Here is a 72089-nt window from a genome sequence, read left to right on the forward strand (position 1 = left end):
ACTTCCAAGGTGAAACAACCCATTTGCGACATCAAGGAGCGCACCATGGGTCTGTGCTCTTCCAACTAGAAGGATTCCGTCCATGACAAGTGAGGCAATATCCTATCAGCAAATCTTACTTTTTCTAGCTAGCCAACCCGCACCCTTTGTTGTAGTAGCTTTTGCCATGCGGTGTTTTAAATGTGTCGTGTTTAATTATTTCAATTATGCAAAAATATAATGTTCAATAGGGCTATGTGATGTTTAATTATGAATTGTCTACTTCAGTTTCACGAATGGTTATATTTGGTTGTTTATAGTGAGTAGATGCCTTGTTTATCTGTATCTGGTTGTTAGGTTGGTTGCTGTGAGCATTTGTCCAGTTGTCAAGCAGATGCCTTATTTATCTGTATTTGGTTGTTAGGTTGGTTGCAGTGAGCATTTGTCTAGTTATCAAGAAGATGCCTTGTTTATTTATATTTGGTTGTTAGGTTGGTTGCAGTGAGCATTTGTCCAGTTTTCAAGCAGATACCTTGTTTATCTGTATTTGCTTGTTAGGTTGGTTCCAGTGAGCCTTTGTCCAGTTTTCAAGCATATGCTATGTTTATCTATATTTTCTTGTTAGGTTGGTTGGAGTGAGCCTCTGTCCAGTTTTCAATGGCTATATTTGGTTGTTATACTGAGAATATATGTCTTGTTTATTTCAGTTATTCACAATGTGATGTTCATTATGTGCAAGTCGGAACTGTGCAGTTTGATTTCATCAATACCAGTTTGAACGGCTATATTTGGTTCCGGTTAGGCCTGGTGTAGTTAACACATGCCCTTTATTTCAGTTTTACACATTTATACAGTGTGATGTTTAACCATGAGCTACGTTCTATTCATTTTCAACAATACCATTTTGAATTACAATATTTGGTGGCTGTTAAGCATGTTGTAGTTAACATTCCCTTCCTTTTTGTATCCACTTTAACAGCATGCTGAAACCAACACATTCAAGCTATCATTTGGAGATGATGTTGTTTACCTTGGCTATATTTGTTTGATGTTAAGGTTGTTGTACTTATCATGCCTTTCCATGTACTTATGCAGGACAACAACGGGAGTGGCCGGCATTTTTCGTCGAGGTTAGTTTCATCCCTCGGCTTGTACTCCCCCGGTCGTTCCATAATGTAGTGCATATAGATCCATGCCTGGACACTTTGTAGCTTCTAATATTAACTTGTTGCTTGTAGGTACATATGTCCTTGGCAAAGATCCATGCATCTACCCTTTTACGTATGGGGCAATGAGATATTCAAGAACCAGCATCAAGTGAGGAAACTGATAAGGATTATTAGCAAAAAGATACGAACGGTGGCAATCAAATTATTTGTTTGCGCTCGATCCAACACAACAGTGAGTTGTAGGATGGTAAAGAACTTTGTAGCCTTCTCTTTTTACTGCCCATAATGAGTTGTTAGACAACAATGTCTGAATCTTTTTTGTTTGCAGTGGTTCCCGAAGCAGTTTACTCAAGATTACCTCGCAAAGTACATGATTGGTGGACATGCAATGAAGATTAAAGTATTTCATCGAGACTACAATAAGCATTGAGAAGTCCTAATGAAGATAGTGAAGGATGGGTGGGCAGCCATCACAAGGGGTTGGCCTAGAGTCGTGCGCGCGTTACGCATGGAGGAGGGCACAATATGGGGATTCCGCTTCACCTTCTCTAGCAACCAGAATGTCTTTCGCCTCTCTCTTTATAGTCTTTAGTACAACCGCGGTTCATCATTTTTTACTTGGTATTTCTGTAGTTCTTCAGTATATGTACCAGTGCATCGAATTATGCATTCATGCTTGAACCTATATCTGTAATAAACATGGTTCGATATGAAATAAGTGATTGCCTACTTTCAAATTCAAAATCTATGATTTTTAAATGCAGGGATTAAATTAGGGATAAAATTATGTTCTGCAGGCCAGTACACTGCACACGGTTTGCGAAAGCAAAAGGTCTGTGATAAATGTCAAGATCAGACACGTTTCTCATATCCCCTACGTGTGCGATGAATCTCTACTGCACACACGATCAGCTAAGAAAAAATGTGAGATTAACAACAGCAGTGCATGATACGTCTCCATCGTATCTATAATTTTTGATTGTTTCATGCCAAGATTATACAACTTTCACATATTTTTGGCAACTTTTTATATGATTTATTGGACTAACCTATTGATCGAGTGCCCAGTGTCAGTTCCTGTTTTTTGCGTGTTTTTTGTTTCGCATAAAATCCATATCAATCGAAGTCCAAACACGATAAAAATTTACGGAGAATTATTTTGGAATATATGTGATTTTTGGGAGGTGGAATCAACGCAAACGGGGGCCCATAGTGCCCACAATCCACCAGGGCGCGCCCAGGTGTCTTATGCTCACCTCGTAGGTCGGTTGGGTCTCTACTTTGGGCGCAAGGAAGCTTATATCCGAAAAAAATTGTGTTAAAATTTCAGCGCAATTGGAGTTACGGATCTCCCGGAATATAAGAAACTGTGAAGGGCCAGATCTGGGGAACGCGAAACAGAAGAGAACAGAGAGGGGGGTCCAATCTCATAGGGGCTCCCGCCCCTCCGCCACCATGGAGGCCATGGACCAGAGGGGGAACTCTCCTCCCATCTAGGGGGAGGCCAAGGAAGAATAAGAAGGAGGAGGGCTCTCTCCCCCTCTCTCCCGGTGGCACCGGAGTGCCGTTGGGGCTAGGATCGTGACGGCGATCTACATCAACAATCTTACTACCGTCAACACCAACTCTCTCCCCCTCTGTGCAGCGGTGTAACCTCCCTTCTCCCCGCTGTAATCTCTATTTAAACATGATGCTCAACTCCATATATTATTTCCCAATGATCTATGGTTATCCTATGATGTTTGAGTAGATCCATTTTTGTCCTATGGGTTAATCGAGATCTTGGTTGGTATGATTATATATTTTATTTATGATGCTGTCCTACGGTGCCCTCCGTCTCGCGCAAACATGAGGGGCCCCGCTGTAGGGTGTTGCAATATGTTCATGGTTTTCTTATTGTCAGTGTTGCGGGGGTGACAGCAGCCTAAACGCAGATAAGTGGGTTATGGCGTATGTGAGTAAAGACGACTTGATACTTAATGTTATGGTTGGGTTTCACGACCTTAATGATCTTTAGTAGTTGCGGATGCTTGCTAGGGGTCCAATCATAAGTGCATATGATCCAAGTAGAGAAAGTATGTTAGCTCATGCCTCCCCCTCATATAAAATTACAAGAATGATTACCGGTACTTGTTATCGATTGCCTAGGGACAAATGATTTTCTTGTTGACAAAAGCTATCCACTTTTATTACCTCACAATTTATTCATAGTTTTATTCTCGCAAAGTACTCGTAGTTTTATTCTTGCAAAATAGTTTCATACTTGTTCTAGGTAAAGCAACGTCAAATGTGCGTAGAGTTGTATCGGTGGTCGATAGAACTTGAGGGAATATTTGTTCTACCTTTAGCTCCTCGTTGGGTTCGACACTCTTATTTATCGAAGAAGGCTACAAACAATCCCCTATACTTGTGGGTTATCAAGACCTTTTTTTGGCGCCGTTGCAGGGGAGCAATAGCGTGGGAAATATTCTCGTGTGTGCTTGTTTGCTTTATCACTAAGTAGTTTTTATTTCCTGTTGTAAGTTGTTCTCTATCTTTGGTTATGGATATGGAACATGAAACACCAAAAAAATTAGTTGTACTTGCTACTCATGGAGATGGGGAACCTCCTAAAACCCTCGATACTCGTTATGTGAAAAATATTAATCACTGCTTTGATAATCCTGAGAAAAACCCATTCAACTTGATAACGGGAGTAACGTTGGATCAACGTGAATACTTTAGGGATTATCGCTTGACTCAAAAAGGAAAACTGTTATGGGATCAAATTCATATGTTGCATTGGTATGCTCGTGAGCTATGCTTGAGATATGATTATACTTGTTGCTCTAGGATGAAGTCTCCACACCTTCCCTTTTCATGCAAATTTAATGATAATGAAACCTTGGCCTCTTATGCTAATGGTATATCTGATTACTATGATGTGGAACGAATAGAAGAATTTGTTGCTTTTAAGAGTGCTTATGAAATTGAATCTTTGTTTGAAAAGTTTGAAGATTTTGATGATTCAGTTTATAGAACTGAAAATTTTGCTATCCTTAAATATTGCTATGATAATTATAAATACAATTCCGATATTGATGAATTTATTGAGAAAGTCTCCGCTGTCCAAGAAGATTCTAATATTTTGCAGGAGTCTACGGAAGAAGGGAATTGATGAAACTGTTAGCTCATTGGATGAAAAAGATGATGAGGAGAGCGAAGAACAAAAGGAGGAAGAGCAGATTAGCTACCCGTTCCCACCTTCTAATGAGAGTAACCCTCCAACTCATACAATGTTTAATTTCCCTTCGTGCTTACCGAAGGATGAATGCTATGATAATTTCTATGATCCCTTGGATTCTTTTGAGATATCCCTTTTTGATGAACTTGATGCTTGCTATGCTTGTGGCCAAGATGCCAATATGAATTATGCTTATGGAGATGAACTTGTTATAGTTCCTTATATTAAGAATGAAATTGGTGCTATTGCACCCACACATGATAGTCCTATTATCTTTTTGAATTCTCCCAACTACACTATATCGAAGAAGTTTGCACTTATTAAGGATTACATTGATGGGTTGCCTTTTACGGTTGCACATGATAATTTTGATGAATGTAATATGCATGTGCTTGCTACTCCTACTTGCAATTATTATGAGAGAGGAACTACATCTCCACCTCTCTATGTTTCCAACACGAAAGAATTGCAAGAAACTTCTTATGCTTTGTATTGGCCTTTACTTGATGTGCACGAATTGTTCTTGTATGACATGCCGATACATAGGAAGAGAGTTAGACTTCGTCATTGCATGATATATGTTGCTTTGTGCTCACTACTAAATGCCAAATTATTGTTAATTAAAATTGGCTGGGCGTGGATGCAGCAGATGTGATCTGTTACATGGCGGCTAGGGTTGGCCGACTTCTCCAATACATAGGCGCAGCCGCGTGGAGAGGCGTGGGTCGGACCCACGACCGGCAAAAATAAGCGCATAGATGTGAGCTTGGCTTGTTCCGGTACGGAGGAGGAGCGAGCGGGAACCACTTCTCTTCTCAAGCTCCAATAGCATGTGGAAGAGAATTCCTTATAAGGAAGTCCAACTTCTCTCCAACTAGCAATATGGGACTAAACTTCCCACCACACCCATTGACATAAAACACACATGGGCCCTTATAGATTTTCTGAAATTGTTAGATGGGCCCAAGACCCATCCTATGTTTCAACATAAGGTCTGTTTGATCCATAAGGTCCCTAGAATGCAAGAATTTCACAAATGCAAGATTGCAATATCACAACATCTTGAATTGTATGTGATTAAAAGGATGTTTGGTTGCAATTCTATGAATCTTTTCAAGTGGTTGAAGTCTATGAAAATAAAAATATGTGAAATGTGGTGCAAATATATTTACGTGGAAAAATCCTTGCAATCCTACAATCAAACTACCAACATAGAAGAAATTCCTAAGTGTTACAATCCTCTAGAAATTCTGGGCATCAAACCGGCATTACGGTTTATGATCTTTTCGGCGAGATGATCCAAGTTTATGCTTAGGAATTTCTGAAATTCATCAAATTATTTGCATGGATGAATACAAAGGTTCTCATTAGTCATCACATATCGCCGTTTCACCACTCTGGCATATAGCACGGCTGCAAAGTTGCCACACCGCAGAAAGGCGCATAACAATAATATATCATGACTGCTGTATGATCCTATGATTGGTCTAGGTAGTATACTAGTGGTTGGGGATACATGATTTCCCAAAGCCTGTGAGGTGACGCCATATATATGCGCTGCATGTGATTGGACTTGCCCTTTAATTAATACACGGGCAATTGCAAGGACCCAAATGCACCAGGCTAGCACATCAACCAGGGAAGGGCTTGATGAGGCGAATCATATGTGCCCTTCTCGTGGCACTTGGTAAGCTACTTGGCTCTTTGATTAATCAAGATGATCAATTTGGCGTAATAAAAATAAATAAACAAACTGGTGTAGGCTATTTACTATATCCACTACGAGGTGGCATGTTACATAGATATAATGCAATTTGAGGTAGTATATTTCCTCGCCGGAAATGCAGTTTGAGATACTCATAGAGTAGCTAGGATTCATATGATATCCATGCACCATGCGTAGTGCTACGTAGTACTACATACATTATTCTAATTTTATTAGAAAATAAATAACTAGATTACTAAACAGTATAACAGGGCGAGCTGGGAGCCTCCACAAAGCTTTGGCGTTGCTAGCCGTACGATCGCCTGCCTGGATATCTCTTGGGCTGCTGCTCCACGGAACTATCTACTTCACCTGTGGTTGATTGGGCCTGGATTGTTTCTTGGGCCGGTGGACTAGCTTAAGCAGACAAAGTGTATATGAAACACAAACGTAAGTAGCTGTTTCCTAAATTTTGCTAAAAAAAGTTGTTTCTCAAATAAAAAATTAGGTAGCTGCGTATGAGCGGGGCATTATCTTTTGATAGTAATGTTGAGGCTCACAATCTTGTGAAAGTCGTGTCTTCTTTGTGGGCGGACCATCTTGTCTGGCTAACATCTCCACCATCTATTATCTGTATTCCCCAAAACATTTTGCAATAGACGGTGGTTTTAAAAAAATTGTTACTCGTGTTGGCGTCGCAGCGCCACACAACATTGACGCCCCACTGCCTAACTCCCATGACAAGGTCTACCAATATGGGAATCAAGCAGCGCTAATTCTTTTTTAGGGGAAGTGACACTATTTTTTAAACAACGGTAAAAGATTTGTCTCATCGATTAATTAAGCAGAAAAGATTGCCCGGTTAATTTATCTTACCAATCGTGCTATTGACTATCATGTATGTTCTCTAAACCTATGTTACTTATTCATGTTTTTGTTTCCAAGATATCTTTCATAGACACTATTCATTTAAAAGCTAGAGCAATCACTTGACTAATTCTATTTCCCGAGACAATCGCAATATTACATTTTTTACCATTGTCTAATATACGGGTTAGTTCATGCAAGTTTAATTTCTATATTTTATATTTAAAAAAATTACATGATATTTCATCATTCTATCATAAAATTGGCGGGCGCAGCAACCCGCGCCATCATGGTCTAGTGTATCGTTAGATGTTGGTGAAGCAGAGGGAGCTACATGGGTGACAGGTTTTGTCAAACACTTACTAAATTTCGTGGAAACAAAACCATTAGGAGCCTAGTAGCAGCTCACTCCAAGATTAGACAGGGAGTAAATCCATTCCGATTGAACCACATAAGCTAGAGAATCTAATTTATTTATTGTCATCATTACCTCAGCAAGCTCATGAGTGAATTGCAAAAAACCATCACATTTCAAGTTTATGTTTGGATTTGCCACCACATTTCTTGTGCGCCCCAAAAATCTACCGATTTTCTTGCTAATTTTCTCAATAAACACTGATGATCTATTAGGACGAATTAATTCAATTTCCGATATATCGGGCCCACTGGTCAGGTCCAGATGACACTAAATGGTCAACGTTGTTTGTTTTGACTGCTAAAACAAATCCCACCGCAACCATTGTCCCACCTCCTCTCGGCTCTCGCTCATGGCCGGCGCGGCTCCGCCGCCTCTCTCTCCCGTGACCCCTCCACCTTCCTCCATCTCCTCTCCCTCCCAGTGCCGGCGAGATCCGCAGCACTGCGTCCCGTTCCGAGCCGTCTCACACTAGATCAGGTGGATCCCACGACGCAGCTCCTTCCCCTGCCCTGCATCAGCGAGCTCCGCCCCCCACCTCTGGCGCGCGGCGAGCCTGATGCATGGGACGGCCGGCCGGAGCAGTGCGCGGAGGCTCACGAACGAGGACGACCAACCACGACGGCAACTACGCATGAGGAACGCGAGCACGTCCTCGGCATAGAAGAGCCAGAGCGTGTCGTCGACGCTGCGCGCCACCGGCATGGCCAGGGCATGCCGCTGGCACCGGAGCCCACGGTCACACCGCACGTCGAAGATGCTCGCCAGCCGCGCCATGGAGTTCCCGTTGGCCACAGCTCGGTAACACCACAGCAGCATGCGTCACGTCTCACAGCCTCGCCATGCCGGCTCACGCCACCGTTTCGGCCTTCTCTAGCCAGGGAAGACCGCGTCACCGGGCTTCTCGCCTCCTGTTGCTTCCGGCGTTGACCCAGGCAGCACGGCTGATCCGCAGACCATCACCTCTGCCCTCCCGTCCATCTCTGCCCATGCACGCGAGGTGTTTGTTGGAATGCCACAAGGAGGACAAGGTTTGAGCAAGATGACGATGCTGGCGGGTGGGCCCTCTGTTCAACTTAACGGTCAACCGATGGTGTTGACCATTTAGCGCCATGTGGACCTAACCAGTGGGCCCGATATGTCAGAAATTGAATTACTTCGACCCAAATCGACCATCAGTGTTTATTGAGAAAATTAGCAAGAAAATCGGTAGATTTTTGGGGCGCACAAGAAATGTGGTGGCAAATCCAAACATAAACTTGAAATGTGGTGGTTTTTTGCAATTCACTCCAAGCTCATCTGAGAATAGACTGCAAAAAAAAATGCATGAATGGACAAATGTAAACGATTAACTTCTTGGCGAAATGCATATCTTGCCAATGAATGTCCATATCTGGTTAATTCAAGAAATAAATAGGATGTTGCTTGGATATATTTAGTACTAGAGCCGATCGTGCCCCCTTCACCCTTCACATACCAGACTCTAGATCTGGCCTCGGCGCGTTCTCTAATAAACATCAAATTTGCGAGCACAGAACAATATATATATTTCATATTTTAGTAAATTGCGAACAGAGCAAGTAAATGATGAAAACTAATCTAGAACTGAAACCGAACTTTGAATTTTGAAGCAAGTACAATTTTGCATGGTTTTATTATACAAGATTTTTCTTCATCGTAAACTCTGCCACACCCGAAAATTATTCCTGCCTTCGTCAGCCGCGGCTTGAATCCCATATTGTCCTTTAGTAAAACATGGCATGCGTTCCCACGACAAAAACGGCACGCAGGCATATAGTGACGTGAAGCGGCATCCTGTCCGGCTCCAATCAGAGCTGGACAAGTCACTCGCCACTTGGGTCGCCAAGGGCATGATCTATCTAGGTTTATGGACCAATGACACAAGCACCACAGCGACACAACAAGCGGGCGGCCGCCAACGCAAAAGAAGCCACCAAACAGCGCTTACGAACCGCCGAGGGCCCCCCTATCATCATCAGGGATCTAAGCCGCTCTGTAGTATTTTAGTGCATCAGAATTACTACCACTACCAGTGTCATCCTACCGCTAATTTGGGCCGTCCCTTGCTGCGGTTGAAGCGATCAACTGACCTAGCCGAGTGGATCGAGCGTAGTAAAAATGAAGGAGTTGCAGCACATGACGGGAAGATCTGGCAGTGCGCGTGTCTGACGAGATGCTGTGGGGAATCTTTCTCTGGAGTTCTTTTCCTCGTCTGTCAATCTACTAACTATTTTTCCTTTGATTCCCCCGAGAGAGGATATGTGGCCATGCCTGTTTCCGTTAGCCGGTAGATGTTGATGATGATTAACTAAACCCACCTGACCTGACGGCGAATCTTTTGTGCATGGCAGGCACGGCCGCATGCTAATAGTCTATAGCACAGTAGTATTGAAAATGGTACTACTAGTCAAGTGGATTTCTTTTCTGAACCATATATATATGTAGTCAAGTGGATTTAGTCAGGTGGGCGTACGAAACAGGTGTGCTGCCCTTTTTCATTTTTGCAAGTAGCTCCAGTGGCAGTAGAAAAACAATTAGCAACTGTCATCGCTACCGCCGTTTGCAGCGCAAAATTTCGCTAGATCCTGGTGCATGCATGATTGGCTTTAGACGTACTAGTATAATTGCATGTAGCGGCGGTGCCAGGCCTGTGAAGGTTTGGTTGTTAACCACTTGTACCACGCACGTGGTGCAAGTCACTGGTCGATATCGATTTTGTATGAAACATTTGAGTTTTTATATAGAACTTGTTCGAATACCGGAAGAAAAATCTAGAGGTATGTCTGCATGGGATCGCAAATAGAGACGCAGCCATTGGCCATTCTAGCATGCCCTCCAACTCTGACCAAACCAAACCACCTGGCAACAGAAACCTAACTTTCATCACAAAAGCAACATTTCATCAGCTCCACACGTTTTACTCCATCTTGCGTGGATCCGGGGCGCCAACCCGCCACGTCGAGGAAGACAAGTGCGACTCGGACTCTTGCACAGGCTGACGAGACAACGCCACATCGCCTGGAGCCACCGCCGCCACCTCCCGAGGGGGAACGCCGCGCTTTCGGTCGGGTAGATCTCCATCACTCCATCACCCGACTGCCACCACCACCACCGCCGCGAGACAGCGAGTCGGCTGCTACCTCCGTAAAGGCACGACCCCATCGCCGTCGCTTTCGCGGCTTGGCGTCCACACATCCTCGCGCCACGGCGCCTTCGTAGTTATCCAGGCCGAACAAAACCAAGGAACCTCCGGCGTGGCCAGCACGGGCTGGAGGACCACACGCGCTAGGCAGCTTTCTTTCTGCCTCCAGAATTCCAAGACTGGTACGTACAAGATTCACTGAAACGTGTTCAGGTACAACTATAACACATGGTGTACAAACATAATTCTTCGGAACAATCTCCCCAAAGCATGTGATAATACTATATATGGCTCGCGAACTAAAGAAATCACTTGCCAAAGATGGAGAAGATGTACAGTACAACCGGTCCGACTGTCAGGGTGAGGGCGAGGGCCATCAGATGGTTGTTAGTACGGTATGCTGAAATCTGCCGTCTTCCTGTCGAGCATCACTATCACCAACATACGAACAGTACCCGCTCCACATGCACACGCTTCAAGATCATTAAGCAAGCGTTCCTTGGTCCACACTGGTCTCCCCCGATAAATGGTGTAGGAAACTGGTGTGCAGGGCATGGCCAGCCTATGACAAATCAGAGGAGAAATATCAAGTTCGGATGCCACAAACTAGTTTATTTACACAGCTCTAAGGGTAGCATAATAAACTGGATAACATAGGAACACAAAGCGAGGACAATACTCTACAAACCATTCTATCAGATAGATTATTCTTGTGCAGAAAGAAAGAAAAATCTAGCGGGAATATGCTATGTCCTAAGATAAACCCTATCGTCTCAGGACGACATGTTCGGCACAGCACGTGAAAGCAAGAGGTTGTGATGTGCCAAGAAACACAAAAAGCTGGTCTGTAGTTTAAGGTCACAATCAGGACAATGAGTGTTATTGCAACTGATGCTTCCTTTGGTTCAGCCTGTCACAATAGCGGAATAACCATACTTTTTACTCGGTAACTGATGCTTCCTTTCGGATCAACTGTAACTTTTTGCCAAACTTTGACTAGATCCCTGATCTACCACTGGCCAGGGGTCATTATTCATAGTTTTCATTGTCATGAACTACATAGTTCTTATTGCCTACCACTACAAATGGTATTGGATGTTTACTTCATAAAGGGAGAACTTCACACAAAGCTAGAAAAGCCAAGCTAATGTGTGCTTGAGCAGCAACAGCGTTGTACAGTTGCGGTGGTGCTCCTGTTTTTTACTTTTTCTGTTCCTTTTGTTTGCTTTATTTTCTTGCTTTTTCTTTTTGGCTGCGCCATTTCGACACTCTCTTCTAATACAAAATGAAACATGGGTGCGTGTTCAAGAAAAATAGGCAAGTGAACGTGATGGATCACAAAATCAAGCCCTCCAAAAAAATGACACATGAACTTACAAAAAAATCTCATGAAAATTGGCACATGAACTTGCAAAATCAAGCCCTCCAAAAACAAGCTGAACTGAACGACAAGAAAATTTTATTTTAAATTCACCTAACAACAAAAGAATCTCAAGTATATTCTTGAAGTAGCCAGGAGATTTGATAAATGTTCAAGGTCTTCTTAATTACTCCCTCCGTAAAGAAATATAAGAGCGTTTAGAAGTAGTGATCTAAACGCTCTTATATTTCTTTACAGAGGGAGTACAAAATAAATTGAAAAGGTGAGCTGGAGTAAATCAAGCCCACAGATGGACTGGATGGAAATCTAACCAGTGCTAAACAAGCATACTCCAAATGGTCATGGGCCACGAATAAGACAATTATAGTACCAGTGACAAAAGTGATGCGCAACGAACTTATAAGATGCAGTCGCTACATTATACAATAACAATGCTGTAGTCAATTGAAGTTAAAGAACGTACCTTGTAGGCAACTACATGAGCAATTGGAAAACCCTGGCTGCCATTTCGTGCAAGAAGTGAGAAGTCACCTATAAGATCTAAAATCTTGTGGCGGCAAGGTTCATCATCAAAACGAAGTGGTGGATTAAGCCAACCACCAGACATACTGTCAATTGCCAAACAAGTATACCATTATCTGACTAAATTGACATGGGGATGGCCAATTACTACAATACCAATATAATGCATACACAGTACTTCTGATGTTATTTGACTGGATTAAAAAAAAAGACGGGCACTTCTAGTGTTATTGTAAAGCTATATTATGTGAAGTATGAACTACATAATCAGTTAAGCACCGACTAAATTAAGCTTATACTTAACTACACTTCTACAAAACCATTGAGCATGCATATTCTTAGAAAGCTCTGGCAACTAACCATGTTGATTACTTAATCATTCAGTTATTCCTCAATTAGATTTGATAAAAGAGTTGTTAGTACTGCAATCATATTTTTTATTAAAGCCAGATCATTTATTCATTCATGTAGGCATCATCAGATGTACTCCCTCCGTCCCACAATGTAAGACGTTTTTTGACAATACACTAATGTCAAAAAACTTCCTATATTATGGGACAGAGGGAGTATTTATTAAGACAATGTCAACAATGAAACCACCAACATATTATTATTCACCTGCAAACCATAGCATTTTCCAGTGATCCTCCTTTTATAAGCCCGGCACCACGCATTTTTTCAACCTGACGAAGTTAGAATTGCAGAACGCAGAAGTGAGTGTCTGCACTCACGTGTACTCCCTCCGTAAAGAAATATAAGAGTGTTTAGATCACTACTTTAGTGAAGAAGTGAGTAATTTATAAGAACGAGGCCAGAAAATTGCTGGGGAATGTAAGACATAGCCAGTAATTCTGCAAAATCCCCAACAGAAAGGATAAAAAGCAGATTGTAGTACTACAGAGCTATATGGGAAATGAAAGAAATACTCACTTGAAATCCTTAGTTATGCAAGATTCATGACATTACTCATTAGTCAGGAAGGTGGAAACGAATATAAACTTTTAAAGTTATGCACCATGGAATCATGATAAAATACATGAGAAACAAACCATGTGCTAGGCAAGTTGCAATGCCATTATTATTGGAGAATTTTTTATGATACTCCCTCTATCCGGGTTTTTTAAGGCGGGCATGGGTTTTTATGTCTTCAATTTGACTAGCAAAACGTGTGTTATATGCCACTAAAAATATATCATTGGATTCGCGTTGAATGAAGTTTCCAAACATATACTTTGGTGGCATGTTACACACATTTCGTTGGTCAAATTGGAGACCTAAAAGCCGTGCCGACCTTACAAACCCGGATGGAGGGAGTATCATATATTTCGTATGAGAAAGACATTGATTTTTTCCCCTGTTAGTACCAGAGAATGAATGATATTGCCAGTATACAGTAAAAAGAGAGGAGAAAACAACAGTAATAATAGATTACATATCAACATCAGTTAATGTGTGCGCAAACCTCTTCAAAAATACAGAAAGTTCTTGCAGGAGCTATCTTGCTTGAGTATATATCAGCATCCAGGAAAGTATTGAACCATTGACAACCAATCGCTGGCGCCTACAATAGGATGCATAGTTTGCTCAAGTCCCTTGAAACATTTTTTGGACACTGTCAAAGCTTTTACTTAAGAAGTACTCTAGTAATAAAAACTAGGTAACATTCCTTTTTCCATGTCCTTGCCAACAGGAGGCATTAGGGCAAGCATTTTATTAATGCATATAAAAAAATGAAGGTGCTTACATTTTTTCATAAATGTCTACTCCTGTGATGATCATCAAATCAATGATTATAAAAAGACAAGGATAATTTCAGCCTTATGCACAAAAAACATTAAGCTTCACAGTCGATGTCCTGGCACACATTATCTGTATGAACAACTACTGTTCTATGCATCAGGATGTGACAGGCTTCGAGCTCTCTCAACTTTGATTCCACCATGATTAAAACATGTGCAAAGTCCGCCAAACTAAAGACCCAATAACAACAATCTAATGGCCTCTACCAAATCACTACACATGAAAAGAAAGTCAAAGGCTAGCTTCAGGCAGTGCTGATCTGACATCGATTTCATAGCAACAAAAATACCATTCTATTCCCGGTAATGCGCCTTTGTTACTTAGAATTTTCAATTCGAGAAGTGATACATCGTACAATAAAAAATACAAACCAAATTGCATATCAACCACATGGTTAACCCCCTACAATAATCACATTATGTGAACTTTAAAAAAAAGGAGCGCATGAAACATACATACCTTTGGAAAATCAATTCCATATGTGATGTGGATTTGCGAGGAAGGGAATGCAGCTACAAAGCAATCGTCCTTCCGCAGGTAAACAGGCTCGTCAATTTTGGGTGCCAGTTTCTCCAACTTTTGTCCACCGATATCCTCGGCCGCACACAGACCTGCACCCCGGATGGCCTCCACCCACTCTTGCGCTGATCCATCAAGCAAAGGGATCTGTCATCGCTTAAAAATAAATTCACATGAATCGGAAATACATCGTGGATACTAGGACTCAGACATGAACGTCTACCCAACTACTCTGTTAGCAGCATCCGGCGAGACTGGCACGCACCTCATCGCCGCCGCTGACCTCGACGCGGCAGTTGTCCACGCCGAGCGCCTCCATGGCCGAGAGCAGGTGCTCCACCGTGCGCACCCGCGCGCCGCCGCTCCCGCTCCGCAGCGTGGTGCAGAGCGGGGACTGTGGCTCGGCATTCCCCACCTCCGCCGCCACCCTCGCCTCCTCCACGACGAAGTACCTCCCCTCGCCGGCGCGCGCAGGGAGCAGCGTGGCGGTGGCGCGCGCGCCCGAGTGGAGCCCCACGCCCGACCTGCTCACCGCCGCCGCGAGCGTCTGCTGCGCCCGGCCCGTCTGGTGGGAGTGGGAAAGGGGTTAGTCAAACAGCCCGTCAGCGCTCCAGGGTTTAGAGACGGACTCCTCCGCTGGCTCCCACTCACCGGCTTCCAGGAGAAGGCGGCGCGGGCGACGGATTTGAGACCTCGGGCGGCGGCGGCGGCGGACATCGCAGCGGCGGCGCCGGAGGAGCGAGGGATCACACTTTGACTAGCGAGAAGTATGGCCCGCGCGTGGGGCCCAAAAGGTTTCTCCTCTCTCCCAGTCCAGACTCCAGAGCCCCTCACCGCATAACCCCCAGGCCAGAGACCAGGAGGCCCAGGGCTGCTCTCGAATAAACCATGTCCTCGCGGCTGCGGCTGCTCTCGCTCCTGCGGAGCGGCCGCCTCGCCCCCGCCCCCGCCCCCGCCCCGGCAGGTCGTCTCGCCGGCGCGCCGGCTTCAAGGGGCCTCCACCTACCCGCTGCGGCGGCCGCTGCCGCCGCCTCCTCAGGTGAGCGCTTCCCCCTGTGACCCTGTTCCGTGGTCTCGCGTTAACCCCCGCAGGAGGATCCCTGGGCCGTGTTTAGCAGGGAAATGGCCGTAGCGAGGCGGAGTAGTGTGATTTCAGCGGGTTTGAGCGGTTGGATCGTGCGATGCGCTCCGGGGTTGTAAAATTGAGTTGATTTAGTGGCAAAATATTGGGGGATGGTGTTGCGTGCCTTCGATTGTTTCCATGGAGAGATAGGAGAACTGATGATGTCCCCCAAGGCGCCCCCCCCCCCCCCCCCCCCCCAAGGCCGGTGATGTCATGGGATCAGACTGGAATTGGAATGTGCAAGCTACAACCTGTGGGTGAATCTGAGTCTCTGGGGAGCTGTTCAGCTGTCACGAAATATGCAACGCTAAAGCTTGGTTGATCCATGATAGTAGCTGTGTCCTTTGTTAGTGAACTGTTCTGGATTGATTTATTTCAATTAAATTGAGTTTTTAATTATAGTTTTACCTTCTTCTATTGTTTCTAGTTCAGCCAAGAGTGACATTGCTCGTGTCTGCTTTCATGGTCATTTTGACAAAACGCATGATTTTCTCCCCCAGGTTCTGAATCTAATGATGGTAACTTTGGTTACTTTTCCAATCGACGGCTGGGTTTCAAGTTTGGCGCAATACTGATTGGACAAGCAGGTCTGTCTGGTCTCATGCATATGCACCATCCCCTTTTCATGCATTGCAGACTGCTTAGCTGTTGCTGAATTCATAAATTTTAGTACAAGACAATAGTTGGGCTAAAAGTATTATATCACTTGCTACCAAGTGGGGTGCATGCAATTTCAGCATTTGGGTGAGGTGGAAGAGAAAAGTTGAGGGAGGGTTATCTTGTCACCAGATTGAGAAACACGCTAACTGTGCATGCCGACAAACAAGCAAATGGTATAGCGATAAACTTCTGGACATGCACAACAAACATGCTAATGTTTCTAAAAAATACATTTCTGGAGCCCAGTCTCTTCCAACACACATGCAACAGCCGATAATTTTCTAGGTTCTTAGACACGAGTTTAGGAAACAATGGACTGGACAGCTTGTTTCTTTTGATGATTTCAGGCATTCTCTCACCCATGTTTACAAGCTAAGTTACAAACACAATGACCTGCATATTTCACACATGACGAAACAATTACTTACTATTTACTACAGTTTATTTCTGATAAATACAGACATCACAGTCCTATGAGTGAAAACGTAGAGGATACGGCACCAAGTAGCAATAGAACCTTCACTTTTATCAGAATAAGTGGATGCCAACATTGGTTGTTGGATAAAAAAAAGCCTTCTCATTCCCAATGCAGTTATGAGGTAAGGGGCTCCTGCACTTACAAATTAGATCCCTTGCCCTTCCACTAATATTTTTGGTTTTTTAAACTAAGAAAAAAATAACTAAACTAGCTAAATATACTAAGCTAACAAAAGCAAGAAATTAGAAGCTCCAGCGGTTGCTTCCCCAGTAACGGTGCCAAAAAAACTTTGTGCACATGTGTTGTTGGTATTGCTTATTCGATGAGGAAGAATGCCGAATCCATAAGGAAGTGTTGATTGATTTTGTTTTGTTCCACAGCTGATATCTCACAAAGCCAGCAAGCGGTGAAAGTGGAAATTCATAACTATTCTTCCTCAATTAGTTGCAAGCTTCCAGATCAAAAGAAGAACTAACAAGAGCTAAAGCAAACACTAGAAAGCTAAAACTGAAAGTACTATAATTAATTCTGCGTTTGGCATAGCGGTGGATTCTCATAATCCTGTTTGGCCCACCCGCTTTTCCCTAATTCTAGTGTTACTTTTATGGCTAATTTTCCACAGCAGATTATAAAATATAAGCGCAGCACTGCAAAGTTCAGCAACCGCAGACTGAGCCTAAAACAGGATCCGGAACAAGCAAGAAAAACTATTAAATTAATGCAACTAGGTTCATTGCCCTTCCACTATTCCAGCAATCTCTCTTCCACATATTGGTGTTGAAAACCCCGTGGGGGAGATCAATAGTTAGCATGTTTAGTTCCTGTTTTGCTTTGCTGAAAACTTGTAATTAAGGTCCATTGACCTCCACTGTTCCAGCAATTCCCCTCTTCAGATATTGGTGTTGAAAAACCCAGAAAAAAAAATCAGTAGTTACTGTTTTCAGTTCATGTTTTACTTAGTTGGAAAATCCTCCCCTTTACAGTCGGTGTCTGTCAGCACTTCACCATACACTAACGGCCCCTCAAACTCACTGGCTCCTTCGGTGTACAACCGACAGTCCTGTAGGGACCTTCGTCCATCGGTCAGTCACACACTAGTGTCCAATTAAGCCAGAGATGTCAGAACTCAGAACTAGGCTCTAGTACCAACTGTAGGAATATAGGATTGTAAAGGCATCCACATTCCAAAAGCTACCTTGCTAACATAGGGGACTGCCCCACTTCTAATTTAATTGTATTTATAGCAAATGTGTTCAATTAGGTTTGTTGCCTTTCAGCAACCAACATGGCTACGTTGAAAATAACCAATGTGGGGAACTTCCAAAAGCCTCACAAGTCCTTCCATTATTTTCCCAACTTCAGTCTTCAATACTCCAGAGTTGATCCACAGCAACTTAATAGAATTCCCACTCTAAAGCTTTTAAGCTCTATTATGATTTTACTTTTCAAAATTTAATGAAGGAAAACTCATATTTGATATCGTGTGATCCTAACCTCGCTCTTGTTACAGCTTTTTTTCTTAGCCTGAGCGACGGCTCTGTATTGGCTCAGGATGACTCAGTTGCTCCAGCAGCTACAATGAGTAAGCAAGCTGATGCTATTGTTGCTGGTCTACGTCGGATTGAAGATGGTTCAGTGATCTCAAATGAACACACGATCAAATGGAGAATCTTCACGGATAAAGCAAGAGCTTTTTTCATAAAAGCAAGTACCTCCTGTCCTTAGCTTCATCTAGCCCACCTTTTGGCATTATCTTTCTTATTATAAAAAAATTACTACCTATAGTTCCACACTTTGTTCCAGCATGATCCCTTTTTTAATATGTGTTATCTAAATTTGATGCAAAACTCGATCACGATCATCTTGATATATCATAACCTAGAGAGGATAACTTTGGTGTGTTGCCACATGATGCTAACTGTTTGGTCCACACAGTTTGGCCACCTACTACAACTCTTTCTATGGGCAAAAGCCCTTTAGTTTCCTAATTAAACCTTGTGAAACTGGAAGGTTTAGCTTGTCATTAAACTACGCTCTGTTTTTATGTTCATATGCTGAAACTTAATAGTAATTTGTCATGATATTTTGGATTGCTATTGCTTGAATGCTTGAGTGTAGCAACTTCCATAAGTACATATTCTAAAACTTGCTTGAGTCAATAAACCATGGGACTGCTGAACATTTGCATTAATTATGATCATTTGGACCATATGCCATGTGCATCACAAGTTTCTAATACCATAATGTTCCTTGGAGTATGACTGTACGTAAGGAGGAAAGGAGGGGTCCATCTTTAGTTACTCCTACTCTGCGTTCGACCTTTGAAGTACAGTTATTGTTATCCTATTATATGTATTTATCTCCTTTTTTAGGGAAAACTAGATGAAGCTGAAAGGTTCTTCAAGGCAGCCCTACATCAAGCTAAAGAAGGATTTGGACTGAGAGATCCACATGCTGCATCGGCACTAAAAAACTTGGTAATTGTCACCTCTGACTATGAACTGGAGACCATTGTTTTTAAGGCATCGCCTAGGCGACGCTTAGGCGTCAGGGCGCCCTGCAAGCTCAAGGCGTCCAGCTTGCCTTAGGTACCTGAGTAAGGCGTCCGCCTTAAGCTTTAAGGCGTCTGAAGCGCTGCTAAGGCGTCCAGGTTGGCGCCTTGGTCAATATTGGACGCCTTGAGCTTGCCAGCCAGGCAGGGAAGTTTTAGGCGGGAAACAGTCTTCTGGTGGGAAACAGAGATGCTGTTGGCGCCAACAGGTAAGAGGGGGGGGAGAGAGAGAGAGAGAGAGAAACAACCCCCAATCCACACACACCTCCTCCTTCTCTGGCTTCTCTCCTCCAACAGATCTGCTCCCTCCTCTGCAGCAGCTCCTCCTCCCCTCCTCTCCAGCAGCTCCTCATCATCCTCCTCTCCAGTACAGCAGCAACCAGCAACAGGCAACAGCAAGGAGCCAACACCTCTCCCTCCCCCTTCTCCCCCACCCTCCTCTGCTCTGTTTCTTCCATGTTAAGTTGTTCATTGCTTGCTGTTTTTCAGTTGTTCATTGCTTCCTGCTTTGCTGGTTGCTCACTGCCTCTCTTATAGTAGTTAGTGGATGCCTGGATGGTTAGAATAATGCATGATTACTGTTGGGGAGAAGAGAAAGTGCAAAGAGGATGGATCCTATATGGGCTCTACAACCAGCAGCAAGTGCAAGATGTGTAGTGTGTATGCCTAGTTGCCTACCAAATTCTACTTCATTCTACTGCTTAGAACTCTCTAAGGCGTCTGCCTTGCCTTATGCCTTACCGCTAGGCGGTGAGGCGCCCCCCCAGCGCCTTGCCTCGCCTTACCGCCTTAAAAAAAATTGCTGGAGACTGAAGTAACATTCTGTTTTCCTCTCTAATGAACGGAACTCTTGCACTCCATAAGCTTTATGAGTTTTATGGCCTGTTTGGGTTCATAGCCAAAATGCCAAACATAACCATACTTTGTCACACTCTAAGGTGGGCAAGTTTGACCGATTTAGGTATGGGATTTAGTTTGTAGTCACGCGTTAGGAAAGATTAATTTTCTGACAGATGGGTCTTGTGTGTCATGGACTAAAAAGGTGTGGCAACTGGCAAGATTCTCTTCGTGATGCTAAAGTGCACTCAGATTTTATTGACCTAACTTAACGCGAGTTTGGCAAGAAGTATGTGGCAAAGTTTGGCAAGGTTAGACGTTGAACCAAACAATCTCTTACATATCCTTGTTCACTTACCTGGTAAATTCGTGCGCATTTAACACATCTTTAAATTCACTATGATCCCTAATTTTGGAGGTCTCTCATTCGGTTGAGGTGTTCAATTTTGGATTTGGTTTACGATTTTGAGGTAAACGATTTCTTAAGGAGCTATCTCATTCGATTGAGGTATTCAATTTTGTATTTGGTTTATGATTTTGACTGGGCCAACGATTTCTCAAATCAATTGGCAACACCAGCCTATGAAAACACATCAGTCCAGCGCACCTCTCACCACCTGGCAAAAAAGAAGCGCCAGCATGCGACACTGTAGCACCTATACAGTACATGCGGCCACCAGCGCAGGAAACTTCCCCACATATTGATTAGCATATAACAGAGTCACGCCATCAGGAAGGGCTCACCAAAACACCGCATTATATTATATTAAAAAAAAACACCCCATCATCTCCCCATGCGCCAAACCAAATAAAAAAATGAAGTCCCACCAACACCAACAGCGCAGCGAAGCGCGCCCAACTTTTCTAGTCCTTGTCTATTTTTTATTCTAAATTGCACAAGAGAAGGCGCCAATCGGCTTACTAGCTAGCACCATGGATGGTGGGCTAGCCAGCCTGGGTTCGAACCTTTGCTTCTACCTTAATTGAAATTGAAATTGATGCCTAGTTTGTCGTAGGTATCACTTTTTTTTAACTGCATATAAGGCTGTATACCACATAAGCCCTCTGGAGGTGGGGTACTGACAACTTAACACTATGTAGGATATGGCCACGATTGAATCAACTAGTTTTTATGCTTTAGAATTAAAATACTTGGGTGTATCAATATTAGATTGCATGCACTGTATTTTAGGGTCCAATCTTTCTACCAAGTGAATATCCATTGCACCAGTAACCAGCCAAGATCCCTCAACCAAACAACTTTAAATGACCCGAATTCTTGGCATCAGTGCATCATGTACTGAATTCATTATGTATCACTACGTTCTCCCAGTATGTTAAGTTGTACGGGTTGCATTTAACACACCAGCACTCGATGGTTTCCATGTAAGAATTTAAAAGGCCAGGCTACGTCCTGTCTTGTGGTGGCTTTCATAAACCTCTCAGTACTGCTCTTGCCTGAACAGACATTCCTCTTGTTCTCTGTTTTCAATATTGCAGGCGGAGTTTTATGTGTTAAGAAAAGAGTTTGAGAAAGCTGAACCGTTATTTCTGGAAGCAATTGAAATCTTGGAGCAATCATTTGGACCTGATGATATACGGTACTGTAAGTTTTAGATTAAGATTTTTTGTTTAGTAACTTCTGATTTGGTTCATTTTGTAAAAGGAGTGAAAATAAGGTTATATCTCAAGGGCAAAAGGCTAGTTTTTAGGGTTAAATTGGAGCGGATAGAAAGGGATGCATAGGTGACATGATATTTGTTTCCATTACATGGTGCATGTTATGCATCCCTGCCTGCTTGGTGTGTACTGTTGTTGATGAGCGGCAGAATGGTGTACACTTCCGCCTTTGTAATAGCAGAGAACTTAATATTATATCCTGATCACTCTGTGTTTGCATGATTGATCACACTTGTCGATGCTTATGAAGTTCCATCGAAATTCCCTACTTTGGTGAATTACCTTGTTCTGCATAAAACATGTTATACATACCTCTTGTAGGGTTGGAAGAGCTTTGCGTAATCTTGGACAACACTATCATATTCAGAACAGGTTTGATCAAGCTCAGACATGTTATGAGGTACCTGTTGTTACCTCATGAATCTTTTCGAGTTCAATTTTCAATTTTTTTTTTGTAATTGTGTTATGCTATACAGTTTGAAAAGTGTTGAAGTGATTAATAAAGTCAGATGGTTGGCCTAAAAGAAGTGTTTGAGTGAAATGTCATATAATAGCTCAATAGAACTCTCCCCTACTGTTCTGGGGAAAAAATGTAACAGCTAGCAGGCAATAGTTTGTACGGCTTGAATATATCAGAACAGAACCACTTTCTGTTGCTTACCCTTAATATGTAGTTCATTTATCTTGCTGAGATCAATCGTGGAGCCGTTTACTCATTTATCTTTGCAAACCTGAATAATTTGCACAATCTGATCCTAACTTGCATATTTTATGAATGTTTCCTAGAGCCTGCAAAATCAAACATAGGAATCAAATGTCCCCTTAAAGAAACATACCATCATTATATACCATAGAGTTCTTACATAGCATCCACAACACTGCAGAAGTTCTCATGTGAATACTCATTTGTGTTGTATGAAAGCATTAGCACGGCGGCCATTTTCTATCTTGCTGTTAATGTGATTCATTAATTTAAGCATCTCTGCTTATTTGAGTTGCTCGTCGTCTGCTCATGCGCAACAAAAATATTAAAGAGGCTGCTTGTGGAATAGAAACTTTGAAAGGAAAAAATGAAAATTTTGCCATTGTGATTTTCATACAATTATTGAATCAGTTCTCTATGATTTATGCATGTTTTCTTCAGCTCAAACTTGCTTCTTATATCATTTTCTATTTCTATTGTTTCTTTTTTCAGCGTGCTTTGAAGGTAATACTAAATTCTTGAACCTCCTTTCTCTTTGCATGTTTGAAATTATTATTTTCAGCGTGCTTTGAAGGTAATACTAAATTCTTGAACCTCCTTTCTCTTTGCATGTTTGAAGGTAATTCTTGAACCTCCTTTCTCTATGCCATTGAGATACTTCATATTAACAACATCCAAGTTAAGCAGTACACACTAGTTTATCTGGCATGCACATCGTTCTGCTGTTGGCACGTAAGCAAGACTAAATGATAGGCCATCAGGAAAATATATCATTATTTGTGTCATGACCCGTTGGACAAAGCACTACAAAAATGTATGCATGTTAATCGATGATAACATGAACAACTCTTGCAACTCACTGTTGAAGCCAGCATGAGCAAGTATTAGTAGATCGTGTTTATGAGTAAAAAGCTTTGGTCATACTATTCTGCTGACTGTTGTTTTATTTGTTTTCTTTTAATCATCAAATATTTGTGAGTGGTGCATATCAGTTACGTATCACTATATGTGTGCTCACTTTTGTACAGAAATAATACTATTGACTAATTTTTCGGATATTTTTTTGTAGTTCTAACGCTCATTGGTTTAACTCTGGTGTAGATACAAGGAAGTGTTGTGGGGCCTGGTCACCCAGATTATGCAAATACAATGTACCTTCTAGCCAGGGTACAAGTACAACTGCTCTGTTGCTGTATAAGTAATGTTATGTACTGTCTTCTCTTATTGTTTTCTAGAGACATCTCTCTCAAAGGGCAGGATCTCTGCCTTTCATTAATAAGAATAGAATTGCACAATTAATTAAGGGAAAATCAGATACAACGAGTACATGTCTATGCTAACCTAGGTCCTGAACCCCACAGGCCAACAAAACGACGTATATTGTTTGCTAGAAGATATTTATTTCCTTTCTAGGCACTGGGCCAGATACAACACGCACACACCTAGCTAAACTAGGCCCTGAGCCTCACAAGTTTTTTTTTTACCTGGAACCTTGCCGATTCAGTTAACCATGTGGTCCAATCAAATCGTTGGCCACCTCATGGGATGCCTGGACCCTGACCTGGCCGCATCTAGGGAGGGTTCTAGGACCAGCTTAGCACCAAATGTTGCCGTGGAATGTGCAGCTTTATTACAGTCTCTGGAACAATAACTACATGAAATCAATATGAAGTTAAGCGAAGAATGGAATTGATCTCACAGAACATGGCTCTAATGACGCTCAGGCCTTCTTCACTGAGGGAAGAGGGAAGGAAATATGTATCGATTAAGCATATCTGACACTGACACTGTTTGGTGGAAACTTTGTAAAGTTCATGGATATTAATTATTATCTAATGGTCATGCTAATTGAAAACTGCATCCGGCCTAAAAACATGTTACTTGATTAATGAGTAAAGATGTTAATTCGAGAGATTCACCTGATAAATCAGCCGGTAAGACATAATCAAGAGAAATATATATATCAAGTTTAGCAATAGATCAAGTTGCTTTGCTCATAACAAAGAGGACCCTCTATGAGGAACTAATTAAGCAAAAATAAATCAGTCTTATCTCAGTCTCCTACTTCCTCTAGTCTCTCCTGCCCTTCAGGTCCGGCTGCCATCAAGGCTCCCTCCCGCCTCTTGTGATTCATGCTACTATCCTACCGTGCAACATTTCCTTTTGCAATATTAATTAATTGCCTCATACAGTTACTGGTTCTGGAACAGTTAGGAGCTTGCAGCTGCCTCCACAGTTGTGCCTCCTTGCTTTCAAACCTCCGTTATTACAGTTCGTGTGTCAGGAGTCGAGAAGTGTAGCCTAACACAGGGCATCCTACCATATGAAAATAGCAGGAGCATTTGTTTCAGCATTTGCTCCCTTTGTTGGTGCACATCCTCCAGTTATTTCTATCCAAAAAAAATATTTTCTATTTGAACTTGTGAAATGTATGATGTCTTGAGAAAGATTGGATTAGAGTGCCTTCTGAGAGCACGTGAGAAAAACCCCTGCCTAATGGGCTTGTATGAGTCTTTTTAGACTCTTTCCTCTTAATATAATGATGTGCAGCTCTCCTGTGCGTTCGAGAGAGAGAGAGAGAGAAAATGATGCGCAGCTCTCCTGCGCGTTCGAGGAGAAAAAGTACGTGAGAAAACATGGCTTCGAAGCTGTTGGTCAGTTTGAAATAAAACCCAGTGTCTTCACATGTGTGGCTGTATGGATCATATATAGTTCATGATTTGTCGATTTGCTGCAAGGCAGTAGTGATGTGTTTCTCTCTCTGAGAATCTAACTGTTATATCACCATGAAGCTCATATGGTTGTGTGTGCTCTGCTGCATAGAACTGTATTGTATTCTTGCATGAAGTGTTTTCATATATATACTCTTCTTGAGCTCACTCTAAACTGTGTTTTCTTGAGATTTCCCTCCTTTTCGTTGGTTCCCTTAACCTAAATAGATGGATTTACCAGGGAAATGCCTTCTAAAACATACTCCTATTGTGTATGTCACAAAAGCTAAACCTATTGTTTTGTCTATTCTTAGGTGCTAAGTCAACAAAGAAAAAGAAAAGATGCAGAAGCTCTTCTCCGGGAATCTATTAGGATACTTGAGGTATGCTTACCATTTCAGAGTAGATTTAATCTTTTTTTGGCATGAAAGGGGGCTTAATGAGGATTAAAATAGGAAGCTGGACTTGGTGAATCCCCTGCTTGCTTACAAAGAATGATGTTTCACTCTATGGTAAGCACCTCTCATATTTCCTGCCTCTCAATAACCACTGCACTTTCTGAACTTGTGCATAGGGGTTTCAACTGTGTTCATGTTCACAAATGGAATATGCAGTGATGCTTTTTAGTGTTCAAACACATGGCATGTATGCCACAGAGTTGCATATTGAAAACATAAAATACATTTGACAACCATGCAACAACATGGTGATTAAACCCTTGTACTCCCAAGCATTAGACCAGTGTCTCTAAAATTTAGTTCACTCATTTAGCGAGGCATCCTTTCAAGGTTCATGGATTCCTTTAATACAGTATCCAGCATGGTTCTGTACAATCAGTTAGAGCATCTCTAGCAGATCCCGCAAACTGGGCCATCCTCTAAAATAACCGCCGGTTTGTGGGATCCATCCCGTATCCCCGGCCCAAGCATATCAGCCAAATCGGGCCGTCCTGGAATTTTTTTTGTGGGATCCCGCATCCGCGAGCCCATTTCCTCCATATGTGTGGGAATCCACACGATTTTGCCGGATCCCCTTTCGGTTGGCGCGAAGCACTTCCGCCGGCTCGTTTCCCGCCTCCCGCCTCCCGCCCCAAAGCCGCCGCCCATCCGTCCTCTGACCTCGCCGTCTGGCCTCGCAGCGCTGGAATTCAGCCGGATGGAGCCGCCGGTCCGTCCGCCCGGGCCTCCCACGGCTCCAACTTCTGCCGCCGCCGCCCTCAAGAGGAAGAGCCAAGGGAGCCATCTCGTTCAAAGCGGCGCAGCCGGCGCGGCACCACCGAGCGTCGCCCCTGCTCCGGTTCCACGCGCCCCGCCCAAGAGGAAGAAGACCGCCTCGATCGGCCCCGCCAATGCGCGGGCGAAGCCTCCGAGGAAGAAGGCAATCGCGTCAAGGGGTCGGGCTCCTCCTCCGCCTCCGGCCGACCGCGGCATCCACATTGACGGCGAAGCCGCCGGCCACGCCTACGACGTGTTCAATGAAACGGCCGGGAGGTAAAAAATATCTTTTGCTTGCTTTGCTCCTGTCATCATTTTTCGGCCTTCTAGAACAATTGCTTGAGCTTTGGCCGTCGATTTTTGTAGCCAAAATGTGCCCTACACATATACGGAGATGTTGGCTGAGAGCATGGTGAATTTGAGTGCCCCTCTTGGCGATTGCGATGCATCATATGTTGAGGTCGATGCGGAGGTGCACGATGAGAATGAAGATGATGATGATGTGCAAGAGATCCTAGAGACCGACTATGATGCTAGGTTGGGGAGGACCGGCAACTACATGGAGACGAAGGATGTATGCTTAGTTAAAGGATGGGAAAGCATCTCTCTTGACTCCATCACCGGCAAGGATCAAACATATGGCAACTATTGGCAAAGAATTGAAGACAAATTTCATCAAATGATGCCATTCCCATCCGGTCGGAGCTTGAAAGGCCTTCAAGGCCGTTGGAACACCATCAACAAAGCTTGCTCCCGTTGGTTCGGATGCTTGGAGCAAGTGCGGAATGCACCGCCAAGTGGCGTCACTATTGATGATTATGTGAGCATTTCTTCATCTTCAAGTCCCCAGCGGTGTGCATAGGATGATTATGAGCTCATACTTGTCTCAATGTTTGTGTTTAGGATCGCATTGCCAACGAGTACTACAACCAAATCCCGGCCTCCAATGTCCGGTAATTCAATCGTCAACGTGTTGGAAATGGCTCCAGGATAATGAGAAGTGGAGGGTGAGGGACAAGGGATCCCCTTAAAAGAGGCATCAAAGTGGAGGTTGAAGATGATGATGATGATAGTGATGATGCACCAAGAGGAGGAAGAAACAAGGGCAAACTGGATGGAAACAAGGAGAAAGCAAGAGTCAAGAGGAATTCCGAGGCAATCACTTTGAGGGATCAAATTGGTGAGATGGCGAAGATGAAGGAGGATATGCTAGCCAAGCATTGGGATGCAAAAGTTGCCATGGCTGAAAGAAAGAGAAGCACAAAGAGGAGAAATGGGAAAAGAGGTCTGCCTTCGAGGAGCGCAAGCTCATCCTAGAGGAGCAAAGGAGGAAGGACGAGAGGACCGCCGAGGAGGACCGGTTCATGATGATGAATCCGGAGGGCATGGATGCAATGGCAAGAGAATTTTGGGAGATGAAAAGAATGGAGATCATGCTCCGGAGGAAGATGGAGCTCCAAAATCTTATGACCGTTGGTGGTGTTGGGTTTGGAGGGGGCTTTTCTTTCGGCAATGGTGGTGGTGGCCTCGACATGGATGGCGGAGGTGGCTTCGGCATGGTTGGTGGTGCTTCGGCAAGCCAAGTGAATGGTGGTGATGGTGATCGTGCTCAATCTCCGGTCCAAGTGAATGGTGGTGACGGTGGTGCTCACTCTCCGGTTCAAGTTCGTGAAGATGGAGGTGCTCACTCTCCGGTTCAAGTAAGTGAAGATGGTGGTGCGAGCTCTTCGGTCAATGTGGATGGTGGCGATGGAGGTGCTAGGGGCGGTGTTGGTGGCAACGTTCTTTGCAACAATGAGAATGTTGCTTGATTGATCAATGTCGTTTGAGCATCTTTTGTCTTGTTTTATCGCGCATTCATGAACCTAAACTTGATACCTCGTTTGTTGCACATGATTTTGGATGTGATGAACTAGTATGATGATCAACTAGTGATGTATATATATGATGATGAACTTGTCATGATGAACTTGCTAAATATTTGCTTATTATTGTATTTGCGGGACGGCAAGCCCTCCGGCGTGGAATAGATCCCGCAAACGCGTCCCGCAAAACATTTGCTGGACGGATTTACGGGAACTGTCCCGCCGGAGGGTTCGCCGTCCCATAAATAATTTTTGCGGGAGCCCTCAAACGACTTTTACGGCCCAGACGTTTGCGGGGTCTGCTAGAGATGCTCTTAGACGGATATTATAGGGTTGAGGACAGAGAATGGAAAGACTAGATGACGCGTAAAAGTATCCCCAAAATTTTATATGCTAAATTTTGTTCAGATCCCTAATTATTTGTTTAAAATACGCTAGGCTAGGCAGGGGGCTGCAGGTTACATCGGCATGTCTTTGTTGCCAATCTGAGGAGAGCATGACCCACCTACTGATAGGTTGCCCTTTCTCCTGCACCTTAGGGCATGAGGTGCTCTTGTGGATCCACGGCGCAACCTCCAGTTATTGTGATATGGTGGCATCAGGTCATCCTCTCCACCCCATCAGCGGTGCGGAAAGGCACGTAGTCGGTTGCCCTTTTTAGGTCTTCTCCCAGCGATGCCTAGCACTTAGAAGTGTGGCATTGTAATTTAGGGTGTTGCCCCTTTTAGGGCTTGTACAGAGCTTGTTCTCTGTCGTGCAAGACTTCTGCATTTTTTCGGAAAAGAAAAATATAATAGGGCAAACAAAGGACTGCAGCAATTGTATTCAACGGTTTGTTCCATTTCTGCATACTGCTTACAGGAAATTAGTTTAGACACAAACCATATAGTGTATGTAGAAATTGTGGTGTGTATAATCCATTCTGAGTTGAATACTAATTAGACAAAAATCGCAGGAGTCTGTTCCTAACATGAAAGTTAACACGTCAGGTCTTGCACACTGTGTCTGTTTTTTAGTGTTAAGGAGACAGTGAAATAAAGTTACGGATCTAACATACTCCCTTGAAAATCAGTTTCATCATTTTTAGCGCTGATTGACAATTGGCATCAAATTTACACTAAAATTATTAAATTGTTACATCAGAACCATTTGCTAGGTAAAAGGCTAAGAATGGTTATAACTTGAAGTTGTGCCATAGATCATTCGTACTTCATCGTGGTCTAGGTTGCTGATCAGTCCTTTTAAGTTCCTAGCAATGATTGCATCTCTTTTTTCTCTTATTCTATGCCCTACACTGCTTTTTTTAGTAGAACTGTAGGGGAGAGCCCTACAGTATGAATAGGAACGTAAGTTTGCATCGTGAGGACTTGAACCCAGGTGGTAGGATTGTACATCCACTCCCCCAACCAAGTGTTACCAGTTTGTGATTTTATGATCGTAATTTGTGATTTTACTTTGTTCTTGAGTGCATTTTTTGTGGCTTCATACTCATGTTACCAGTTTTTCCAGGAGTTGATGAATCTGAAACAACTGGATGAAGCTGAAAATTTGCGAAGGAAGATATTACATATTATGGAGCTTTCGAAGGTATGCACATGTAGCTGTAATCCTACAATGTTTCTTCAGTAGTCTGTCGTACGAAATCAGGCATGAACATAATGTGGGCCTTAAATTGGTGCTTTAGTTGGTCACACTGATTTTTTGTTAAGTTCTGCATTAACTTTGCCCGAAACACAAGTCGTGTTTAGTTGTTTGTTTATTCAAGGTTGAGTGGGGTGGCAAGGAAGGACAATGTATCACTACATACGCATTCAAGCGCGTTGAAGCACAGATCACTATTGCTCTTGCCTCATTCTTACTCCCTCCATTCCAAAATAATCAAAGTTATAGGTTTGTCCTAAGTCAAACTAGCTTAAGTTTGACCAACTTATATAGAAAAATGTGCTAGGATCTACATAACCAAATACACATATGCGAAAATATAGTTCATAAAGAATCTCGTGGGACTAATTAGGTGCTCTAGATGTCAATATATTTTTCTATAGACTTGGTCAGACTTAAACAAGTTTGACTTAGGACAAACCCAGAACTTCAATTATTTTGGAATGGAGGTAGTACGTAGACCAGATGTGCAAATTTAGCGAAATAGCATCACGGTGATCCTAAATGTGCAAATTTATGAAATATCAAGAGCTTCAGCTATGTCCTACTCGTTATGTATAACAGTGGATTTAACATGCCAACATAGCTAGGGGGGAAATACCAGTGCATTCACAGTGATCCTTGACATTCCAATGGATTGATATTCTACCAGAAAATAGCATACAATGATTCTTGACCATTCGACAACATCTCAAGTAGTAGAAAGTCTGAAATAGTTTCGATGTGACATATTTTGTGAAACTCTAGTCCAATTGGCAGTCCATACTATTTTCTGATAAAGCATATAAAGCACGGACACGCCAGGAATCGCCGAACTGCCGTCCTGATACGCCGGGATACGGCGGGATACGCCGGGATACGCGAATTTTGGAGTATCCCTGAAATTCGAATTAAAAAAAACAAAAAAACGATTGGGATACGCGGGGACACGTTAGGGATACGGCCTGGCCCAAAAAAACAGCCTCGGCCCATCAGGAAACCCTGTTTTGCAGGGTCAGGACATAATGAAGAGGCGCTCCCTCCCTGCCTCCCAGGTCGCACAGACGGCGCCGCCACCTCCTGGACTCGCCCCCACCGCCTGGACTCGCCGCCACCGCCGCCGGCGCGCCTGGATTCGACCGGCGACCGTCCCCTCTAGCACCAGCAGCAGGAGCAGCCTCTCTCTCAGCCGCAGGTAACCCAGCTGCATCCTCTCCTCATTCTTCTTCAACCTCTTCCACTTCTAATCTTCAGATGCTTGCTGCTTGGTGCTCTACTGCTGTTTGCTTGCACTAAGTTATTGGATCTGATGCTTGCTGCTTTCTGCCCTTTGCTTGTGCTGCTGGCTGCTGCTGCTCTTGATAGGAATTGATTGCTTGTTGTTGGCCTGATAGGTACCAAACCATGGCATCTGCGAGCGGCACAGCCGGTAGCCAATCATCCGTGGGTGAGAGTGAAGGGCGTCCGGGTCCTGGTGCTGCAATTGGGAGCCAAATGGCATTGCAAATTGGGTGAGCAAAGCAAAAGTCTTTACTCTTTTGATGTGTTCATATTGTCTTCTGGTTATGTCTTCTATTTTTCTAATCTTCTTTGTTGTTTGATGTGTTCTGCAAGATGCAACTTGCAATGACATGGGGGGACGAGGATCAATCAAGCACTTGATAAAAGAGCCACCAAATGGGGCAATATTCTCTATTCTCAACTCTTTTTCTTTAATTTTCTGTCTTAATTCTATATTATATGTCATATTTTTATTTTATTTTATATATACTCACCGTATCCCTGAATGGCTGTTTTTGGAAAATGCCGTATCCCGTATCCCCGTATGCGTATCCCCGTCCTTCCGTCCCCGTGTCCGTGCTTTTCAGAAGCATATAGGAAACAAAATAAAAGCTGATTGAAAACAGAAAAGGAGAAAGGTGACAGGCACTCTTGACCAGAGCCTGTCACATCATCCCTACGTAAACTACTGAAAATTATCTGTGGAACTGTTTGCTAGGGATGGGATTCGTTGGGTACTACAGCCGCAGCCGTACAATTAAGTGTCACTCTTGTAGCCCTAGGGAAGCTGAGGGAATCAGAAGAATTATTGCAAAGGTAAAAAGGTTACTTTTAGGTTCTTTGGCCAGTTTTAAAGTTTTCTTACTTACAGGTTCAATGATTTACGATGTTTAGATGCCTTGCAGTCAGAAAAAAGATTCTATCTGAAGACCATATTCAGGTTTGCCATTGCCTTATAATATTTGGCTTTTGAGCTGATTTTCAATTTATGGTAGAAAGTCATCTTGTGTTACCAGATGAGAACATTGTGGCCAGTTGTCTCAAATGGTCATAGTTGGTAGTATATCACAACCTCCGTTACTTGGAACCTCCGCCTTCTTAAAATTGTTTATCTTACAATACCTTTGTGAAGTTTTTTAAGAACATGTAAACAGGTGTTTGAATCCTTTGTTACATGTGATATTTGTATATGGGATGACTGATTCGGCCCATATGGCCCTTCTAGGATGACTTGGCTCATGTGGCCTAATACTCTCTCTGCTGTGGTTAGAAGCATAGAACCTGATGGTAATACCAGCCACCTTGCTGGAGCCAGTCTGGGACTGGCTTCTGAAACATCAACACAAATTTATTAAACAGTCACATACTATTAGTGGTTAATAACCTGTTGTATGCTTGTCTCATTGTTACAGGTAGCAAGTATATTGGTACACTTGGCAAGGCTAAGTTTGCTTAGAATTATTAGTGATATCAAAGTGAACAATGACCTATGTAGATCTCACCTTGTGAGGGGAAAAAGACTTGTCAATGATGCGATAAGGTATTCCTTTTAGCTCCATATTTGTACACGTTTTGGGTTCCTAATCTCCATAGTTCCATTCGGCACATCAAAACTAAAAAGATGCCTAGATACTAAGTGCAGTAGTGTAGTAAATTGTTTGAATCTTTGTGAATCTATGTTTCGTCATGGTAGGATAGCGGAAAAAATACTGAATCCTTCGAGGGAAGATCAGAAAAAACCGAAGAATGCCTTCGGTATCGAATTGGAGCGGATTGCGGCAACAGGAATACTTGTATGTTTCCCACCCACCCACAAAGGGATTTATCTTCCAGTTATATGTTCATGATGTCCAACCCTTGTCCATTCTTACATTTTTCTTCCCCTGCTTTTGTGGTTATTTAGTTTTCTCTCCACTGATTAAGAATCCAATAGATTTGCAACTCTCAGGATTCCATGGATTGTGTTTTTACATAAACAATTGGTGCATTAAATTTCATGTTTGTCATGGTTACCATAAAGCTTCCTTTTAACATCACCATGCCTTCACATTTCTCCTGTTTTTTGCATGCCTCAATGTGACTCTTATCATATTCCCTTTCTATTTAGGTCCTTCTCTTGAGTCATGTCAGCATAGACAAGCATGCACCCAAATACTTTTCAACCCCATTTTCCAATGAAGACATAACACAAACACTAGCATTATATCCGAAATTCTTTACATAAGAATTATCTCCCGGCATCCTTGAATCCATTTGTAACCGGATACGGCAGAGTTGTAGCTAGGATTGTGAAACGTTGGAATTTTATTTACTTAAATGTTGTTAGTTTCTTCTCAACCAGGTAGATGTGTGAATGCCATGTTTTTTCTATTGATGATACTGTTGTTGTAGTTGGAAGCACTTGAAATTGTTGGACATCTTGACTCTGGAAGAATGGCAATACAAGCATGGGCACCAGCGGTACTTTTCCTGTGCTTCATTTATACATTTGGCAATTATTGGATACATCATCTTTTTTGTTTGCTTCTAACAAAACAATGTTCACTCTAGAACTCGGTACTCTTGCTAAGGCTTCCTCGGGAACATATGAAGCATGGATACTTCAAGATTGATGTTGTGCGCATACCAGACAAATGCTGGCTATTCATATGGCCAGCAAAATATCTCATAAGTCTTCAATATACCACGTTACGAATCCATTTTAATAAATTTGAAAAGGTCCGATACACCACTGTTGCATGTTGAATTTACTTAATCATGTAATAATTATGTTTTATCAACTTGACTGCTTATATACAGTTTCTTCATTTAGCTTTTGTTGTAGTAATGCATGTTGCTTTATTCATATAATTCCTACTTCGTTCTCAGTGGGTCAATGGGATGAGACTTATTGTTGTTCTAGAATTTATAAAGTGAATGCATTTTATTTTAAAAATTCGGTCACTAATTGTAATGGTCTCGTTCAGTTTATTATTTTATGGTATATGCATGGCAAAATTTTGTTTTACTGTTCTAAGTTACAAATCCCACACATAAAACTGTGTCAAATGACAAGGATACAGCTGCTTCTGCATACTTGACCAACTTCCTTCTGTGTTACGGTATTCATGCCTAATTTACCTTTGGTGTCTTAGCTGACTTGGATCTCTCTGTTTCAGTTTGATTATGAACATTTTGAACAAGCTCTGCGCAGGTGGGTTTCACTTTACAATGAGGTATGTGTTGGGTCCTTGGACTGTGAATTTCATTTATTTATTTATTGAACCTTTCTGCTTAATATGATCTGCAGTCAGCACAGACTACAGAACTAAATAACCATTTTAACACGATATTTACTGTTGCAGCCTCGTACACGAAACATAGTGTCCAACGCCCTCAGGCCGCTCTACATGAAATGCTGGAGGACCCTCGTCGGTGCTACTCGGCACGCTCCTTTCATGGATGCACCACATTTGCAAGATTTGCTGGCTGAGTCACAGCAAATAATGAAGGAATTGGGAGGAGAGAACAATATGATGACGGGCAGTGTGGATTTTGGTGATGCAGAGGAATAACCATGTCAGACTCGGTCATTGACAGTACATGTAGTTATACAAAGTCTATCTAGGATCGCTTCATGATTTTTTGGATTTCCTGTGCAAAATGAGTGCTTGCACTCCTTTTGTCTTATTTTTCAAAACAACTCTTTTGGGTAGAATATCAAAAGATTAATTAATGTACTGTTCAGAGTATCCAAATGCTAACGACTGTTTTTGTCGCTGTGTGTGTCGACAGTACAACAACTTGCGTTCAAGTTTCAAACAAGCATCAATTTATAAATGGGTTTAAACTAGCGTTTGGAACCCAATACATAGGCATGCAAATTTGGAACCTCCAGGGTGTTTCTGCACCCTCTGACCCTACAACCAAATTTTCAGAATTCACCTCATTTGAAAAATAGTGTGTGTTTTTTTTAACAAATTTGCATCCCTTTAGGTCCCGAATTTGCATCCCACCAAAACAGTTGCGTGGATTTGCGAAAAGAATGGGGGTTCCACGTGTAGCCTCTGCGGCACTAACCTGTATGAAGCACATGTGACATATGACCAACAAGTTTTCAGAAGAAACTGATGTTCTAACTAGGAACTAACAACACTACGGAAACAGCTAGCTTGAACAATCATTTAACTACAGAACTGTACAACCTCATCACAACACAATCAAACGACAGCAATGCAGTAACAAACCAATATCATAGTGACGCGCAAAGAAAAGAGGTTGACGGCCCTGTTTCCAAAATTCAGGCAACAGTTCTGCAGACCCACGCTGACGTATAAAGGATGTACAAACAATTTGATCCGTGATGAGCCCTCTCCTGGGTTCTTGCACAAAATTCCACTAGATGGATAAACAGCGTATGAGAGATCGATGCCCAGTTGAATCAAGATGTCTTGGCTTTATTCCCATACTTGGTACAACAACAAATGTGCATCCCACACTTTACAATGTTGAGAGGACAAATAAAGAATGGCTAGTAAGGAGATAACAATTTCTCCTCTAGGTCACGGAAACCTCGGTACACATTATCTGTTTGGTTCTGTGGGAGATTTAATCGCCTCACCTCAGTCATATACCTGAAGATGCAAACACAATGTGAGCATGTAGAGTTGTGGTGCTTATGTGATTTACAAGAGGTGACACTAAAATAGCAAGTATAAACAAAAAGGATTAGCAATTTGACTCACGGGGATTACGTTGCTTACCTGTTTGCCAAACTAATTATTTTATCTCGAACACCTTTCTGCAAAGACCCTGTTTGATTCAGCGAAAATGTTCCATCCAAAAAGAACGAAGCCCCAGCAGTTGTGGTGCCTAGCTTATGGGCAATGACCGACATTCCCCATTCGCGAAGGATTGCGAGAACTGATCTCAGAAGCCGCAGCTTCAGATTAAGTGAGGGCACGATTGCACCATTCGATAGCAGTTGATCATACACAGCAAGCACAGGCTCGGCTTGACCTTTACAGGCTCCGAGAAGGGCTCTTGCAACATCCTCATCACCAACTAATTCTTGTCCTGAACTTAACCTATCCTGTAGATACGAGCATTTGATGATACAAGTCTCCCTGTGAAGTGCACTGCTGCTAAGTATGAAATATATATATATATATATATATATATATATATAGATGCCATGTACACATACCAATGCAGCCTTCTCAAGATGAAGGCATATTATATCCAAAGGTAAACAAGCTCCATCTGCAGGATCTAGTTTTGAGCCAACTCTTTTCACCACAGAACATGCTTCTGCTAAACCACCTCTTGTCAGTGTTTGGTCAAGGAGTCTGGCCCAAATTTCCCGGACAATTTTGCTATCAGCATCTCCAGAGTAATTTGCAAAGTTGAGCATTTCCAGGCAAACCTAACAACAACAACAACAACAAGCTTTAAGCCGTCAACTTTTTGAGTAATTACCCAAACCCAATGTAAGCCTTACGAAGTAAAGGCACTCCTAAGTACAAATGCATGACTCAACAACAGAAACACCAAAGCCAGAACGTCAGTTTGCCTTGAGGTTCTTTTGTTTTGGAACTAGGCAAACTTATTGAGCAGCATGATTTATTTTTGAGAAAAGAAACATAATGATACTAGCAGCAAGATTTCCCAGTAGTGCACACTTCATACTCCCTCTGTTCCCTAATATTTTAGCTTTTTCTTGATTCGTATGTATCTAGACACATTTTAGTATGTATGTTCACTCATTTTAGTATGTATGTAGCCAATATTTTGAAATAGCTAAAAAGGTCTTATATTAGGGAACGGAGGGAATATATCATAGTAAACATAAGCCAGCATGATCTTACAGTGCACATCAACCAACATCTCATGCAACTTCAATGCTGGTTAGGGTTCAAAATTTTAGGTGAATAAGTGGAATGCACACGAGCATGCTAACAAACAGGACATGAAAGGTTGTTTTGAGAAGTCCATTTGCTAAGACCTCAGCTCCACAAAGGCAAGAGTTGAAATCATGTAACAATGTTGTGATCCAACTTGAATTCCATGAAACACAGAAAATCGTACCTCCCAAAGATTAAATGGAACAGCATAGTCGTTGTATAGTTGAGTAATGCTCTTAAGATTCAGTGAAAGCTCTTTCGCCTTGTCCTTGGCCTCCTTGGCAGATTCTGCATCAGCTAGAACATTATCACGAGGAAAGGGGTCGCTGGGTGATTCAGAACTGCCTGGGATAGTTTCAAGCCGTGAAGCCATAGACTCCAGTTCTTGTTTAATTTGCATTTGAAACCGAAGCACTGCAAGTTTGCCTTCAAGTAGATCCACTGTACTACTGTCAATAGGATTTCTCGACGAATCAGCAGCAATGCCTGCACTTTTGGCCTGTAGCACAGCATTGCTCAGATATTGATACCTGGATTCCAAAGTTAGGTGTTAATAGATACAACGCATGGACATACGGAGGTAAAGAAAAGAAGCAGAACAAAATCTGGAGACCTCTGATCAAGAGCAGGAGCTTCTTCGGCATTGGAGCACTGCCTTTCTGCCAATATCAATAACATCCTGGCAGCAGCAACATGCTCCCCCTTGAGAACATAGTACCTTGCTAGGAGCTCAAGATACTTCGTTTGGCTAGTAGAAATAGGTGCACCTAAATCATCCAACCTAGGAGCCCCTCGAACCTTAAAAGTGGAAGAAAGAGACAATCAGGACAGCACAACATGTATATTCTTTTATTAACACAGTAAAGTCTTGAACTCAGTATAAGTTACGATGATGATGACTTGGAAAGATCTAGCAAACGTACAGGCATTTCTAATGCAAGGAATCATATAGCCAGAAGTTGAAGAAGACACTTTTAGATTATCAGAGGAAAAAGAAAACTAAGTAGCAGGAACAATTGAATGATAGTATGATTGAATCGGCTGGTATTAGACAAGATATGGGCAGGCTCCATGTAAACTTTAGCAGATGGTGTACCTTTTAGCTAACACTAAACAGGATATAAACTAAATGAACTCATGTTAATAATTTCAATTTCCATTTTATTAAGATGAGAACAATATTAAGTTGAGGCAGTGGTGGAGCCTGTAGGATCGATAAGGCAGCCAGCTCAAGCAAAAATGGAACAAAATACAACATAAAATGCAAGATATTCTTCTACACTCTTCTACAAGGCCTTCAGATTCAACACGTTAACAAAATTTTCAATTGAGTTAACATACTAAATACATCTCTAACAATACCAGGTTGTTATTAGGATTCACCTCTTCTTGATGCTTACGACCAGCACTCTGAAGAAAAGCAACCAAATCGGAGCCTCCGTACTCCAAAAGTTCATTATCCAGACCAAGCTCAATAAGTGTCCTGTATAGATGCTCGTGGAAAGCTGTGTCTGGCCACTGGACACTTAGCTGAATAATCTGTTTGATACATTTGCTTCGAGAAGCTGGATCAAGGGCAGTCACTGGACCAGGTGCCCCACTTCGTCCCGCACCTTTGAGTGTACGCAGAGCATTCATAACTATTTCATAGCACTGTACACGCTGTGCAGTTATAGTATCATGATGCCTTGCATCAATTTGCCCATTAATAACATCAGCATTGGAATCAAGTGCTTGAGCCTTCTGTAGTGGCAACCGCACTACTGCCTCATAGAATCTGAACTCCCATTCAACAAAACACAGAGAATGTCAGCTTGCAGACCGAATAAATGAAATTGTTCAGGATTTATAGATTTGTTTTATCATATACAAGATGATTCAGTAAGGAACTAACCGTAGGTTCTCAAATCTCTTGCATATAGCACTCAAATCAGCAGAGTCTGGAATTTTGGTCAAGAGATTGAAGGCTTCCCTAGCAAGAATATCCCTCTCGTCTTGGTTGTTTGTCATAGATGCTTTCTCGAGACTCTCAACTGCGGAGTAATACTTGTAGTCTGACTCGTTGAAGTAGCTAGGACAGCCCTCCCTCAATTTAGTGCTGATATCCTCAACAGTTCCTTTGCCCTCTGGGCCAATGTAGTACTGCAAAAATCAAATGAAAGTACAGATTAAACTGCAATGAGTGATGAATCACCAAGGCTGTTCCCTTTTTGTTGGCAGTTTGGGCAGAGCAGAGAGAGAGGGAGAAGAGTGCTACCTCCATGAGTGAAGAAATAAGCCGCATCGCAAGCTGGTCACCATCCTCAGAACATACTAACTGATGAAAAGTTAACTGAACTAACTTTTTACGCAAATCATTGCCTAGTGTCTGAACCAAGCGAGCAACATTATGCTGACAAATAAGTTGAAGTAGAACAAGTGCTTCACCAGATCTTCGAAGCAACCGCCTAAGGCACTCGATTGCCCTCACCTGTTATACAAGTAAAGTATTAAGCAAACAAATTTAGATTTTCTCTTCCTTGAGAAATTACAGAAATGTTACCTCCATAGCAGCTAGTTCTGCTGATGTATAAAGCGACCGTGGCTTCTTATTCGATGCAGATTGATCTGCAGAGTCCATGTCTCTAATGCGGTAGGGGCTCTTTCCATTGTTATGGATACCAGCACCAATGGTAGGCCCTGTTTTGTACAGTATGGAACCAGAATCTCCCAGGCCAGCAACATACCCATAAAGTCCTCTTCTCTTGTTTCTTCTGGACCTCAAAAATGTTTCCAACGAACGAATCTTACTCTCAAGAACTTTCATGGCACCAGTAGAAAGCCTACAAACGACCACGCCATCCCCGTGGTCATTGGAACCTATCAGCCCCCGAACCACCATAACTGGAAGCTCCCACACAGGATACAGAAGTCTGGATGAGCATAAGCAAAGCCCTTCATATGCGCCGGAAAACAAAGGTTCTGCTTCCTGAACAACTTGTCCCATGCTAAAGCCTCCAGCCTGAGTTCGAGTGTTAGACAAAGCAGTAGTGCCATTAAGTTGAGGCATTCCAACAAGCCCAGGGTCCTCAAATGCTTCAGCAGCCTTCTCAGAAACCGCATTGCTTATCAGACTATCTTCAGTGTAAAGTAACTTCGCAGCTAGCATTAAGCACATTGCTGCAGCCTCTCCAGCACCAAAGCGATTAAAGAACTCTTCTATTTGTGATCTCAAGGTGTTCCCATCAAACAACTTCCTTAGAATGTCAACAGGCCTGTTAAAAACTAATTCCATCAAACCCATTGTATTGAATACTACCATCCTTCTCCGTGGTAAGATATGTTGGGTAGGAAGATCGCCTTTGGCCCACAGCTTTACAGATGCTTTCTCAGAAGGTTTTCTGAATGCTGAAAGGCATTCCACATCAGCGTATAAAGACTGCATGATGAAAGCAGCATCTGGAAGTGGGAAGACATCAGAAGCACAAAGCATCCGACCCTCAACTGGCAAAGCGGAGACTGTTTCTCGGAGAGCCTTAGAGCTTCTAGAAGCTGTTGCGAAGGTACTAGGCAGTGATAACTGGGCAGCAGAATCTTTCTGCACAGCTAGAAGGGAGGACATAGCTGTAGCAGATGAATCTGACATTATAAGAGCGCCGGCAGAATAGAAAGCAGACTCCACTTTTAACGCCAGATCCTCCGGCTGAGCTCTGCCAGCAGCAGAAACAGCACCAAATGTGAGTCCCCCACCAACCCCTAGAGGTGGGGAAGGCCTAGTAGCAACAATTTTTAAACAGCTTGGCCTCTGCAAACCAGAGTTCAGTCCAACTGAAGAACTGCTTCCACCTGATGTTGAAATGAATAATCTCTTGCCATCTGATAAAACAGCAACAGCATGGAGCCATTTCGATTCCATGGCGGACAAAGGTGAGATGCATACTATTGATGGTTTTGGGGATCGTGCAGCTCTTGATGCATTAGGCCTTCGACCACCATAAGGTGCATCTCGTGGATCAACAAGGTTCTTTTCTTCAGTGATTTTTTTCAAGGGACCATCACCGCTAGCTCCTAAATCAAATAGTTGCAATTTCATGCCTTCTGTGCGTGCATAGATAGTGTTCCTCTCCTCATCAATAACCATGTCCACTATAGGATCAACAGCAGAGAAATTAAACGCACTTGGCAGGACCCACCTGAAAATCAAGTCAACTGAATAAGCAGGTGACCAGAAACACATAAAAGGCAAAGAAAAAGGTCAGATTATTTCACAGCTGATACCTGGAAAGAAGACTGCCTAAACCCGTGGTAAGGCAAACTTTACGGCAGCGTTTACGCCAACCTGAACCAGTTGTGTATTGCAATTCATATATATGCCCATCACGTCCTGACAGGAAAATCTGACCCCTATCTGTACATGTGATGCATGTCATTGTGACACCATCAGTAGAAATCATGTACTCAGGTAAAGGTTGCAATGAAAGTTCAGCATATGGATCTGTTCCATCAGCACTAGCAGAACAGCAAACTCCAACAAGCATCACCTGACACAACAGATGTAGGTGAGTGTATATTTATTGACTAGAAAATAAGTATCCTAGATAGTAACTTTTGTAAAAGCTTGCACGATTTGCAGGTTCGCAACAGTAAATGTCAATCAATCAATGGAAAATCAGAAAAAGGAAAACAGCTGCGTAACCAGAGGATTTATATCAACCTCAGTTCAGCAGAAGACGTTTCTGTGATGTGTATCATTCTCCAATAAATGATACTTCACTATAATTGATTGCTTTAAATCACTTCTAGTATTCTAATATTATACCTACAGCATTCTCTGTCCTAACAGAAAGTAGCAGCCATGAAGCTGTTAGGCATATGCAACTTTTATTTCCACAAATCTTAATTAAAATGGGATCTCAGTAACGTGACTGCACGAGGCTTAAATGAAAAAATGAACACAATCATTTGAATGAGTTCTTTCTATCAAGCAAACAAAAATTATCCGTCTAATTGGATTCTGAGCATATCAATAATTCGGCAATTCTAGATGGTCCAGCTGGTAACCGACTAACCGTTCGTATCAGTATAACCATTGTTATTACAGATTATTTCTGTCTAACAAGCAAGCCACACAAGGGCATTGTTAGGTTCCTATACAGATGTTGACAGGAAGGAGAGAAAATAATGACTAGTTTGGTATTCTGTTGGTAAGCTCCATGCTGATGTTTTTCGTAGTTCACTGCATACATCCCTATATATGCTGCGTGGTGATCTAATCACCTTGGCAGAACTAAAGGGTATGACATGGCTATAGGCAACTAGCCAGACAGGGGTGGCATCCAGTGCTCCACTAGTCAAGCATTGTGGAACGCCAAAATAGTCACATGCAAACCCAAAAAAAACTGAAGAATAGATTTAAGAGTTGTGTCCATCATTTTGTAAAATATAAATTTCTGTTCTACCTCGATATTTGCAAGAAAATAGGCTAGTGGGAAGAGTAAATTTGACCCTCTTTTCCAAACTATATTTTTCACAGGTTATCAAATTATTTCAAGTTCTCAGTTTAATGATTGAATCTCAAATTTTGCACAGGAGAACCCGCAAGCATTCTTACCTCCACAGGAGTTGCTAAAATCAAAATGTACTGGATTGCTTCGACAAAAATCCCAGGCTTTGCTCTAGCAAGTCCAACAGCACAAATTGCTTGCTCATCTGCATGATACTCTTGACACTGGCCATCCCTGGTAAATAGAGAAAGAATATGCCATGTATTAGATGGTTAGCGACAAACATGGCCTATCACCAGTGAGGGGGATTACTATTCGAATTTTGATGAGAAGTGAGATCATTTGTGCTAATCATTGGATTTAACTATATAAAGGTGAAGTTACTTTTGCTAATCAGACATGATCTTTGCCATCTATGCGATTACACAGAAATACAGGAAGATAATTTTCAACAACTACTATACAGTTATGTTGCCTAAATGTGAGGTACAATAAAAGAAGGTACAACTTCATAGACAATAATAGATGCTTGGTTTAATAGAAGGTAACACATCATAGACTCATTACACTCAGTTTCGACCAAACAAACATGCATATCAAAAGGAATGGTATTAAGGCATTATCTAGAAAAAAATTACAGAGGAACTGTGCTGCACCTGGCAAACTATTCAAAACAATGGACGAGCTTTGAGATGCAAAGTAACAAGAGTCGCATCATAAAGTATCACTGGCGTTTTTTAGCTTAAGTTGTGTGTCAGCAAAGGGGGTGAACAAACAAAAATAATGAATTACCACTTATCAAAGCGCCAAATGTAAAATGAATTGTCAACAGTTGCCCAGGCCCGGTGTATTTCAGAAAATATTCCACAAAGAGCTGTTCCTTCACCAGCAGCTGCATTATATCTCTCAATCAGCATAGGAGGAAGCTGCCGAGTTTCTGCAACTTCCACCAGAGGAGGCCACTGCAGCAGAACATAAAAGTATCTTACCTAGTTATTAACTTCACAAGAATACAATCAAAAAAATTGTGTTCAAAATGCATAATAACTTCAGAATATAACTTACAACTCACACAGAAGGTAGAAAAGACTAGGCCTTACTAAACCAATGTATTTATGTGATTGCAAAAGTGCACTTTTACAGTCAAGGAGTAAGGGAAGATCTACATCATTAATATCAACAATTGTTACCCAGTATCATGAAAATTGTTGATTATAGCAAGACTCGAGGATCAACTGTGTTTGAGGCAAAAACTTCCCACAGAAACAAGCAAGAAAAAAACAATAGCACCTAAATCCTAAAATTTTGTTTCAAATTTGAACTAAAACCACGACAAGAATTATGGAACGGAGGGAGTAGAACTTTGAATCTGTCACCAGAAATGAAGGATGCCCATCGCCTAAAAGAGTTTAAGTGGGTGGGAAAAGCAAATTTTAAATAACCTCCGCATGGCAAGAACAAGAATGCCATTGGGCTGGTAGTACTGTGCTGCAGGCTCTCGAACGTAAAACAGAGGTTGCTTTAACTGGCATATACTGTAATCAATCTGTTCTGCAAAGGATGTTGGAGAATTCACAGGCAACAAGGAGAAGTTGCAGGTGATGTTGCAGACAAGCTCAGCTCAACAAGATACGAGCTCAGCTCAGCACCAAATCAACCCAAACTCAGACTCAAAAGATTATTGAGTTTAAGCTGAAGCTAAGCGTAATTAGAAATTAGAAGTGAATATATGCATGCATTCTAGTAAATACTAATACACACCTAGAAACACAAGTGCATTTTACGATATGGAGGTCTAGTGTTACAGGGTCTACTGTTAAATAGCATTGTACAACGGCAATGAGCTTGCAGAGAGACATGATTAAGCTCTCCTTTGAGCTCAGATGCATCCTTTGCGGTTTCGCTTATATGCTTAGGCCTGCTCACATGAATCTTAGTAAAGAAGGAAGCTCACTGCTTCACACGGTGGTCGGTGATGTTGCAAAGTTTACACAGTTTTCGTCTTGTGTTTTGCGTACAACCCCAAAACAGGGAGGCCCCAAAAACACTAGAATCCCCCTGGTTTAGTCTCCCACGTAAATTGCCAAATGCGCACGGTTATACCTTTCGTTTGTTTCCCATAATTTACATGAAATTTCACAGGATTTGCCTCAAAGTTCCACATAGGCAGCCAAACTTGACAAAATAATACACCGCTGCATCTATGTAAAAAAATCAACCTCGATTATCTACCAAGTTCCAAGTAAACAGGTCCAATTTCAACCCCATCGTGTTCTCCTCAGCCTTCGACGGCTTCCAACCCAAAAGGGAGAGCAGAAAGACTGAAAAAACGCCCGCGAATCCCCCAGAACTAATGCTGCTTAACCTACGCGTAGCTCCGCTGCAAGCCTCGGATACACCGAAAAAGAGCAGATACGCTGCCGCGGATAAACGGCTCGAGCGCGTGCAGGCCCTAGAACACATTACGCGGGCGGTGGGCGCGGGGGGTTACCTCCTTGGGGTGCGAGGAGTAGGGGTGGGAGGCGTAGCGCGAGGCCTCGAGCGCCTCCTCCAGGTCGGGCTGCGCGGCGGCGTCGCGGCCGATCCGCTCCGAGACGTGCAGCCCCGCCGAGGCGACGTCGGGGCCGATGGCCTCGTCCTCCGCCCACGCCATCATCGGAGCGCCGCGCCTCTGCGGGGAGGAGGGGGCGGGGGACGGCGAGAGGCGGGGGAAAACCCTAGAGCGCGAGTAGGGGGGGCGGGCAGTGGGGAACGGTGCGCGGCGGGGTTTGTTTGGGGTTTTGAGGTTTTCGTGGGCGGGGTCTGGATTTTGCAGTGGCGCGTTCGGGGAAATTTTCCCGTTCCCTTCCCGTGAAACTCACCGGTGGCCCCGGGCACAGCTTTTTGTGTCCGACCTCGGTCGGGGTCCGTTTTCTGTTTGTTCGTGCCATTCCAACTAAGCCCGGCTTTGGAGCCTCGTTTTGACCAAGGGAGCTAGTAAAAGGAAATGCCTCTCTTCCTGCTTAGAAAATAAGCCACTTTTAAATTTCCGAGCCTATCAGTGCCACAAGCAACTCCAATGGAGCGACCTAAACGGACGGCGATTTCGTTCGTTTTTTGTCCGTTTGGGTTGGCCGCCCGTCTGGCGTCCGTCTTGTTTTAGACATGGGTCGGCAGTGCGCCCGACGCGCCGACCAATATGTGCCGGCATGGCCGGCTGGCCGCCCTATTTTACATTGATGAATTTGCATTTAAACATATAGTCAAATAACATAGTTTGAACCGAATAAAATAGCATAGTTTTACAAGCCAAATAAAAATAAAAATGTCTCACGTAGTTTTGAAAACGAATAAAAGAAGATACATCTATTGGTTGTCAACATAAGCCCACATATGCTCAACCAAATCATTTTGCAGTTGCACGTGAGTTTCCCAATCACGCATGTCATGATAAAATTGGGTGAACGGTTCAAACGTTGCCGCTCCTCCATGCTTAGGCATAACATTCTCACCCTGAAACTGAAACTCTTGATCGTACAGACGTTCCGGGCGCTCGTCTTCTATGATCATATTATGCATGATCACACAAGCAGTCATCACTTCCCACAGTTTTTGCATGCTTCAGGTATTAGCAGGATACCGAACGATGCCCCATCGAGATTGCAGAACACCAAAGGCACGCTCGACATCCTTCCTAGCACTCCCTTGCTCTTGGGCAAATCTTTTCCTCTTCTCTCCGACGGGGTTGGGTATTGTCTTGATCCAGTCATGCCAAAGAAAGAGTGTCAGATCCAGAGATCTTGAGACGCCACGGCCTCTAGTATGACAGTGCAAGCCCTAACATGGCCCTTATTTCTTCCACTCCTAGTGCATGCAGTATATGCTGCCAAGCATCCCTGGGAAGCCCCAGCTGGCATTCATCGCCAACAAACGGGTTGTATCTTCAGCAGTCGGCTCTCTCAAGTACTCTGGGCCAAACACAACAATAACAGCCTTGCAGAACTTATACAGGGACTCTAGGCATGTAGACTCGCTCATACGGACGTACTCGTCAATGAGATCACAGGGCACTCCGTATGCAAGCATTTGGATGGCGCAGTGCATTTCTGATAAGAAGAGAAACTAATCCTGCCAACGGCATCCTCTTTGCACTCGAAATAGTCATCATAGCCGACCACCCCCTCTTTAATACGGTTGAAAAGATGCCTACTCATACGGAAACGGTGGCGGAATTTTTGATGTTTGAACAACGGGTTTGTTGTATCAAAGTAGTCCTTCCAAAGAAGAAAATGTCCGCCCTCTCGGTTGCGATTCAACGCCGGAAGTTGGCCCGGAATAGAGCCACGGAACAACGGCCGCTGGCTGTTGAGGTGGTGATGGACCAACACGGCAGCCAATATCTCCTCCTCGTCATCGGACGATGAATCATCGGAGTCGCAAAGGAAATTGTGAAAAAAGAACTCGTCAGCGGAGTCCATTTTGTACCTTGGAAAATTGTCGAACAGCTTGCGGGCATCGACGAAGGAGACGGCCGGCGAAGGGAGTCGCGGCGCACACAGACCAGCTAGCTGCCCTGCCGATGTCCGACGAGTGGGCCAGCATCCGACGAGCATGCCGGTGAGGATCTGGCCGGGGCGGCGAGGCGGCTTCTTGGTCGCGGGCGGATGTGTGGTGGGGGGCAGGGGTGGGAAGCAGTGGGCTCCCCGGTGGCAAGACGGCGGTGGCGGGCGATGTGAGAGTGGGCAGCGCTGCTGGGCGGGTGTGGAGGCACCGGCAGCTGGCAGAGTCGCCGGCAAAACTGGGCGGCGGCGTCGGCGATGAAGGAGGCGGTCGAGGGTTGCTGTTGGATGGGGGAGGCCAATGTGCCACAGACCAGCAGGCCCAGGGGAGGAGAAGGCGAGCGAGCGTGTTGGGGAACGTAGTAATTCAAAAAAAATCCTATGATCACGCAAGATCTATCTAGGAGAAGCATAGCAACGAGACGGGAGAGTGTGTCCACGTACCCTCATAGACCGAAAGCGGAAGCATTATGTAACACGGTTGATGTAGTCGAACATCTTCACGATCCAACCGATCCAAGTACCGAACGTACGGCACCTCCGTGTTCAGCACACGTTCAGCACGATGACGTCCCTTGAGCTCTTGATCCAGTAGAGGGTCGAGGGAGAGTTCCGTCAACACGACGGCGTGGCGACGGTGTTGGTGATGTGATCTGCGCAGGGCTTCGCCTAAGCACTACGACAATATGACCGAGGTGGTAAACTGTGGAGGGGGGCACCGCACACGGCTAAGAGAACTATTGGTGTGCCTTTGGGGTGCCCCCCGCCCCCGTATATAAAGGGAGGGAGGAGGAGTCGGCGGCCTAGGAGGGGCGTGCCAAGGGGGGAGTCCTACTTGGACTCCTAGTCCAAGTAGGATTCGGCCCCCCACCTTTTCCTTCCAACGGAGGGGGGAAGAGGGAAGGAGAGGAGGGGAAGATGGAAAGGGGGGCCGCGCCCCCTCCCCTACCTATTCGGACTCCCCTTGGGGGGCGCGCGCCTCCCCCTTGTGGGTTGTTCCCTCTTCTCTCCTATGGCCCATGAGGCTCATGATTTCCCCGGGGGGTTCCGGTAACCCCTCGGTACTCCGATAAAATATCCGAATCACTAGGAACCATTCTGATGTTCGAATATAACCTTCCAATATATGAATATTTACCTCTCGACCATTTCGAGACTCCTCGTCATGTCCGTGATCTCATCCGGGACTCCGAACAAACTTCAGTCACCAAAACACATAACTCATAATACAAATCGTCATTGAACGTTAAGCGTGCAGACCCTACGGGTTCGAGAACTATGTAGACATGACCGAGACACATCTCCGGCCAATAACCAATAGCAGAACCTGGATGCTCATATTGGCTCCTACATATTCTACGAAGATCTTTATCTGTCAGACCGCATAACAACATATGTCATTCCCTTTGTCATCGGTATGTTACTTGCCCGAGATTCGATCGTCGGTATCATCATACCTAGTTCAATCTCGTTACCGGGAAGTCTCTTTACTCGTTCTGTAATGCATCATCCCGCAACTAAATCATTAGTCACATTGCTTGCAGGGCTTATAGTGATGTGCATTACCGAGAGGGCCCAGAGGTACCTCTCCGATACACGGAGTGACAAATCCTAATCTTGATATATGCCAACTCAACAAACACCTTCGGAGACACCTGTAGAGCATCTTTATAATCACCCAGTTATGTTGTGACGTCTGATAGCACATAAAGTGTTTCTTCGGTATTCGGGAGTTGCATAATCTCATAGTCAGAGGAATATGTATAAGTCATAAAGAAAGCAATAGCAATAAAACTAAATGATCATAATGCTAAGCTAACATGGGTCTTGTCCATCACATCATTCTCTAATGATGTGATCCTGTCCATCAAATGACAACACATGTCCATGGTCAGGAAACTTAACCATCTTTGATTAACGAGCTAGTCAAGTAGAGGCATACTAGGGACACTATGTTTGTCTATGTATTCACACATGTACTAAGTTTCCAGTTAATACAATTCTAGCATGAATAATAAACATTATCATGATATAAGGAAATATAAATAGCAACTTTATTATTGCCTCTAGGGCATATTTCCTTCAGTCTCCCACTTGCACTAGAGTCAATAATCTAGATTACATAGTAATGATTCTAGCACCCATGGAGTCTTGGTGCTGATCATGCTTTGCTCGTGGAAGAGGCTTAGTCAACGGGGCTGCAACATTCAGATCCGCATGTATCTTGCAAATCTCTATGTCTCCCTCCTTGACTTGATCGCGGATGGAATTGAAGCGCCTCTTGATGTGTTTGGTTCTCTTGTGAAATCTGGATTCCTTCGCCAAGGCAATTGCTCCAGTATTGTCACAAAAGATTTTCATTGGACCCGATGCACTAGGTATTACACCTAGATCGGATATGAACTCCTTCATCTAGACTCCTTCATTTGCTGCTTCCGAAGTAGTATGTACTCCGCTTCACACGTAGATCCCACCATGACGCTCTGCTTGGAACTACACCAACTTACAGCTCCACCATTCAAAATAAATACGTATCCGGTTTGTGACTTAGAGTCATCCGGATCAGTGTCAAAGCTTGCATCGACGTAACCATTTACGACAAGCTCTTTGACACCTCCATAAATGAGAAACATATCCTTAGTCCTTTTCAGGTATTTCAGGATGTTCTTGACCGCTGTCCAGTGATCCACTACTGGATTACTTTGGTACCTCCCTGCTAAACTTATAGCAAGGCACACATCAGGTCTGGTACACAGCATTGCATACATGATAGAACCTATGGCTGAGGCATAGGGAATGGCCTTCATTTTCTCTCTATCTTTTGCAGTGGTCGGGCATTGAGTCTGACTCAACTTCACACCTTGTAACACAGGAAAGAACCCTTTAGTTGACTGATCCATTTTGAACTTCTTCAAAACTTTATCAAGGTATGTGCTTTGTGAAAGTCCAATTAAGCGTCTTGATCTATCTCTCTAGATCTTGATGCACAATATATAAGCAGCTTTACCGAGGTCATTCTTATTCAAGTATCCTTTTATGCTATCCAGAAATTATGTATTATTTCCAATCAACAATATGTCATCCACATATAATATCAGAAATGCTACAGAGCTCCCACTCACTTTCTTGTAAATACAGGCTTCTCCAAAAGTTTGTATAAAACCATATGCTTTGATCACACTATCAAAACGCATATTCCAACTCCGAGAGGCTTGCACCAGTCCATAAATGGATTGCTGGAGCTTGCACACTTTGTTAGCACCTTTAGGATCGACAAAACCTTCTGGTTGCATCACATACAACTCTTCTTTAAGATATCCATTAAGGAATGCAGTTTTAACATCTGATAACCCACAAGTATAGGGGATCAGTTGTAGCCTCTTTCGATAAGTAAGAGTGTCGAACCCAACGAGGAGCTAAAGGTAGAACAAATATTCCCTCAAGTTCTATCGACCACCGATACAACTCTACGCACGCTTAACGTTCGCTTTACCTAGAACAAGTATGAAACTAGAAGTACTTTGTAGGTATTGTTGGATAGGTTTGCAAGAATATAAAGAGTACATAAATAAAAACTAGGGGCTGTTTAGGTAAAGAAGCAATAAAGTTAGTATAGCGAGTGTGGAAAAGTGGTGGTAGGAGTTGCGAAATTGTCCCTAAGCAATTGACTACTTTACTAGACTAATGGCAAGTTTTATGTGGGAGAGGCCACTGCTAGCATGTCATCCCTGACTTGGAATTCTATGCACTTATGATTGGAACTATTAGCAAGCATCCGCAACTACTAACGTTCATTAAGGTAAAACCCAACCATAGCATTAAGATATATTGGTCCCCCTTCAATCTCGTATGCATCAATTTCTGTGCTAGGTTGAAGCTTCTATCACTCTTGCCCTCCAATACATAGTCCTATCAACATACAACTAACCTATGGTGTGATCCACGCGCGCGCTCATATGATGGGCACCAAAGGACAGCAACATAACCACAAGCAAATTAAACCAATCGTAGCAATTCACCAATTACCGATAGGACAATGAAAATCTACTCATACATCATAGGATGGTAACACATCATTGGATAATAATATGAAGCATAAAGCACCATGTTCAAGTAGAGGGTACATCAGGTTGTGGGAGAGTGGACCGCTGTAGATAGATGGGGGAAGGTGATGAAGATGTTGGTGAAGATGACAGAGGTGTTGGTGTAGATCGCGGTGACGATGATGGCCCCGGCAGCGTTCCGATGCCATCGGGAGAGAGGGGGAGAGAGCCCCCTTCTTCTTCTTCTTCCTTGACCTTCTCCCTAGATGGGAGAAGGGTTTCCCCTCTGGTCCTTGGCTTCCATGGCATGGGAGGGGCGAGAGCCCCTCCGAGATTGGATCTGTCTCTCTCTGTTTGTGCGTTCCCTGATTCTGCCCTTTCACCGTTTCTTAAATTCTCGGAGATCCGTAACTCTGATTGGGCTGAAATTTGGACACGATTTTTATCTGGATATTGGCTTTCTTGCGGCGAAAGAAGGGCACCAACCACCTTACGGGGTGGCAACGAGGGCCCAGGGTGCGCCCCCTGCCTCGTGGCCCCCTCAGGCATCGTCTCGCGTTGATTCCACTTCCCAAAATTCACATATATTCCAAAAAAAATCCGTCAGTTTTTATCCCGTTTGGACTCCGTTTGATATGGATTTTCTGCGAAACAAAAAACATGCAACAAACAGGAACTGACACTGGGCACTGGATCAATATGTTAGTCCCAAAAATAGTATAAAAGTTGCCAAAAGTATATAAAAGTTGTAGAATATTGGCATGGAACAATCAAAAATTATAGATACGACGGAGACGTATCAGCATCCCCAAGCTTAATTCCTGCTCGTCCTCGAGTAGGTAAATGATAAAAAAGATAATTTTTGTTGTGGAATGCTACCTAGCATAATCTTGATCATGTAATCTAATCATGGCATGAATATTAAGACACGAGTGATTCAAAGCAATAGTCTATCATTTGACATTAAGACAATAATACTTCAAGCATGCTAATAAAGCAATCATGTCTTTTCAAAATAACATGGCCAAAGAAAGTTTATCCCTACAAAATCATATAGTCTGGCTATGCTCCATCTTCACCACACAAAATATTCAAATCATGCACAACCCCGATGACAAGCCAAGCAATTGTTTCATACTTTTGATGTTCTCAAACCTTTTCAACTTTCACGCAATAGATGAGCGTGAGCCATGGACATAGCACTATAGGTGTAATAGAATATGATGGTGGAGGTTGTGTGGAGAAGACGAAAAAGGAGAAAGTCTCACATCGACGCGGCTAATCAACGGGCTATGGAGATGCCCGTCAATTGATGTCAATGTGAGGAGTAGGGATTGCCATGCAACGGATGCACTAGAGCTATAAGTGTATGAAAGCTCAAACTGAAACTAAGTGGGTGTGCATCCAACTTGCTTGCTCATGAAGACCTAGGGCATTTGAGGAAGCCCATCGTTGGTATATACAAGCCAAGTTCTATAATGAAAATTCCCACTAGTATATGAAAGTGATAACTCAAGAGACTCTCTATATGAAGAACATGGTGCTACTCTGAAGCACAAGTGTGGTAAAAGGTTAGTAACATTGTCCCTTCTCTCTTTTTCTCTTATTTTGTTGTTGTTTTTTTCTTCTTCTTTTTTTGGTAGGCTTCTTTGGCCTCTCTCTTTTTTTTTGGGGGGGGGCTTCTTTGGCCACTTTTATTTTGATAACCTCACATAGGACAATGTTCTAATAATGATGATCATCACACTTTTATTTACTTACAACTCGATACTAGAACAAAGATATGACTCTATATGAATGCCTCCGGCGGTGTACCGGGATGTGCAATGATCTAGCGTAGCAATGACATAAAAAAACGGACAATCCATGAAAACATCATGCTAGCTATCTTACCATCATGCAAAGCAATATGACAATGAATGCTCAAGTCATGTATATGATGATGATGGAAGTTGCATGGCAATATATCTTGGAATGGCTATGGAAATGTCATAATAGGTAGGTTTGGTGGCTGTTTTGAGGAAGATATAAGGAGGCTTATGTGTGATAGAGCGTATCGTATCACGGGGTTTGGATGCACCGGCGAAGTTTGCACCAACTCTCGAGGTGAGAAAGGGCAATGCATGGTACCGAAGGCTAGCAATGATGGAAGGGTGAGAGTGCGTATAATCCATGGACTCAACATTAGTCATAAAGAACTCACATACTTATTGCAAAAATCTATTAGTCATCAAAACAAAGTACTACGCGCATGCTCCTAGGGGGATAGATTGGTAGGAAAAGACCATCGCTCGTCCCCGACCGCCACTCATAAAGAAGACAATCAATAAATACCTCATGCTCCAACTTCGTTACATAACGGTTCACCATACGTGCATGCTACGGGAATCACAAACTTCAACACAAGTATTTCTACAATCCACAACTACCCACTAGCATGACTCTAATATCACCATCTTTATATCGCAAAACTATTGCAAGGAATCAAACATATCATATTCAGTGATCTACAAGTTTTATGTAGGATTTTATGACTAACCATGTGAATGACCAATTCATGTCATCTCTCTAAATAGATATAAGTGAAGCAAGAGAGTTTAATTCTTTCTACAAAAGATATGCCCACGCTCTAACAAATATAAGTGAAGCAAAAGAGCATTCTACAAATGGCGGTTATGTATGTGAAGAGAAACAGGCAATCCAAACTTCAAATGATATAAGTGAAGCACATGAAGCATTCTATAAAGCCATACTCAAAAGATATAAGTGAAGTGCAAAGAGCATTGTATAAATCAACCATGGACTATCTCATACCAGCATGGTGCATAAAAGAAAAGTGAAAACTAAATGCAAAAGACGCTCCAAGATTTGCACATATCGCATGAACGAAACGAATTCGAAAACACACCGATACTTGTTGAAGAAAGATGGGATGCCTTCCGGGGCATCCCCAAGCTTAGATGCTTGAGTCTCCTTGAATATTTACTTGGGGTACCTTGGGCATCCCCAAGCTTGAGCTCTTGCCTCTCCTCCTTCTCCTCACATCGAGACCTCCTCGATCTCCGAACACTTCATCCACACAAAACTCAAGAGAAAACTCTGTAAGATCCGTTAGTATAATAAAGCAAATCACTACTCTAAGTACTATTGCAAACCAATTCATATTTTGTTTTTGCATTGTAGCTACTGTAATATAACTTTTCCATGGCTTAATCCACTGATAGAAATTGATAGTTTCATCAAAACAAGCAAACTATGCATCAAAAACAGAATATGTCTTAAACAGGACAGTCTGTAGTAATCTGAACATTCACCATACCTCTGGTACTCCAAAAATTCTGAAAAGATTAGGAAAAGTAAAAAATTTGTATAGAAAGACAGTGCAAAAAGTTTCAGAACCATTTGACGTTCCAGTAAAAAATGTAAAATCGCGCACTACAGCCAAAGTTTCTGTCTTGCACCGCACAAACCAACAAGCAATCTAAACATCCTAAAGGCAAACCTTGGCACATTATTTTTATAATACAATGGAATTGTACAAGGGGATAATTATTTTTGTTGAAAAGTTTCTGTAATTAAGAGTCACAAAGTTTCCATGAGCATGAACAAAGTTCAAGGAGCTCCCCCACTTCAACAATGCTTGTCTTTCTCACTTTCACTTTCCTTTTTGAAAAATTTTGGGTTCCCCTCTATATTTTTTTGTTTTTGAACTTTATAAAAGCACTCAACAGAAATAAATGACTCTCTAAAACTTCCGGGTTGTCTCCCTGGCAGCGCTTTCTTTAAAGCCATTAAGCTAGGCATAAAGTGCTCAAGTAATGGATCCACCCGGATCCCAAGGTATATCAAAGCCAATTTTAATTAACAATGATTTGTGATTTAGTAGTGAGCACAAAGTAACATATATCATGCAACAACAAAGTCTAACTCTCTTCCTATGCATCGGCATGTCATAAAAGAACAATTCATGCACACATAGTAAAGGCCAAGGCATAGCATAAGCGGTTTCTTGCAATTTTATCGTGTGGGAAACATAAAGAGGTGGAGATATAGTTCCTCTCTCATAATAATTGCAAGTAGGAGCAGCAAGCACATGCATATTATATCTATCAAAATCATCATGTGTAGTAGTGAAACACAATCCATCAATATAATCCTTAATAAGGGCAAACTTCTCCAATATAGTGTAGTCGGGAGAATTCAAAATGATAATAGGACTATCATGCGTGGGTGCAATAGCAACAATTTCATGTTTAACATATGGAACTATAGCAAGTTCATCTCCATAAGCATAATTCATATTGGCATCTTGGCCACAAGCATAGCAAGCATCATCAAAAAGGGATATTTCAAAAGAATCAACGGGATCATAACAATCATCATAGCATTCATCCTTCGGGAAGCACGAAGGGACATTAAATAATGTATGAGTTGTAGAGTTACTCTCATTAGAAGGTGGGCACGGGTAGCTAATCCGATCTTCCTCCTTTTGTTCTTCGCTCTCCTCATCATCTTTTTCATCCAATGAGCTCACAGTTTCATCAATTTCTTCTTCCATAGACTCCTGCAAAATATTAGTCTCTTCTTGGACAGCGGAGGAGTCCTCAATATATGGTTTAACATAGGCATTAGAAGCATAATTATCATAACAATATTTAAGTATGGCAAAATTTTCAGATTTGTAAAGAGTAGCACCATACTTTCCAATCAAAGAAGCAATTTCATAAGCACCCTTAAAAGCAACAAATTCTTCAATTTGTTGAACATCATAGTAATTATAAACACCCTTAGCATATGAAGATACGATTCCATTATCACTAAACTCACATTGGTAGGGAAGGTGTTTCTTAGGGTCTTCAGAACAACAAGTAAAATCATATATTTTGCATAAATTCCAAGCATAGCATTGCAAACGATGAATTTGATCTAGTAAAAGTTTCCCTTTTTTAGATAAGCGGTGTCGCACATAACAAGCATGCTCATCTAAAGGTTTGCCCTCAACTAAGCTAGTTGGGGTTTCAGCACGAGCACAAAGGGATCGAAGATGATCCAAGTAAAAAGCTTCAGGAGCGTGATAGATTTTGAGTGGTTCTTCAACCATTGGTGTAGTAGGTACAACTAATTTTTTTGGTATTTTGCGTTTCCTAACCATAACTAAAGATAGAAAACAAGAGCACAAAATAAAAACTACTTAGTGATAAAGCAAACAAGCACACACGAGAATATTCACCCCACGCTATTGCTCCCCGGCAAGAGCGCCAGAAAAAGGTCTTGATAACCCACAAGTATAGGGGATCAGTTGTAGCCTCTTTCAATAAGTAAGAGTGTCGAACCCAACGAGGAGCTAAAGGTAGAACAAATATTCCCTCAAGTTCTATCTGATGGTAATCGTAGCATAATTTAAAATTTTCCTACGTTCACCAAGATGCATCTATGGAGTCTACTAGCAACGAGGGGAAAGGAGTGCATCTACATACCCTTGTAGATCGCGAGCGGAAGCGTTCCAATGAACGTGGATGACGGAGTCGTACTCGCCGTGATCCAAATCACCAATGACCGAGTGCCGAACGGACGACACCTCCGCGTTCAACACACGTACGGTGCAGCGACGTCTCCTCCTTCTTGATCCAGCAAGGGGGAAGGAGAGGTTGATGGAGATCCAACAGCACGACGGCGTGGTGGTGGATGTAGCGGGTCTCCGGCAGGGCTTCGCCAAGCTTCTGCGAGAGAGAGAGAGAGAGGTGTTGCAGGGGAGGAGGGAGGCGCCCAAGGCTGTAGGTTGCTGCCCTCCCTCCCCCCACTATTTATAGGACCCCTGGGGGGGACACCAGCCCTTGGGAGATCAGATCTCCAAGGGGGGCGGCGGCCAAGTGGGGGGGAAGGGGTGCCTTGCCCCCCAAGGCAAGGGGGAAGCTCCCCCTAGGGTTCCCAACCCTAGGCGCATGGGGGGAGGCCCAAGGGGGGCGCCCAGCCCACTAAGGGCTGGTTCCCTTCCACTTTCAACCCACGGGGCCCTCCGGGGTAGGTGGCCCTACCCGGTGGACCCCCGGGACCCTTCCGGTGGTCCCGGTACAATACCGGTAACCCCCGAAACTTTCCCGGTGGCCGAAACTTGACTTCCTATATATAATTCTTCACCTCCGGACCATTCCGGAACTTCTCGTGACGTCCGGGATCTCATCCGGGACTCCGAACAACTTTTGGGTTTCCGCATACATATATCTCTACAACCCTAGCGTCACCGGACCTTAAGTGTGTAGACCCTACGGGTTCGGGAGACATGCAGACATGACCGAGACGCCTCTCCGGTCAATAACCAACAGCGGGATCTGGATACCCATGTTGGCTCCCACATGTTTCACGATGATCTCATCGGATGAACCACGATGTCGAGGATTCAGTCAATCCCGTATGCAATTCCCTTTGTCAAACGGTATGTTACTTGCCCGAGATTCGATCGTCGGTATCCCAATACCTTGTTCAATCTCGTTACCGGCAAGTCTCTTTACTCGTACCGCAATGCATGATCCCGTGACTAACGCCTTAGTCACATTGAGCTCATTATGATGATGCATTACCGAGTGGGCCCAGAGATACCTCTCCGTCACACGGAGTGACAAATCCCAGTCTCAATCCGTGCCAACCCAACAGACACTTTCGGAGATACCCGTAATGCACCTTTATAGTCACCCAGTTACGTTGTGACGTTTGGCACACCCAAAGCACTCCTACGGTATCCGGGAGTTGCACGATCTCATGGTCTAAGGAAAAGATACTTGACATTGGAAAAGCTCTAGCAAACGAAACTACACGATCTTTTATGCTATGCTTAAGTTGGGTCTTGTCCATCACATCATTCTCCTAATGATGTGATCCCGTTATCAATGACATCCTATGTCCATAGTCAGGAAACCATGACTATCTGTTGATCAACGAGCTAGTCAACTAGAGGCTTACTAGGGACAGGTTGTGGTCTATGTATTCACACATGTATTACGATTTCCGGACAATACAATTATAGCATGAATAAAAGACTATTATCATGAACACAGAAATATAATAATAACCATTTATTATTGCCTCTAGGGCATATTTCCAACAGTCTCCCACTTGCACTAGAGTCAATAATCTAGTTCACATCACCATGTGATTAACACTCACTGGTCACATCACCATGTGACCAACATCTAAAGAATTTACTAGAGTCAACAATCTAGTTCACATCACTATGTGATTATCACTCAATGTGTTCTGGTTTGGTCATGTTATGCTTGTGAGAGAGGTTATTAGTCAACGGGTCTGAACCTTTCAGAACCGTGTGCTTTACGAATATCTATGTCATCTTTGTGGATGCTACCACACGCTATTTGGAGCCATTTCAAATAATTGCTCTACTATACGAATCCGGTTTACTACTCAGAGTCATCCGGATTAGTGTCAAAGTTCGCATCGACGTAACCCTTTACGACGAACTCCTTTCCACCTCCATAATCGAGAAAATTCCTTAATCCACTAGGTACTAAGGATAAGTTCGACCGCTGTCATGAGATCCTTTCCCGGATCACCATTGTACCCTCTTGACCAACTCATGGCAAGGCACACTACATGTGCGGTACACAGCATAGCATACTATAGAGCCTATGTCTAAAGCATAGGGGACGACCTTCGTCCTTTCTCTATCTTCTGCTGTGGTCAGGTCTTGAGTCTCACTCAATACTCACACCTTGTAACACAGCCAAGAACTCCTTCTTTGCTGATCTATTTTGAACTCTTTCAAAATCATGTCAAGGTGTGCTGTCTTTTGAAAGTATCATCAGGCGTCTTGATCTATCTCTATGGATCTTGATGCCCAATATGTAAGTAGCTTTATCCAGGTCTTCCTTTGAAAAACTCCTTTCAAACAACCCTTTATGCTTTCCAGAAATTTTACATCATTTCGGATCAACAATATGTCATTCACATATACTTATCAGAAATGTTGTAGCGCTCCCACTCACTTTATTGTAAATACAAGTTTCTAACAAACTTTGTATAAACCCAAAAACTTTGATCACTCCATCAAAGCGTATATTCTGACTCCGAGATGCTTGCTCTAATCCATGGAAGGATCGCTGGAGCTAGCATACCTTTTAGCATCCTTAGGATCGACAAAACCTTTCTGATTGTATCACATACAACCTTTCCTTACGAAAACTGGTAAGGAAACTTGTTTTGACATCCATCTGCCAGATTTCATAAATGTAGCTAATGCTAACATGATTCCGACGGACCTAAGCATCGCTACGGATGAGAAAAACTCATCGTAGTCAACTCCTTGAACTTGTGAAAATACTCTTTGCCACAAGTCGAGCTTCATAGACGGTAACATTACCGTCCATGTCCGTCTTCTTCTTAAAGATCCATTTATCTCAATGGCTTGCCGATCATCGGGCAAGTTCACCAAAGTCCATGCTTTGTTCTGATACATGGATTCTATCTCGGATTTCATGGCCTCGAGCCATTCGTCGGAATATGGGCCCACCATCGCTTCTCCATAGCTCGTAGGTTCATTGTTGTCTAGCAACATGACTTCCAAGACAGGATCACGCATTACTCTGAAGTAGTGCGCATCCTCGTCGTCCTACGAGGTTTGGTAGTGACTTGATCCGAAGTTTCATGATCACTATCATAAGCTTCCACTTCAATTGGTGTAGGTGCCACAGGAACAACTTCCTGTGCCCTGCTACACACTAGTTGAAGCGACGGTTCAATAACCTTATCAAGTCTCCACCATCCTCCCACTCAATTCTTTCGAGAGAAACTTTTCCTCGAGAAAGGACTCGTTTCTAGAAGCAATTACTTTTGCTTCCAGATCTGAAATAGGAGGTATACCCAACTGTTTTTGGGTATTCTATGAAGATGCATTTATCCGCTTTGGGTTCGAGCTTATCAGCCTGAAACTTTTTCACATAAGCATCGCAGCCCCAAACTTTTAAGAAACGACAACTTAGGTTTCTATAAACGGTGTCGTCTCAACGGAATTGCGTGGTGCCCCTTTTAAAGTGAATGCGGTTGTCTCTAATGCCTAACCCATAAACGATAGTGGTAATTTGATAAGAAACATCATGGTATGCACCATATCCAATAGGGTGCAGTTATGATGTTCGGACACACCATCACACTATGGTGTTCCAGGCGGTATTAATTGTGAAACACTTTCCACAATGTCTCAATTGTGTGCCAAACTCGTATCTCAGATACTCATCTCTATGATCATATCACAGACATTTTATCCTCTTGTCACGACGATCTTCAACTTCACTCTGAAATTACTTGAACCTTTCAATAATTCAGACTAGTGTTTCATCAAGTAAATACACTCAGCATCTACTCAAATCATCTGTGAAGTAAGAACATAACGATATCCACTGCATGCCTCAGCACTCATTGGACTGCGTACATCAAAATGTATTACTTCCAATAAGTTGCTCTCTTGTTCCATCTCACTGAAAACGAGGACTTTCAGTCATTTTGCCCATGTGGTATGATTTGCATGTCTCAAGTGATTCATAATCAAGTGAGTCCAAACGATCCATCTGTATGGAGTTTCTTCATGCATATATACCAATAGACATGGTTCGCATGTCTCAATCTTTTCAAAAACGAGTGAGTCCAAAGATCCACCTACATGGAGCTTCTTCATGCGTTCTACACCAATATGACTCAAGTGGCAGTGCCACAAGTATGTGGTACTATCATTACTATCTTATATCTTTTGGCATGAACATGTGTATCACTACGATCGAGATTCATTTTAGGTGCAAGACCATTGAAGGTATTATTCAAATAAACAGAGTAACCATTATTCTCCTTAAATGAATAACCGTTTTGCGGTAAACATAATCCAATCATGTTCAACGCAAACACCAAATCTCGATGGTAGAGGGAGCATGCGATGCTTGATCACATCAACCTTGGAAACACTTCCAACACATATCGTCATCTCACCTTTAGCTAGTCTCCATTTATTCCGCAGCTTTTATTTCGAGTTACTAACACTTAGCAACCGAACCGGTATCTAATACCCTGGTGCTGCTAGGAGTACTAGTAAAGTACACATTCATATAACGTATATCCAATATACTTCTGTCGACCTTGCCTGCCTTCTCATCTACCAAGTATCTAGGGTAGTACTGCTTCAGTGACCGTTCCTCTCATTACAGAAGCACTTAGTCTCGGGTTTGGGTTCAACCTTGGGATTCTTCACTAGAGCAGCAAACGACTTGCTGTTTCATGAAGTATCCCTTTTGCCCTTGCCCTTCTTAAACTAGTGGTTTTACTAACCATCAACAATTGATGCTCCTTCTTGATTTCTACTCTCGCGGTGTCAAACATCGCGAATAGCTCAAGGATCATCATAACTATCCTTGATATGTTATAGTTCATCACGAAGCTCTACTAGCTTGGTGGCAGTGACTATGGAGAACTATCACTATCTCATCTGGGAGATTAACTCCCACTCGATTCAAGCGATTGTGGCACTCAGACAATCTGAGCACACGCTCAACGATTGAGCTTTCCTCCCTTAGTTTGCAGGCTTAAGAAACTTGTCAGAGGTCTCATACCTCTTGACGTGGGCACTAGTCTGAAATCCCAATTTCAGTCTTCGGAACATCTCACATGTTCTGCGACGTTTCAAAAACGTCTTTGGTGCCACAATTCTAAACCGCACTGAACTATCACGTAGTCATCAAAACGTGTATGTCAGATGTTTCGTAACATCTACAGACGACGCTGAGGTTCAGCACACCGAGCGGTGCATTAAGGACATAAGCCTTCTGTGCAGCAATGAGGACAATCCTCAGTTTACGGACCCAGTCCGCATAATTGCTACTACCAACTTTCAACTAAATTTTCTCTAGGAACATATCTTAACCAGTAGAACTAAAGCGCAAGCTATGACATAATTTGCAAATACCTTTTTGACTATGTTCATGATAATGAAGTTCATCTGATTATGAACTCCCACTCAGATAGACATCCCTCTAGTCATCTAAGTGAAACATGATCCGAGTTTAACTAGGCCGTGTCCGATCATCACGTGAGACGGACTAGTCAAGATCGGTGAACATCTCCATGTTGATCGTATCTTCTATACGACTCATGCTCGACCTTTCGGTCCTCCGTGTTCCGAGGCCATGTCTGTACATGCTAGGCTCGTCAAGTCAACCTAAGTGTATTGCGTGTGTTCCGAGGCCATGTCTGTACATGCTAGGCTCGTCAACACCCGTTGTATTCGAACGTTAGAATCTATCACACCCGATCATCACGTGGTGCTTCGAAACAACGAACCTTCGCAACGGTGCACAGTTAGGGTGAACACTTTCTTGAAATTATTATAAGGGATCATCTTACTTACTACCGTCGTTCTAAGCAAATAAGATGCAAAAACATGATAAACATCACATGCAATCAAATAGTGACATGATATGGCCAATATCATCATGCTCCTTTGATCTCCATCTTCGGGGCACCATGATCATCTTTGTCACCGGCATGACACCATGATCTCCATCATTGTGTCTTCATGAAGTCGTCACGCCAACGATTACTTCTACTTCTATGGCTAACGCGTTTAGCAACAAAGTAAAGTAATTTACATGGCGTTATTCAATGACACGCAGGTCATGCAAAATAATAAAGACAACTCCTATGGCTCCTGCCGGTTGTCATACTCATCGACATGCAAGTCGTGATTCCTATTACAAGAATATGATCAATCTCATACATCACATATATCATTCATCACATCTTCTGGCCATATCACATCACATAGCACTTGCTGCAAAAACAAGTTAGACGTCCTCTAATTGTTGTTGCAAGTTTTTACGTGGTTTGTAGGTTTCTAGCAAGAACGTTTCTTACCTACGTATGACCACAACGTGATTTGCCAATTTCTATTTACCCTTCATAAGGACCCTTTTCATCGAATCCGTTCCGACTAAAGTAGGAGAGACAGACACCCGCTAGCCACCTTATGCAACTTGTGCATGTCAGTCGGTGGAACCTGTCTCACGTAAGTGTACGTGTAAGGTCGGTCCGGGCCGCTTCATCCTACAATGCCGCCGAAACAAGAAAAGACTAGTAGCGGCAAGAAGAATTGGCAAACTCAACGCCCACAACTTCTTTGTGTTCTACTCGTGCATAGTAACTACGCATAGACCTGGCTCATGATGCCACTGTTGGGAATCGTAGCATAATTTAAAATTTTCCTATGCTCACCAAGATGCATCTATGGAGTCTACTAGCAACGAGGGGAAAGGAGTGCATCTACATACCCTTGTAGATCGCGAGCGGAAGCGTTCCAATGAACGTGGATGACGGAGTCGTACTCGCCGTGATCCAAATCACCGATGACCGAGTGCCGAACGGACGGCACCTCCGCGTTCAACACACGTACGGTGCAGCGACGTCTCCTCCTTCTTGATCCAGCAAGGGGAAGGAGAGGTTGATGGAGATCCAACAGCACGACGGCGTGGTGGTGGATGTAGCGGGTCTCCGGCAGGGCTTCGCCAAGCTTCTGCGAGAGAGAGAGAGGTGTTGCAGGGGAGGAGGGAGGCGCCCAAGGCTGTAGGTTGCTGCCCTCCCTCCCCCCACTATTTATAGGACCCCTGGGGGGGGCGCCAGCCCTTGGGAGATCAGATCTCCAAGGGGGGCGGCGGCCAAGTGGGGGGAAGGGGTGCCTTGCCCCCCAAGGCAAGGGGGAAGCTCCCCCCTAGGGTTCCCAACCCTAGGCGCATGGGGGGAGGCCCAAGGGGGGCGCCCAGCCCACTAAGGGCTGGTTCCCTTCCACTTTCAGCCCACGGGGCCCTCCGGGATAGGTGGCCCCACCCGGTGGACCCCCGGGACCCTTCCGGTGGTCCCGGTACAATACCGGTAACCCCCGAAACTTTCCCGGTGGCCGAAACTTGACTTCCTATATATAATTCTTCACCTCCGGACCATTCCGGAACCTCTCGTGACGTCCGGGATCTCATCCGGGACTCCGAACAACTTTCGGGTTTCCGCATACATATATCTCTACAACCCTAGCGTCACCGGACCTTAAGTGTGTAGACCCTACGGGTTCGGGAGACATGCAGACATGACCGAGACGCCTCTCCGGTCAATAACCAACAGCGGGATCTGGATACCCATGTTGGCTCCCACATGTTCCACGATGATCTCATCGGATGAACCACGATGTCGAGGATTCAGTCAATCCCGTATGCAATTCCCTTTGTCAAACGGTATGTTACTTGCCCGAGATTCGATCGTCGGTATCCCAATACCTTGTTCAATCTCGTTACCGGCAAGTCTCTTTACTCGTACCGCAATGCATGATCCCGTGACTAACGCCTTAGTCACATTGAGCTCATTATGATGATGCATTACCGAGTGGGCCCAGAGATACCTCTCCGTCACACGGAGTGACAAATCCCAGTCTCGATCCGTGCCAACCCAACAGACACTTTCGGAGATACCCGTAGTGCACCTTTATAGTCACCCAGTTATGTTGTGACGTTTGGCACACCCAAAGCACTCCTACAGTATCCGGGAGTTGCACGATCTCATGGTCTAAGGAAAAGATACTTGACATTGGAAAAGCTCTAGCAAACGAAACTACACGATCTTTTATGCTATGCTTAGGATTGGGTCTTGTCCATCACATCATTCTCCTAATGATGTGATCCCGCTATCAATGACATCCAATGTCCATGATCAGGAAACCGTAACCATCTATTGATCAACGAGCTAGTCAACTAGAGGCTTACTAGGGACATGGTGTTGTCTATGTATCCACACATGTATCTGAGTTTCCTATCAATACAATTCTAGCATGGATAATAAACGATTATCATGAATAAGGAAATATAATAATAACCAATTTATTATTGCCTCTAGGGCATATTTCCAACACTATCGACCACCGATACAACTCTACGTACGCTTAATGTTCGCTTTACCTAGAACAAGTATGAAACTAGAAGTACTTTGTAGGTGTTGTTGGATAGGTTTGCAAGAATATAAAGAGTACGTAAATGAAAACTAGGGGCTGTTTAGGTAAAGAAGCAATAAAGTTAGTATATCGAGTGTGGAAAAGTGGTGGTAGGAGTTGCGAAATTGTCCCTAAGCAATTGACTACTTTACTAGACCGATAGCAAGTTTTATGTGGGAGAGTCCACTGCTAGCATGTCATCCCTGACTTGGAATTCTATGCACTTATGATTGGAACTATTAGCAAGCATCCACAACTACTAACGTTCATTAAGGTAAAAACCAACCATAGCATTAAGATATATTGGTCCCCCTTCAATCCCGTAGGCATCAATTTCTATGCTAGGTTGAAGCTTCTGTCACTCTTGCCCTCCAATACATAGTCCTATCAACATACAACTAACCCTATGATGTGATCCACGCGCGCGCTCATATGATGGGCACCAAAGGACAACCACATAACCACAAGCAAATTAAACCAATCGTAGCAATTCACCAATTACCGGTAGGACAACGAAAATCTACTCAGACATCATAGGATGGCAACACATCATTGGATAATAATATGAAGCATAAAGCACCATGTTCAAGTAGAGGGTACAACGGGTTGCGGGAGAGTGGATCGCTGTAGATAGATTGGGGAAGGTGATGAAGATGTTGGTGAAGATGACAGAGGTGTTGGTGTAGATCGCGGTGACGATGATGGCCCCGGCGGCGTTCCGGCGCCACCGGGAGACAGGGGGAGAGAGCCCCCTTCTTCTTCTTCTTCTTCTTCTTCTTCCTTGACCTTCTCCCTAGATGGGAGAAGGGTTTCCCCTCTGGTCCTTGGCTTCCATGACATGGGAGGGGCTCCGAGATTGGATTTGTCTCTCTGTCTCTCTCTGTTTATGCGTTCCCTGATTCTACCCTTTCACCGTTTCTTAAATCCCCGGAGATCTGTAATTCCGATTGGGCTGAAATTTGGACATGATTTTTATTCGGATATTGGATTTCTTGCTGCGAAAGAAGGGCACCAACCGCCTTACGGGGTGGCCACGAGGGCCCAGGGCGTGCTTGACCCCCTGGGGCGCGCCCCGGCCTCGTGGCCCCATCGGGCATCGTCTCGCGTTGATTCCACTTCCCAAAATTCACATATATTCCAAAAAAATCTCTGTCAGTTTTTATACCGTTTGGACTCCGTTTGATATGGATTTTCTGCGAAACAAAAAACATGCAACAAACAGGAACTGGCACTGGGCACTGGATCAATATGTTAGTCCCAAAAATAGTGTAAAAAGTTGCCAAAAGTATATGAAAGTTGTAGAATATTGGCATGGAACAATCAAAAATTATAGATACGACGCAGACGTATCAACATCCATTTGCCAAATTTTGTAATTATAAAATGCGGCAATTGCTAACATGATTTGGACAGACTTAAGCATCGCTACGGGTGAGAAAGTCTCATCGTAGTCAACTCCTTAAACTTGTCGAAAACCTTTTGCAACAAGTCGAGCTTTGTGGACAGTAACATTACCGTCAGCGTCAGTCTTCTTCTTGAAGATCCATTTATTCTCTATGGCTTGCCGATCATCGGGCAAGTCAACCAAAGTCCACACTTTGTTCTCATACATGGATCCCATGTCAGATTTCATGGCCTCAAGCCATTTCGCGGAATTTGGGCTCATCATCGCTTCCTCATAGTTCGTAGGTTCGTCATGGTCAAGTAACATGACCTCCAGAACAGGATTACCGTACCACTTGGTGCGGACGTACTCTGGTTGACCTACGAGGTTCGGTAGTAACTTGATCTGAAGTTTCATGATCATCATCATTAGCTTCCTCACTAATTTGTGTAGGAATCACTGGAATTGATTTATGTGATAAACTACTTTCCAATTCGGGAGAAGGTACAATTACCTTATCAAGTTCTACTTTCCTCCCACTCACTTCTTTTGAGAGAAACTCCTTCTCTAGAAAGGATCCATTCTTCGCAACGAATATCTTGCCTTCGGGTTTGTGATAGAAGGTGTACCCAACAGTCTCCTTTGGGTATCCTATGAAGACACATTTCTCTGATTTGGGTTCGAGCTTATCAGGTTGAAGCTTTTTCACATAAGCATCGTAGCCCTAAACTCTAAGAAACGACAGCTTAGGTTTCTTGCTAAACCACAGTTCATATGGTGTTGTCTCAACGGATTTAGATGGTGCCCTATTTAACGTGAATGCAGCCGTCTCTAAAGCATAACCCCAAAATGATAGCGGTAAATCGGTAAGAGACATCATAGATCGCACCATATCTAATAAAGTACGGTTACGACGTTCGGACACACCATTACGATGTGGTGTTCCAGGTGGCATGAGTTGCGAAACTATTCCACATTGTTCCAAATGAAGACCAAACTCATAACTCAAATATTCACCTCCACGATCAGATCGCAGAAACTTTATTTTCTTGTTACGATGATTTTCCACTTCATGTTATGTCCATTTTGCATCATGTTTTCTTACTGTTATTTATAATGTTTTTATCCACAATAATGCTTTTTGGAGTAATTCTAATGCCTTTTCTCTCATAATTTGCAAGGTACACACCAAGAGGGAGAATTCCGGCAGCTCAAAATCTGGACTTGAAAAAGCTACGTCAGGCTACTTATTCCGCACAACTCCAAACAAGCTGAAACCTCACGGGGATTTTTTATGGAATAAATCAGAATTACTGGAAAAAATAACCACCAGAGGGGGGCCACCAGGTGGGCACAACCCACCTGGGCGCGCCATGCCCCCCTAGCGCGCCCTGGGGCGTTGTGGCCTCCTCGGCCCACCTACGGTGCCCATCTTCTGGTATATAAGTCATTTTGACCTAGAAAAAAATAAGAAGAGGACTTTCGGGATGAAGCGCCACTGCCTCAAGGCGGAACTTGGGCAGGAGCACTTTTGCCCTCCGGCGGAGCGATTCCGCCGGGGGAACTTCCCTCCCGGAGGGGGAAATCATCGTCATCATCATCACCAACAACTCTCCCATCTTGGGGAGGGCAATCTCCATCAACATCTTCAACAACACCATCTCATCTCAAACCCTAGTTCATCTCTCTTGTTCAATCTTGTTACCGGAACTATAGATTGGTGCTTGTGGGTGACTAGTAGTGCTGATTACATCTTGTAGTTGATTACTATATGGTTTATTTGGTGGAAGATTATATGTTCAGATCCAATATGCTATTTAATACTCCTCTGATCATGAGCAAGTTTATTATTTGTGAGTAGTCACTTTTGTTCTTGAGGTCACGGGAGAAATCATGTTGCAAGAATCATGTGAACTTGATACGTGTTCGATATTTTGATAGTATGTATGTTGTGATTCCCTTAGTGGTGTCATGTGAACGTCGACTACATGACACTTCACCATATTTGGGCCTAAGGGAATGCATTGTGGAGTAGCAATTAGATGGTGGGTTGTGAGAGTGACAGAAACTTAAACCCCAGTTTATGCGCTATTCTGTAAGGGACCGATTGGACCCCAAAGTTTAATGCTATGGTTAGAATTTATTCTTAATACTTTTCTCGTAGTTGCGAATGCTTGCGGGAGGGTTAATCATAAGTAGGAGGTTTGTTCAAGTAAGAACAACACCTAAGCACCGGTCCACCCACATATCAAATTATCAAAGCAGCGAACACAAATCGAACCATCATGATGAAAGTGACTAGATGAAATTCCCGTGCACCCTCAAGAACACTTTGCTTATCATAAGAGACCGTTTTGGCATGTCCTTTGCCTCAAAAGGATTGGGATACCATGCTTCACTTTTGTTACTACTATCGTTACTTGCTCGTTACAAATTATCTTGCTATCAAACTACTCCGCTACTTACAATTTCAGCACTTGCAGACATTACCTTACTGAAAACTACTTGTGATTTCCTTCTGCTCCTCGTCGGGTTCGACACTCTTACTTATCGAAAAGAGCTAAAATTGATCCCCTATACTTGTGGGTCATCAAGGCTATTTTCTGGTGCCGTTGCCAGGGAGTGAAGCGCCTTTTGTAAGGAAACATTTATATAGTGTGCTGAAATTTATTGTCACTTGTTACTATGGAAAACAATCCTTTGAGGGGTTTGTTAGGGGTATCTTCACCTCGTCTGGAACCACAATTAATTACCCCTCAACCTACTGCACCTACTGAAAATATTGAATATGAAATTCCTTCGGGTATGATAGAACAACTGCTAGCTAGTCCTTATGTAGGAGATGGAACCGAACATCCTGATATGCACTTGATATATGTGGAACAAATTTGTGGATTTTTTAAGCTTGCAGGTTTACCCAGGGATAAAGTTATGAAAAAGGTTTTCCCTTTATCTTTGAAGGGAAAAGCATTGACATGGTATAGGCTATGCGATGATATTGGATCATGGAATTGGAATCGTTTGAAATTGGAGTTCCACCAAAAAATTATCCTATGCATCTAGTTCATCGTGATTAGAATTATATATATAATTTTTGGCCTCGTGAAGGAGAAAGTATCGCTCTAGCTTGGGGGAGGCTTAAGTCAATGTTATATTCATGCCCCAATCATGATCTCTCAAGAGAAATTATTATCTATAACTTTTATGCTCGGCTTTCTCGTAATGATCAAACCATGCTTGATACTTCTTGTGCTGGTTCTTTTATGAAGAAGACTATTGAATTTCGGTGGGATCTTTTGGAAAGAATTAAATGCAACTCTGAAGATTGGGAACTCGATGAAGGTAAAGAGTCAGGTATTAAAATTAAATATGATTGTGTTAAATCTTTTATGGATACCGGTGCTTTTCAAAAGTTTAGCACTAAATATGGACTTGACTCTGAGATAGTAGCCTCCTTTTGTGAATCATTTGCTACTCATGTTGAACTCCCTAAAGAGAAGTGGTTTAAATATCACCCACCTATTAAAGAAGAAATTAAAGAACTGGTACTAGTTAAATAAGAAACTATATTTATAATGTTGATCCAGTTGTTCCTTCTGCTTATATTGAGAAACCACCTTTCCCTGTTAGGATAAAGGAACATGCTAAAGTTTCAAGTGTGGTTAACAAAAGCTACATTAGAACACCTAAACCTGATGAACAAATTAAAGTTGAACCTAGTATTGCTATGGTTAAATATCTCCTAGAAGAAGATATAGATGGGCAGGTTATTTACTTCTGTGAAGAAGCTGCTAGAATTGCCAAACCTGATAAAAAGGATAAACATAGACCTATTGTTGGCGTGCCTGCCATCTCAGTTAAAATAGGAGATCACTGTTATCATGGTTTATGTGACATGGGTGCTAGTGTGAGTGCTATTCCTTACACTTTATATCAAGAAATTATGAAAGACATAGCACATGTAGAGTTAGAAGACATAGATGTTACTATTAAACTTGCTAATAGAGACACCATATCACCATTTGGGATTGTTAGAGATGTTGAAGTCTTGTGTGGGAAAATAAAATACCCTACTGATTTTCTTGTTCTTGGTTCTCCACAAGATGACTTTTGTCCCATTATCTTTGGTAGACCTTTCTTGAATACAGTTAATGCTAAGATAGATTGTAAGAAACAAACTGTTGGTGTTAGCTTTGGTGATGAGTCTCATGAGTTTAATTTTTCCAAGTTTAGTAGAAATCTTCATGAAAAAGAATTTCCTAGTAAGGATGAATTAATTGGTCTTGCTTCTATTGCTGTTCCACCTACTGTTCCTTTAGAACAATATTTGCCAGACCATGAAAATGATTTGCATATGCATGAAAGTAATGAAATAGATAAAAAAAATCTTTGAACAATGTCCTCTGCTTAAACACAATTTTCCTATTGGAACTATAGGAGGTCTCCTCCACCTAAAGGTGATCCTGTGTTTAAATTAAAACAATTGCCAGACACTTTGAAATATGCTTATCTTGATGAAAAGAAGATATATCCTGTTATTATTAGTGCTAAGCTTTCAGAACATGAAGAAGAAAGATTATTGAAAGTTCTAAGGAAGCACCAGGCTGCTATTGGATATACTCTTGATGATTTAAAGGGCATTAGTCCCACTCTATGTCAACACAAAATTAATATGGAACCTAATGCTAAACCCGTTGTTGATCACCAACGTCGGTTGAATCCAAAAATGAAGGAAGTGGTAAGAACGAAAATCTTAAAACTTCTGGAGGCAGGTATAATCTATCCCGTAGCTGATAGTAGATGGGTAAGTCATGTTCATTGTGTTCCTAAGAAAGGAGGTATTACTGTTGTTCCTAATGATAAGAATGAACTTATTCCACAAAGAATTGTTACAGGCTATAGAATGGTAATTGATTTTAGAAAAATAAACAAAGCAACTAGAAAAGATCATTACCCTTTGCCTTTTATTGATCAAATGTTTGAAATATTATCTAAGCACCCACACTTTTGCTTCCTTGATGGATATTCTGGCTTTTCACAAATACCTGTTTCTCAACCTGATCAAGAAAAGACTACTTTTACTTGTCCCTTTGTAACCTATGCTTATAGACGTATGCCTTTTGGTTTATGTAATGCACCTGCTACCTTTCAAAGATGTATGACTGCTATATTCTCTGACTTTTATGAAAAGATTTTTGATGTTTTCATGGATGACTTTTCTGTTTATGGGAAGTATTTTGATGATTGTTTAAGCA

At 42.9% G+C, this 72089-nt stretch overlaps 3 protein-coding genes across 6 annotated transcripts; 1 reads left to right on the plus strand and 2 right to left on the minus strand.

The window, feature by feature from the left end:
* Nucleotides 1-10701: 10701 nt before the first annotated feature.
* Nucleotides 10702-15573, minus strand: LOC123098197 (probable UDP-3-O-acyl-N-acetylglucosamine deacetylase 1, mitochondrial). The gene is made up of 7 exons (XM_044520118.1): nt 15395-15573; nt 15009-15308; nt 14684-14890; nt 13887-13985; nt 13043-13107; nt 12366-12510; nt 10702-11083 (listed from the first exon to the last, which is right to left on the minus strand). The coding sequence occupies exons 1-7, from the start codon at nt 15458-15460 to the stop codon at nt 11006-11008; spliced, it is 960 nt and encodes a 319-aa protein (XP_044376053.1). The 5' UTR covers nt 15461-15573; the 3' UTR covers nt 10702-11005.
* On the plus strand, nt 15283-35244 carry LOC123098196 (uncharacterized). Of its 4 annotated transcripts, none has more exons than XM_044520117.1 (19): nt 15283-15537; nt 16367-16453; nt 18515-18708; nt 19377-19481; nt 21893-21993; nt 22394-22472; nt 23268-23279; nt 23877-23942; nt 25801-25869; nt 25942-25998; nt 30066-30152; nt 32206-32303; nt 32382-32427; nt 32900-33027; nt 33181-33280; nt 33879-33947; nt 34038-34205; nt 34646-34702; nt 34832-35244. In XM_044520117.1, the coding sequence occupies exons 1-19, from the start codon at nt 15513-15515 to the stop codon at nt 35039-35041; spliced, it is 1758 nt and encodes a 585-aa protein (XP_044376052.1). In that variant the 5' UTR covers nt 15283-15512; the 3' UTR covers nt 35042-35244. The 4 variants fall into 4 exon arrangements, with proteins under 4 accessions (XP_044376052.1, XP_044376048.1, XP_044376049.1 ...); XM_044520113.1 differs by lacking the exon at nt 15283-15537 and adding an exon at nt 15610-15782; XM_044520114.1 differs by lacking the exon at nt 15283-15537 and adding an exon at nt 15610-15782 and having other exon boundaries at nt 30075-30152.
* Nucleotides 35245-35902: 658 nt separating this feature from the next.
* LOC123098195 (nuclear pore complex protein NUP155) lies at nt 35903-45642 on the minus strand. The gene is made up of 13 exons (XM_044520112.1): nt 45344-45642; nt 43645-43814; nt 42960-43086; nt 41627-41889; nt 39912-41541; nt 39627-39839; nt 39264-39511; nt 38753-39146; nt 37983-38167; nt 37554-37899; nt 36673-36891; nt 36230-36558; nt 35903-36100 (listed from the first exon to the last, which is right to left on the minus strand). Exons 1-13 carry the CDS (start codon nt 45506-45508, stop codon nt 35998-36000), a joined length of 4392 nt encoding a protein of 1463 aa, XP_044376047.1. The 5' UTR covers nt 45509-45642; the 3' UTR covers nt 35903-35997.
* Nucleotides 45643-72089: the final 26447 nt, after the last annotated feature.

Source organism: Triticum aestivum, chromosome 4D, assembly GCF_018294505.1.
Source record: "Triticum aestivum cultivar Chinese Spring chromosome 4D, IWGSC CS RefSeq v2.1, whole genome shotgun sequence".
NCBI classification, from domain to species: Eukaryota; Viridiplantae; Streptophyta; class Magnoliopsida; order Poales; family Poaceae; genus Triticum; species Triticum aestivum.

What these genes read in the sequence shown, in the direction of transcription:
- LOC123098197 (XM_044520118.1), bottom strand. Translation starts at nt 15,460, where the DNA reads ATGTCCGCCGCCGCCGCCGCCCGAGGTCTCAAATCCGTCGCCCGCGCC. An exon ending in AGGTCAGCGGCGGCGATGAG is followed by an intron (nt 14,891 to 15,008) that starts GTGCGTGCCAGT and finishes AAGCGATGACAG; the next exon opens with ATCCCTTTGCTTGATGGATC. An exon ending in ATGGAATTGATTTTCCAAAG is followed by an intron (nt 13,986 to 14,683) that starts GTATGTATGTTT and finishes ATCCTATTGTAG; the next exon opens with GCGCCAGCGATTGGTTGTCA.
- LOC123098196 (XM_044520113.1), top strand. Translation starts at nt 15,632, where the DNA reads ATGTCCTCGCGGCTGCGGCTGCTCTCGCTCCTGCGGAGCGGCCGCCTC. An exon ending in AATACTGATTGGACAAGCAG is followed by an intron (nt 16,454 to 18,514) that starts GTCTGTCTGGTC and finishes CTCTTGTTACAG; the next exon opens with CTTTTTTTCTTAGCCTGAGC. An exon ending in ATTTTAATAAATTTGAAAAG is followed by an intron (nt 34,206 to 34,645) that starts GTCCGATACACC and finishes TCTCTGTTTCAG; the next exon opens with TTTGATTATGAACATTTTGA.
- LOC123098195 (XM_044520112.1), bottom strand. Translation starts at nt 45,508, where the DNA reads ATGATGGCGTGGGCGGAGGACGAGGCCATCGGCCCCGACGTCGCCTCG. An exon ending in AAGAGATTTGAGAACCTACG is followed by an intron (nt 39,147 to 39,263) that starts GTTAGTTCCTTA and finishes ATGGGAGTTCAG; the next exon opens with ATTCTATGAGGCAGTAGTGC. An exon ending in TTCCATTTAATCTTTGGGAG is followed by an intron (nt 36,892 to 37,553) that starts GTACGATTTTCT and finishes TGTTGTTGTTAG; the next exon opens with GTTTGCCTGGAAATGCTCAA.